Here is a 72,089-nt window from a genome sequence, read left to right on the forward strand (position 1 = left end):
CAACAAACATGCTGGCGCTGTCAAATATTTGCGATTGCGTTTTTATTGCCGCACATTTGCTGCTATAAATTATTTATTATGTTTACCTCAAAATTTCTTTCTGCTCGCTGTCAAATGCAATTAGCTACGCTTTAATTGAAAACCCCACTTGGCAATTGCCCAAAAATAAATCTCCTTTTTACTCCTGCTGCATTCTTCATAAGCTGCACGAAACCACCAGTCGCACAGTGTCGTATTTCAATAATCCAGATGACCAAAAATTGTTTCAAAGTCTTTCTGATTACACATTTAACGAGCTCTTCACTTTTAGTTTGCAAGCAAGAAAATAAGTGTTGGAGCTGAGAAAGTTTCTGCTTCATTTGGAACCAATTAAGCTGTAGGAAAACAGTGGTATGTTTTTTATAAGCCACAGAAAATAAGAATAAATAAAAAAAAAAGAAAAATAAAGAAGACTATACTTATGTCTTCAATCTTCAAAGACTCCCTTTCTTTCATTGTATGTTATTTGTTTATTTTTGAAAATGTAATTAATAAGCTTTTAATTAATTCAAAGTCTTTTGTTTTCAATTTTTGTTTTTAAAAAAGTTCCAATAGAAGTGGCAAGTTTCCTATCTATAACTGGATTTCTGGGTTATTTTTTTGTCCTGGAAGGACACACTGTGCATTGGTCGACCTGACAATTCAATTAATTTTACGGTTTTGCCTCACTTGCTTTTTCTTGCCGGCGTTGCACGCATTGTTCGTGATGCATAAATGTATGTATGCATGATTGTGTGTGCCACTTTCCGGCAAAGACGCGCCGCCATGGCAACGTTTCAATGTCAGCTTGCATTAAAGTGTCGCTGCTCGTTTTGTGGTTCAAGTACGTTTGTCGTAAACACACATACTTGTACATATGTAGATGCATTCACACAAATACTGGCACATACAAACAGTGGGGCACAAGATAAGCGCAAAGCTGACCAAGCAAACGAGCAAATTCCATTTCATGGTCATTTGCATGGAAATCGCCTGGTCGCTTGCCTGCCAACCTACCAGCCTGCCAGCCACGTTGTCTTCCGTTGTCAATAACAATTTTCATCATCAACGTCATCCTGCCAGCCTGCCAGCGTGCCAGCCAGCCGGGTAGTCGGGTAGTCGGATAGTCTGCCAGCCGAACCGGCTACTTGCATGCATGCGAGGCCAGCCATTGATGCCAATCGGCCTTTTCGCTCTCGTCCATAGCTTTTATGGCTTCGCAAGTACAGTAGTAATTGCTTTACAGAAACTTTCTCTGAGTAATGTTTTCTTTCATTACTCAACTTCCTCAATCGACATATTAACAATTAATTTCTCATGTGCATTTCAAACTAAACTGCTAGTTAAGAAGATTTATTTAGTACTTCTCCCCCCTTCTCTTTTGTTGTATTTAAATAAATATCACATAAATCAAATCGAATGACTTCCAACTTTGTTTGGTCTTCGTTTTCTGGATAACTTAAATTTCACTCTGAGGGTCTGCGATCTCAGCACAGAAATGAATTTGTATAGTTTTGGAATTTGTATAGAATTAATATATCTTACTCAAAAACTTAAAATTCCCTTCAATTGGTAAATATTAATGCTTGCTCGTAGTTCATAATTTAAGAAATGCCTCTAGAACTTCTTCTTTTCTTTAGTTATATATTTTTGATACGTATGGTTTATTTTATTTTCCCTATGTTTCCAATATACATGTACGCTGTATTTCACGCAACTTGTTCTGTTAATAAGTGTCTTGAAGTCTAGCAATCGATTATTAAGAGGGTATGAAAATAAACTCCAAATCTCTATTGTTAATGAATGCAAATGAAATGTTCTATTAAATTGGTTTTCCATTTAAAAAATAATTACATTAGAGCTGAGTCTGACAAAGGGTAACGTTTTAAATAAAAAAAAGTTGTTACCGGATAATAACACATGCATATTTATGTTCATACATATAAACACATGCAATATAAATACTTGATCTTAGTGGTAAGTGTGCGGTCAGACATGCAAATAATTTGCATATGAATACATACTTTTAGTACGTGGAGGTCGTAAAGATTATCTAAAAGCACTTTTTTGTGAAACAAGCCATAATTTGGTATACAATTCTTAGTAGTTTTAATTGAAATATCATTACTTCATGTGCTCATAAAGTTCGAAAAAACTATTTTCAAATTATTTGCCTGTCGAATCGTACCTTTATCAATTTTATTTTCATTAATGTATTAGCTGCATGTGTGTCTGTTCTTTAAATATATGTATGTGTGTTGCGAGTTGTTAGAGTTAGGACTTAGAATGTGGTGATGGTAATGGTGGTTTGTATATGTATAATCTGATTCATCTTGGATTTCGCAGATGATTAGCTGATAAGCTGACTTGGCAAGCTCAAATGTGCGCACAGAAGAGTTTTCTTATATAACAATTTTGATATTTCATACTTATACTTTAACGGAAAAATACACCCCATTAGACTCAGAAATAACACGTTTTTCAATATTGGAATTTCCCATCGCGAATTTGAACTGTATTCGGTTTTGCTGGACTTTAAATCAGCTTTTGGTTTTGCAGACGACTTGCTTCGACGAAAGTGGAATTTCTGTGTGTACATGTGTATATATATATATATATATATATATATATATATATATATATGCGTGTGTGTGTGTGTGTGTGGGCCATTTTGCATGAAGAGTTTGAGTCTGAGGTGAACCAGTTCGAACAGCGCCATCTAGCGAGCTCCAATCAGCATATTCGCAACTAATGAAATATATGCAAAAACAAAAGACCAGAAATACTGTTTGGGTCCGTTATCAACGGCAACTCAGTGACGTCCATTGGCTACCTTTTTGTTGTTGTTATTATTGTAATTTGGTGTCCAGATGTGTGTGTGTGTGTGTGGGGGGGTCTCTGCTGCTGTGTGTCCCAACGGGTTCGGTGCTCTTTTTTCTTCGCTTCTGTCGCCCCATGCATAATTTATGAAGAGCGCACAGGCGAACAGATTGCGCCAGATTGCGGGTGTGCGTAGCGCTCCATGGCTTTATTATGCTAATATCACGTAATTCAGTCGGCATGCCAGGCAGTCGGCTAGTTTAAGGCTATAGGCTTAGTGTCATAATTAAGCGACTAATTGATTTGTAGGCAGCGTCCCATGATTTGGTTACAATGCTGTGAAATATTAGTGTCTATTGGCTCTAAACTGATTATAAATATTAAAAAATAAATTACTAATTAAGCGCAGGTGTGAACAAATTTATTTATCAATTTTTTTTTTTAGCTGTGCCGCTAAATATTAAAAGCCTTAGAAAACACTAAAGTAAGACAAATTTACTTTAATGTTTGAACTCTTTATAAATATTTATAGAATTTGAAATAAAAAAATAACATGCTGTGCAACAGAGCTGTAAACTTTTAAGAATCCCAAAACACAGCATTAGCTCTGAATTTGTGATCTAGTTTCGTACATATGCATATGTATATATTTTATATGATCTAGCACTAATGACTTGGCATGCTGTGCATCTGTTAAAATATTTAAATAGGTTTGCTGAACCGTTTATTGCTTTATTGTGAGAATCACAGTGGAAAGCTACCCAAGCTCTCTGGGCTGCTAGAATAGTACGATGTCCCGATTGGTTTCACTATTTTTCTACAATTATCAGGTAGCTATATTTGCCACAAATGTGGCTTATGTGGCTTACTTTTTAACTGATGCCAAAATATCAGGTTTATCCAAACTTGGACACAAACAAAACACGTCAGACAGCTAAAAACATGGAAAAGTTGAAGCAACTGAATTTGTTTAGAAGATCAAACATTAAGACTTGCGATGGATAGAGCTCAAGTAATTGAATAATTGAAGTAGTTTGAGAAAATGAAATAAGAACTACAGTTTGAAACAAAATTACTGTTATTAAAAATACATTCATAATCAACATAACAAGTATATTTATTATTATTTTTCAAGGCTTTTTAGTGATAAGTTGTCTGTAGAAAGCTGGAGATAATCCTTTCTTCGACTGCTGTAAACGTTTGAAATTCATAAAATGAAAATCATTCAGTAATTTAAAATAAATATTTCGAGTTCTGTTAGGAAATCAAAATGCCAAATATTTTGAATCACTTTCCAAGAAAATTGTCGCGTTGAGCACGTGAGCTTTAAGAAAGGAAGTTCCAAGCAATGTTTTTGTGGCTTTGATGTCAACTGTTTTTGCCTCAAAGCTAGTTTATTCAAATTTAACTGAGCACGCACTGCACCCAATACGCCAAAGATTGAAATTTGAAAATAAGAAACTTGCTGGCTGTGACTGATATGTCGTAATATGCTCAGTCGAAAGAAAAACACAACAACTTTAAATGCAACGGAAATGTAGGAAAATGTATAAAAAAAAGAGAGCAACACACACATACACACACAATCACTAATATTTACAACTATGTAAAGACTTGCTCAAGATTATAGCTAACTCGTACTGGGTCTGGGGCTGAGGCTGGGGCGTGTGAGGCCACAGTTGCCTGCCGATTAGGCGACCACGTCAATATGTCTGCGAATGGTCGTCTGAGTCGCCGCCATCGTGCCCCTTGTGTCGCCTTGCGAGAGGTCGTGGACGGTCGCACGTTGCACTAAAGTTAAGACCACGCCACCCGTTCGGCAGATCCGGCTTTGCGGTCGGGCAATGCCAGTTGGTAGCTTTGCTCGCTTGCTCGCTCGATCGATCGGCCCGTCGGTCAGTGGCCAATGTGTCGGCGGGCTGTTTTATTAGCGCTTTTAAGTTATGACTGTTCGACTGTTGTTACAATTGTTGTTACAATCGATGTTGTTGCTGTTGTTAATGCTCTTGTTGCGAATACTTTAAAACGCTTAATAATATGCAGTCTGTTATTGTTATGGCGCATGTTGTTGCCATTGTAGCAATTGGCATTATTCACGCCATAGGCTGTGCTTTTATTTATGCACTTTTTCTCTTTTATTGCAATACTTGTAGTGCCAATTTCATAAAAAGCCACAATTTGTGAGTGGTATGTGTGTGCCAGCATCTAAATTTTTGGTCAGCATAAACAAAAAAATACAAAAATACACAACGAGACGATGATTGATTATGTCCCAAGTTTGCACCGCCTGTTCACACCTGGCCACCACCGTAATGAACATTCAAACTAACTACACTCCAATTAACAAAAAACTGAAATAAAAAGTTTATATAAATAGCCGCATTTAGCAGTGCGCGTAATTTATGCACGCCAACCATTTGCTTTAATTGACTCGGCATGGCAAACCACACTAAGTTTTTTCTCCTTTTTGTTGTTATTATTTTTGTGTTTTTTTGTCAATGAAAAGCCATTAGGTTGCGGCACCTAATTAAAAGCAAAATAATATTAATAAACCATTTATATCATGTGTTTCAATAAAGTGCGTGCTTTTGACTGGCGTAGCAAATAAATTCATGGCAAAAATCGCCAACTACATTAGACTAATGAGCACATCTGGCATTGCAAAGCAATACAAGTATGTTCGTGTAGCATATACGATGGTATATGAAAATAGAGAGAACGCTACAGTTGAGCGAAACCGACAGTGAAATACCCTGCACCCAAATAAACTTCCGGCACCGAGCTATATGCTCCCATAGCAGAAGGAAAAGAAGGAGAGGATCAACTCTACCGAACAATCAGCCATTCTGAAACCCAGACGACATTCCCGAACATTTGGAGATTTCGATTATTAATTCCATCCAAATAAATTGTGTAAAGTTTTAGATCAAATACATAGGGGAATCAACATATTATAAAACTTTTTTTTTTAAATTTAAAACACTCTAATTGCTTTAAATTAGAGTACTGTTTGTGTTTCAAATAATTCTCTTCTTAAAAAATGTTTCAATTAAATTAATTTAATTAACATTAAATTCTTGTTGAAAATTAAAGTCGAAGATAATTTAAGATATGTAAGATAACAGACTTACCGCTAGTTACCGCATCTGCAACGAGAAGAAAGAAATTTCGTACTAGATTTAGTAAACACTGAAGAAATGCAAAAAAAAGCTTGCGTGCGATGGATAAAGAAAGAAATGAGTTCTAGAGGAAAGTTTTTAATCTGTCTGGTGCTGATAACTTTCTTCATTCAGAACTAAGCATCCAATCCAATCATTTTTGTGCATTTACAAATATTTATATAAAAAATAAAAAATTCGATTATAAAAATAAACATGAATTTTAAAGCACAATAGCTTTATTTTCTTAAGTAAATAATAAATGCATATCAAAGACGCATATTTATTTATTAATAACGTACAATGATGCAAGCATACATACAGGAAAAATTTTAAATGCTGACTTTTACAAATTTTAGATTTACAAAGATTAGATTAGTCATTCAATATGAGCTGATTAGATTCGTTGGGGTTTCAATTACGTATTTTAGAAGTCTTGGGCATCCCACAGTACAGCTAAGGATGATATTCAGCTCAAACGATTGAAGTGAAGTCACAAAAATCGTCTGTTCATATTCGAAACAATTACAGTTTCAGTATTAAATTTAGCCCATACCGAGCTCTTGCTAAGACGTTCTGCTGAAATTTCAAATATGTCATATTTGCTTTCAATTTTGTAATCCATATATAGTTATGAAGTATGTGGCTGACTTGGCGGCATATTTTCGCAAAAACAGCAGAAACGACAAAAACTGTTCGCATGACCCCAATAGAGCAATCAAAACGAAATGAGCCTGAAACGAATTTCCATGCAATATCTTAGCCATATGACGCCCAATTTCCGCGTTGCCAGGCCATCAAACGCTCACTTTCAACTATGCCGCTCGCTGCGTACGACGCGGCGTATGCGCATTTTTAATTGCTGCAACATGTTGCACACACACATACACACACACACACACACCCATATGTGAGTCTGTTGCGACTTTTGACTTGACTACTTTTTGTCATCCGAGAGTAGCGTGCGCAGCAAATTAAAATTGACATTTGAACAATTTCTTGTTGGCAACTATGACGACGACGACGACGTTGAAAACAACGCGTTAATTTTCCCGCTGTAACTGCCAGTCGATTTTGGCCAAAAATGGTGGCACTTTAAAGCCAACATTTGGCTTACCGACGCAGCCTTTTTTTTGCTGTTGTTATGAATTATCAATACATACAAGTATTGCCGCCCTCTACACAAAAAAAAAACTAAAGAGCGTAAAAAGTGACATCAATCGCTGAAAATGGTCGAGTCCAGTTTTCGCAGGAAATAGTTTTCATAACTTGGCTTGCGGCGAGCAACAGCGACAGCGACAGCACGAATGGCACGGCCCGTTGTGACCAGTGCTCCATATAAGGCCTAAATATTTGCTAAATCACACGCGCTACTCTGCTCTGCTCTGCTCTGCACTCTCGACCAGGCCCAAAAGACAATGCAGTTGCAGTCCAGTTGAGTGTGCCTTTGGTCTTCTATTGGTTTGGTGCTGGTCACGATTTTAACATTTTTGCGCATGCGCACCCCAACATTTTCGGCGTTGCCCATTAATTTTCATTGAAAACGTTTTCATATTTTGCTCTGCCGCTGCCGCTGCTGCTGCTGTTGTTGTTGCCACATTTTCGTATGGCAAGCACAATATGTATTTTCATTGTAGTGTTTTGGCATATATTTATGTGCCGTAAAAAATGCGATCAAGATTAGGTACGAGCTACAAACTGCCAGAGTCAGCGTCAGTGTTAGCGTCAGCGTCAGCGTCAGCATCAGTGTTAGAGTTACAGAATTGAACAAAATGCAGCTGTAACTTCAAGTACGAGCACAAGCGAGTCATGTCCATATAGACGCTTGTAAAACAACAACATACAGTTTGTTGTTCAACTTTGCACTTCAAGTGCAGTTAGGGGCGCAGGCGCAAATTAATGGATTCATTCAATGTTTTGGCAGCAACAGCCCACCACAGACGAAGTTCAATGTTTGTGTTAACAATTTTGGCAAGTTGGCGCCCCGAGAGACAACTATTTTAATTGAATTCGCCTTTAATTTATCAATTGGGCAGTTTTAATTAAAAAAGAACACAACTTCAGGAACAAAATTAACATAAGATCGGGCAACAATAACAGCAACTAAACAATACTATCTACATATATGTAGAGGTTGGTTCGTACATGCAAACGTACTCGTATCATACAATACCATTTATGAGCAAATTAGAAAACCACCAGTGCCACAAATTGGCTCTGGGTGTGTACCAAGGCGAGTCTTGGACAAATGCTAATTATATGACTACTACGAGGCTCTGGAATCTTATTGATTCTCTCCCTCTCTCTCTCTCTCTCTCTCTCTCTGTATCTCCAGTGGGGTGGCAAGGTTATGATTTGGTCGAAAGCGGGCACAGCACTTGGCTCGAAGTTCCTTGGTTTGTTTGTCTGCTTTGTCTGCCTTGTGTGATGTTTTTTTGTTTCTTACCTTTGTGGCTGTTGCTGCAAGAACAGCCACGCCCATTTAATTGCCACCTCGCATTTAAGTTAACTAACTGTTCATAAATAGTTATGGCATACACAAATGTTGTTGCGACTGCGCCCGTATAGTCAAAGACTACAAGCTGGAGCCCCAGCCCACAAAGTGCTGCTGCTGCAGTCATTGTGAGCAGGCAGGCGGGCAGTCATTCAGTCATTCAGCCATTCAGGCAGTCAGTTGGCCAGTCAACCAAGTAAGCCAGCCAGCTCGATTCAGTTTTGTTGCCATTGTTAGTGCACAAATTTATTTTCCCACTCCACTCTCGGCACGTTGTTTTGCTTTTGCTTTTGCAGCCGCCTAGTCTTATTTCATTTCATGTCGTTTTGTTTTGTTCGTTACGAAAATTAGTTAATTTAGCGCATTTTGTTTAATTTTAGTGCTGCTGGTGCTGCTGCTGCTGCCAATTTGATTTGCAACTTACCGTTGATTACTTTATTAAGCGTTAATTTCGGGTCTGCGTCCTTGTATTTTGGCAATTAGCTGACTGGCCACGTGACAAAGCCTTCTTCCGCATTTTCCAACCAATGTCGGAACTACATACTCATTCAAAATTCAAAATATCTACAATACTTAACAATTTTCAAATAGAAATACTCTTATAAGGAGCTACAAAATTATGCTCTGCAATGAACAAAGATTATAATTTGAAACAAGCATATTTTTGTTAGCCGCTTAGCACAAATTGTTTATTGATGACAATCCCAATATTTTTAAAATATCTATAAAGTTGTATGTCTACCTTCTAACTCATTGATTTTTGACATCAAGAAACTTCTTTGCAACAGCTGCCTTTGGTCGAGATTATCAGCAGCAATAGACTTCATTAAATGCTAACCCGAACAAGCTTATGAAACACGATTTTTCCAACTCAAAATGAAAACATATTGAGATTTCAGATTTTAGTATTGAATAAAATATATACATATATATATATATAGATATGTTTTTTTTATTATTATTTCAATATTCTTTGTTTTTCTTTAGTTTCAACCAGGAAAAATTATGTATTTTTTTGGTTTTTTTCTCACAGCTCATAAGCTCTGATTGTCGATGAATTAAATTAAATGAACAAATAAAATAAATATGAGAATGAAGAAACTCTTTCTAATTCAACTTAACAATCCATCAATAAAGAGGCCTTTTTTCAGGGACCGTAAATAATGATTATTTTGTTTTTTTTTTTTTAAACGAAAAAATCATTCACTTATAGTAACTTTTGGAAAGCGAGGAATTTACTGACATCCTTTTTTAAGGATTATCTATGTATTTTCACCATGATTTATAAATTTAAGGATTAAAGACAAGATTTATATATGTCCTTAATCAGTGAGTCAAGACGAACATTTTTAATAATAAAATTTAATAAAATTTAAAAAAAATAAATTTTTTTTGTGAATTTAAAAAAAGTTTTTTTGGTAGTCTCTAACAACACTAGTTTCGATTTTTGACATATGAAATGAAGGTATATATAACACTATAATAATTATAGTATAATTTATTGCATATTCCATTCAACAAAACTGTTCCAGCTTTTGCCATGATTGTTCGACTTTGCTCAAAACTGTTGCTCTTGTTCGTCACTTCCAAATATCTTAGTTTTGATATCGAAAACTATCATTAAATTAGAGGCCATTTGCATTACAACATCAACCATTTCGGGTGAAGCGCGTCTAACAAATATGCTATATGTTTTATTGATCGAACATTTGCATGACAAAGTCTGGCATAAATATTTAAAGCAAAATGTTATCGGCCACACTACAAATTGTATTAGGCCTAATTTAATTATGTCCGACTCGTTATTGTTGCTATTTACTAGTCGTACAACATTGGAAATGTTGCTCTGCATTTGTCCAAAAAATTTTCCCACTTTAATAAATTTGGAAAACTTTTAGTGAACTGAACAGAGCAGCCGCGCAGGCTCCCAGGCATAAATCACACGAGATACCCACACAGGGAGTCTCATGTGTTGGTGTTGCTTTTGCTTTTGCTATTGTTATTGTTATTGTTAGTGCCCTGAGTAAGTGTGTGGGGCGGCGTTTCCATTCATGCGTCGTCGTCTTGCTCATTCATAGGTGTTGCTGCTCGGAACGTTTATGCAAATATGCGCCGTTCAACATAATAAAGCTAAACATGCCCGCCCAAAATGTCAACCAGCCAGCCAGCCAGCCAGCTAGCCAGTCACTCAGAGTCGGAGTCGTAGTGAGTCAATGTATCTCTTCGAGTGGTCTAATTGCGTTGCCGTGAGATTCTTTGTATGAACAATGCTGGGCGGGCGTTCGGTCGATGGGTCGGTCGGTCATTCAAATGCAAAATGTTTTGCGCGACCCGCTTATTGTCATGCAGAGCATAGTTTGGAAAAACATTCCGTGCCTTACAAGTGAGTCCAAATTAAAGATAGACACCCCATCGAGATGGCTTACTCTCTCCTTCTCTTTCTCTCTTGCCACCAAGCACTCTCTATAAATATACAGCATCGAAATAGTCGGGCATTAGCATAAATTAAGCCACTTGTTGCCGCTGAAATGTGAAATCGCCGCACGCAGCTCGACACTGCTTGTCAATCACAGTGCGCATGCAAATCAATCAATAGACCCAACATCTGACCCAACCATAGCTTTAGACAGACTTGTGTACCGACTCGTGCGAGTATATTGAGGCATTCGTCATAGGCCCGTCAGTTAATATTTATGGGACGGCATTAGCGTATAAAACAACATAAACAAAACGCTGTTGGTTTATGTCATTGTGCGTGCGGTCGCGTTAATTGCATTCGTTTTATGCCTCTGCTCAATGGAAGCTGTAAAGATGCGTTAAAAACATTTGTCTTTATCTATTTATAGTCGCACGTGTGGATTTATGAAATCATCACAATACATCACAACAAAAAGTGAATGGGTTTTATGTTGGAAATATGACGGGGCTTGTTGTGATATCAACAATAATGTTTTTACACTTCGACTCAACCGTTCGCTTGGGTGGCGCACCAAAGTGGCTCGCGGCCTCTTAGTGATCTAAAACACAACAGTTTCGGCTGATTTAAAACTTTTACGATATATAATATACATTTATAATAGGTGGCGCATAAAAACGTTTTGTTTTCAAAAGTGTTGACACTTTTCCATCTTCTCATTATTCAAATCTATGCCAATAAAGAGTAGTAAACAAATCCATTGACTGCAAAGAACTTACGCTTGCGCGTGTCATTTCCACTCTAAAGTGATTTGAAATTATTATTTGTTTGAATTATGGTTAAATGGCAAATCTAGACAACAGACTTTGCAAAACCAAGGCTTGGTTTTATTGTGCGCAGAATTTGCATTTAATAAGCTGGTCAAGGTACAATCAAGCTTCCTTTGAATAACTTGGTCTCTAACCAAGAGACCCTCCTAAACAGTTTCTCTTTTTATTTCTTTTGGGCCGAATTTCTTATACAGATTCCAAAGCGGATAAGTGCGATCTATTTATACCCTGTACCCAAAGGGAAAATGAGGCGTGTAAAGAATATATATATGCGGTGTAAAGTCGTTCTAGCCATGCCCATCCATTTGTAAGGTTCTCCGAAAGTATATTATTTCAAAAACTATACAAAATAATGACATTAAATGCATGCTAATCTAACTGAATCTAACTGAAGTCTGCTTTCCATATGTCTTTCTAAAGTTCTCAAGTACTTTTTGTAACGTACAATTTGCACTTTAATTTATATTTGACCTAAGTACGAGAAAAGTTATAAGCCAAACAGATTTACTCTACTCTACTCTTACTCTTTTTTTTACTTCTACTCGGAAGTGTTTGATTTGCAGGGTGTTTCATCGTCGAGCTTGCCTTATTCAAAATTCTCTATTGATATATTTTAAGAGGAACTTCAATACTCTTTTAAAGAGCACTAATGGCCCAAAGTGTTGGCACAAGTATTAAAATTGTCAGGCTCTCAGGCAGAGCCAATCAATTAACACGCATTAACAGCTGACTGAAATGCCAGAGCTCAGTGTCCCAGTACGCTGGAGATAAAAATGATCAAATATTACAACTACGTACTGCTGATTCTGATGCTCCTCCTGCAACTGCAGTCGTCGGAGTGTCGACACCGGAATGGACATGCCAGGGCTGCTGGTCGAAAGAAAGTTCATGGACGTCACGAACTCGAACGTATTATTGGCGGCACTGCGGCAGATCCGAACGAGTCGCCGTACCAAGTGTCTTTGCAGTACGATAAAAATCATATGTGTGGCGGAGCTATTTTAGCTCCGACTTGGGTGGTTACTGCGGCACATTGTATTATGGAGGGCATCACCGTTCTGACGGGTGTCTATGACCTTATGAAGCCCATTGAAGCGTTCAGGTATGAAGTAGAGGAGATGTTTCAGCACTGCCGCTACCTAGACGACAAAATGAATTACGATATTGGAATGATAAGGACAAAGAAACCTATAAGTTTCAATGAGAAAGTCGCAATTATTCAACTCGAAACACAAGAGCTCGAGCGGGACGCAGAGCTACGACTAACAGGATGGGGAGCCACCAAATATGAGAAAACGGACAATGAAGAGTATCCGGATATGGAATACCCCACCATAAAGCAGGCGATGACATTTAAATATTGGCCTCGCGTAGAATGCAACAAAAAGTGGGTGTCCAAAGAAGGCGATGAACCTGTGGACGAGGATGCCTTATGCGCTTTCAATTCATTCGCTCACGGAGCGTGTGTTGGCGATTCCGGGAGTCCGCTGACACACAATGGAAAATTGGTGGGCATTGCCAGCTATGTGATGGCCTGCGCTCTCGGCTATCCTGATGTTTTCGTAAGCGTCTTTATCTATCACGATTTCATACGCACAGTAATGAACGACTGCCCAAGAACACAAATGACTGACATTTCAAAACTTGGTTCAAAAAAAACAGCTAAATGCGAAAAATCACATTCTGGGCGCTGCAGAACAGCGGGGCGGATTTTAAACTACAACAATTAGCACAAGTATTCAGATTGTTCTTGCTGCAGATTGGTTTTAATTGAACGAACACCTCTTTCAATCAAAACTCATTAAAAGTTCTAAAAATTCTCTACTACAAGTACCTATTATTTTGTTGAGTTTCTAAAGTTTAGTTTAATTTATATCTTAAAGTGAACTTGAAAGTCTAAATACTAATTGGGCCTGTTTCTGACGAAGTAGTTTCGGCAGGGAACCCTAAGAGAAATAATTTAAGTTAAATAATATTTTTATTAAGCACATTTGAATACTGCCTGAATTAAACACTTGCCTATTCAATGCCCACCTCATCACCCTCCAACCAACTCCCACCCATGCTCCTTCAGCAGACCTGGCAGCTCAAATTAATGCGCGCACGGACCAAACCCATGTCCAACCATTTTGGCAATTTAGCGCAAATGTTGAAATACAAATAAATAAACGAGCGTTTTTATAGCTTTTCAATTGATTTTAAGTTTAGTGCACTGGCAATAAATAAAACTGCGTACGCGTATTATACAATAATAAATCTCAAAGTGTTTCTGTGTGTCACATAAAAACAAAAATCTAAAGCGCCCAGCCCGAGAGCCCAAGCCCCCCATTTAATTCAGTTCGCAAGTAACGGCTTCAAGCACTTGCCTAAGTGCGAGCAAAAACAAAAAGTGGGCGTGCTGCGTGCCGTTGTCGTTGACGTTCTCGTTGTTGTTGTTGCTGCACTTTACACATTAAAATGCCGCGCATGCGTGCGCCAAACACCGCCTTGCCTTGCTGCAAAAGTGTTGCAAGGCACGTCGTCGGAGGATGTGAGTGCAGGCATGTGGGCAGACCAGCGACAGCATTGAGAAATATTACCAAACCTTGCTAAAAAGTAGCGACAAATTTCTGCACATAACGCTTATACATACTCGTACATATATATATAAAAATTCGTATACGAGTGTATCTATTCAATCGGAGTGCTGTGCGTGTTTATATTCTGCCACGCCCCAATCTATTATCAGTTTGTCAAAGCGACGCACTTATGGAAATGTCAAGACATTTAACTGTTGGTGTCTTCGTATCACGAACATGTGCGTACACTTGTCCATTTTAATTAATATTGCATTTTTATTAATAATAAATTCACTTTAAATGCATGTTTTCTCGCACATTAAAAGCGCATAAATTAAAAATCAACACCCAAATGCGTCAACAACGTGCGTGCGGCAGTTGCCACCAAGCCAGCCTCAGCCGTAGCCTCAGCTTCAGCTTCAGCCTGCCAGCCTTCCACACACACACACACACATACACCACGCTGCACGCTGCATCATCACTCATACGCAATGAAGACATTTATGTGGCACAAGTCGTGGAGCGGCAGCGCTTCTTGTTCGTCTTCTCTTCCCTCACGGACGGGGCAGCTCAGCAACGTGGCAGCAATTTTTTAAAATTTTATGATAGCGCATAACAGTTTCAGAGTGAGGGATCTTACCATTATAATTAACTTTAACTAATTTTATGGCATGAAGAAATGTTGGTTGAATTACGCACCAATTTCTTCGAGTATGTTTAAAACTTGAATAACATTGACTTAATTCATATTTAAGTATATGTTTAGAGAACTCATTTCAGGAAACATAGATTATTGGTATTTAATGTCCTCTTTGAAGTTATTACTTGAGTTCTTATTGGATATTTACTATATACTTTATGGCTTTGGCAAGTTACTTATAAAGCCCCCCTTTTGTAATCTACACGAAGTTCGACCGCCCAGTTCTTACCATTCCAGGATATTCTTTCAATGTTGCTCTCTTTTCGAGCTAAACTGTCTAACTAACCTTTTCCAGTTGGACATGTTCGTGACTTAAGGTGCGAGTAGGAGCCTAGCAGACCTGTCGGCGTATTAATAATCCCCATCGAGTTGGAGTCGTTGTTAGTATTTGTATTTATTGCACAGCATATATTAGAATGTTTGACATGTAAACAAATTTGAGAAAATAAAAGCATTTTGGACAATTTTGAACTGTTAATACACTTATAGAGTTTGAAAAAAAGAAATCTGGACTGAGCCCAGCTCTTCCATGCGTAGATTTTGTCAATATAGAGTTTTATTAAAAAGTTTGGGGAGAACTTAAAAAAATATATATGCAAGTAAAATCTTCAAAATATTACAAAATAGCTTTAGTTAGTAGAAAAAGTTACTATTCAATACCGTTAATCGTATGTAGAAAATAAAATAGTTTTTTCGTTAAACAATTTTTAAAGACTTCATCAAGAAACTCGCCATGTTTTTATGTTTCTTCCTACTTCGCTACTTTTACGATACTATTATTTCCCTTTTTAATATTTACAATCATCGACTTATCCTCCTTACTGTAGCGTGATTTATTTACCCGAACATTTTATAAGCTTTATCTTAAAAAGTTTCAACAATCTGATAAATCAACAGCCAAATGAACTTTGTTTTATTTTCCTCGCCATTAATATTTTGTCTTCTATAAAGTATTAAACAATTATCAATTATCCCAGATATGAATTTTTAGGAAGATATTCCAAGGACTCAACTATTGTTTTATTTCTTTTTCGATATTTACATTCCTATATTCCTACAATCATCGCTTTATCCTCCTTACTGTAGGGTGATATAAGCTTTTATCTTAAAAAGTTTCAACAATCTGATAAATCAACAGGCAAATAAACTTTGTTTTATTTTCCTCGCCATTAATATTTTATCTTCTATAAAGTATTAAACAATTATTATTAAATATTCCAAGGACTCCCCTATAGTTTTATTTCTTTTTCGATATTTACATTCCTATATTCCTACAACCATCGTTTAAGCTCGTCTCTGTAGCGTGATTTATTTACCCAAACATTTTATTTTCCTCGCCGTTAATATTCTTCCTTTCTAAAAAGTATTAAACAACAGGGAGACAAATATTTTAAGGCAATATTTGCCAGTGTGAACACAGTTTCGAGCCAACCAGTCGGCTTAGCAATGTTTAGCTTGGCTTATTCTCATGCAAAACAAGCTCAACATTTAGAAACCAAACACACGCACCGCATACCCGTACTACCAAGTCAGACATACTGACTAGTTCCTTGCGTTGCCTCTGCCACTGCCTTGGAGGCAGCTTGGCGCACTTTCCACAGCAAACACAGGGAGAGGGAGAGAGCCGAGTGGCAGACCACAGCATAGATCGGCGTGCAACTTATCGTGAACTTTTTTCTAGGCGCCCATGCCACACGCAATGGGCGTTGCCAGGCGATGGCTGTGGCACCTGCTGCCTGTTGCCTGCGTTGTTGTTGTTGCTGCCTTTGTCGTTGGCTGAGAAATCAGAGCAAGGCGAGGTGCAACAAGTGTGTGCGTCTGATGACAGCATCTGGGGCTGACTTGTGCGTTGGCTTTTAGCTGTTGAACATGTTAATTCGTCGAGCGTGTTGCATAAAAGAAAAAATAAATATCGAATCAACTTAACAGCCGCCGGGCGCCGTTACATAGCAGGCCGTCTAAGCCGTTGTTATTGTGGCTGTTGTTGTTGTTGTTGTTGGTATTGGGAGCTGCTGCTCCTTATTTTATGTAATTACAAGCTAAACACTTTCTGCCTCGTCGTTGTTGTTGTTGTTGCTGTTACTGTTGCTGTTGCTGTTGTGCGTATTTATGTCTAATTAAAATTGCTCTGCATGCCGCGCATGCCAAAGACTTTATTTATATATACATAGGTGTGTGTGTGTGTGTTTTTAAATTGCTTTCATATTAATCATAATTTTATAATGCTTCTCTCTAAACTATTTCGCAGCCACATTTCCTGCGTGCACATTCTTCCTGCTTCGACAACACCAGCCCCAACAACACAACAAAGTAAGTCAATTGAATTGCCATAAATCTATGCAAACTAATTAGAAATAAATCACACCACAAAGTCTCTGTGTTCAGCATTTAATTATATGCTGCCTTGCTGAACTATTTTAACCCTTTTGTGACACTACAGTTTTTCGAGAACCGAAAGATGAATGAAGATGCAGGTTTTACATACTTGGAAAGCCATTCGAAATGATATTGCTTCTACCTGCTTGTCTGAAGAATGTTGTGTTTTATGTGTTTACGAGTTCTAGTTTTCAATGCGGAACTTTTACCTTCACTTTATACATAAAATTGTATACCAGCCTTCAAGCTATGATCAGTCATATTAAAGTGACTAAATATATTAAGCAGATTTCTATATAGTACTTGATGGAATGAATGGGCCTTTGCCCCATTTGTAGATTTAGCTGAGCATGAAGTGAGTTCTTAACTAAAGTTGAATGCACAATTCTAACCTGATATCCCATCTTTAAAATTCCTTTGCAGCCCTAATTTCCTCTTTTTAATAAAAGTTATTAAATTACCTGAAAAAAGGAAAAATAAATTTCAAAAGTTATGTATAGTACAGTGAAAACTCCCTTAATGGACACCTCCTTTATGCGGACACTCTCCTCGGCGGACACTTTCTCTAAAATATACGATTGGTGTGTAAAGTATTTAAGTATCCCCTTAAGCGGACACTCCTCTTGGGCGGACAGAGTTTTCACAGTATATGCATAGTTTCAACTCATAATCATATAAGAATATAGCTTTTGGGTTAAAATAAAATCAGTGAAAGCTTTCTATCCGTCTTTCTATCTATCTTTGAGAAGTTATTGAATTGATGAACTCAGTAAAGCATGCATTCTTTTGTTAACGAGAAAACAACTCCCTCGTTAACTAAATCCATCTCACATTTCTTTGTGATTAGCGCACAAGAAGCTTAAAAATTGCTGGAACACATTAGGCCCCGTCGGCGGCAGGGTGTTAAATAATTTATATGAGCAAGCATTTAATTCTGTTTCTTTATTTTTGCTGTCATAATAAGCCGCCTTAATTTAGCTTAATTTGCGAGCTAGGCCACAGGGTCGTATGAGTAACATTTAATTGCACGCCGAAGCAGAAGCAGAAACAGTAACAACAGCAACAACACTTGAAAGAATTTCAGCTGAAATTGCTCATTACGTGGCCATTCCGCAGAAACAATGAAGCACAAAGACAAAACATATTAAAAAAAAAAAAAAAAAAAACACACACACACACATACACACAAGTACACACAAATACGAGTAGTAGCAGCCATAACAATAATAATAATAATAATTAAAAACCAATTTTGCAGCAACGCACCGAGTCAAGTGGCTAAAACAAAACAAAATGGAAACTGTGCTATAAACACACTCATATGCCATGCAAGTAGACATGTGTGTGTCTGTTTGTGTGTGTGTCTGTTTAGTGTTTTGAAAATTTGCTTAGTCAAGCGGCAATAAACGCCAAAGGTGCAGCAATTAAGCCACAAATGTGTTAAGAACGCCGCATAAAAATATAACAATAACAATAACTACCAGCTAAATACTTATTTGGCGATTCATACTTTAGCAATAAAAGTTGCACTGCTCCAGAAATAACAACAACAATGAACCAAACTCGTATACCAAATATTAATAATAATTACGTGCACTTAAGCAGACGCCAGACGCAACAATTAAGAGTTGGAACAAAACAGCAACAAATGTATACATACTATATATACTTATATATGTATTTCGCGAATTTTTGGCTACAAATCATACAGCAACAATTTGCCACAATTCTAGGCGCATTAGCTGTTGCTGTTGTTGTAGTTTTTGTTGTTATTGCTGACGACGCTGTTAAGCAACAATTAAGCAATTTTCATAATTACCAACAATGACCAATTTTTTGACACGCTCACAAAGCGCGCTAAATTTTTTACCAGCGGCAACAGCAACAGCAAGTGTTAGCTGTGGCTACTTGCACCACTGCACCACTCCACCACTGCACCACTGTACCAGACCACTAGCACCACAGGCGCCATCGAACGGCCAGCACTGATTTGTGCTTTGCTACTTGGTGCATGTTTAATCAGTGGGGGCTGCCAAGTAACACCACAATGCAACAATTGCGAATGGCTCCAAAATGTAAAGCCGCACTTCCCATACCCTGCCCTAGGAACGGGCATATAACTTAAGATGTGATTTGAATAGCAAGGATAAAAAACTTGCTACAGGGCTAACATTTTTGCAAATATTCACAGTTTTTATAATTCCAACGAAAATATAAACGTACAGATTAAGTCCATTAGTGAACGCTTCAAACACCTTAGTTTCGGCTAAAGGCTACAAGTACATTTAAATTAACTATCTGTGTAGCAAACATAGCAATAGATATTGTGAGTGCTCCTACTTGTATAACATAAGGATAACAATCCTGTTAAAACTGTTCTATCTTCATTTAATTTTTAAGATTAATCTTCAAATTAATAAAACAATAATATAGTGAAAGTCTGTCTTTACAACATATTCGACAATCTTAAGTTGCTTGACTTCCAAAGCTAATGAACATTATTACGGCTTCATAACAGTATTTTAAAGCTTCATTCTTATTAACAATCTTTAAGGCTTCTTAATAATGGGTTGTAATTAAATAATCACCAATGTTTGGCTTAAAAATGTATAAATTCTCCAAATTTACGTATTTCTATAAAAGCTTATACTATTCATTTTTGTAGAATTAGTTGCTAATAACAAATGAGAAAAGCAAAGTAATTATTTGCCTAAGTTGTACCCTTCATTAATGAATTTGCTTGAAAATGTATAAATTCTTCAATTATTTTCGTATTTCTATAAAAGCTTATATTAATTTTTGTAGAATTAGCTGGCAATATTTGTTAAAAACAAATGAGAAAGAAAAGATGCTTAATTGTATCCTTAATTATTATACAAAATATTGAATTCGAAGACAATCGAATGTCGTAAAGACTAAGAATTGGAATTAGAAGAGACAAGGCAAAAATTTGGACAATTTCTTAGTTGTACATGGCTAAGGAATATTTAAAAAGTGAAATCCACAATATTAATATTTATTTCATATTTTATAATATACATCTATCAGTTTCTGTATAGATCAGCATCCATTTATTTTAATAAGATATCTTAAATAGATAATGTATTTAAATATTTCTATGAGTTTATTTTAATAAGATGTCTTCAATAGGTAATTTATTTAAATATTTCTGTTAATTTAACATATAAAGTAAATCCCAAATAGATTTCAAAGCCCACCCCCATACGCTCCGATATGTGGCAACAAATACAGCAAGAAATCAATTATTACGATAATTGAATTACGATAAAAGCGTAAGAATAAATAAGTAATAGTGATTGTTGAAGAAATGCTGTTTCAAAATACTTCAAAAAATCGTTTAAGGAAAAGAAAGTCCATAGTTTTAACGATAGTTGTTTTCCAGCTGATAGTGAATAGTGAAATACAAATTCGTAAGCTTTTGAATTCAAACTGGACTTCTTTAGATGTAACAACTAGAAGGATATGTTTTCCCAAACCCTGTTCGAATATCGTAAAGCGTACAATAAGACTCAGACGCTAAAACTTGAAATGTTTGTCTGCACCGACAACAATCACGTGCCAATTGGGCACCTCAGCAGTTGTCGTCAATCTGTGGCACAATTGACCAAAGGCTGCTGGTGCTGCTGTTGCAGTTGCTGTTGCATGAACTGACATTTCTTTTGCACCATGGTGCTTGTTTAGGCCGCCGAAATGTGCTGGTAATGCACGGAAAATGCTTGGCACCGATTTATATAATCAACGGCGACACAAAACGACGTGGCAGCATAATTTGCTGCAACTTCGGGTAATCTAAAACAATTTACATTTGTTGTGTTTTTTTTTTCGGCACTAGCAATTGTTTGCTGCAACTTGTTGTTGGAGGAATAATGTGTTGTTGTTGTTACGTTTTGCAAGACTCTTGGGGACGACACTTGATATTGGAGACAGCTAACGGCAGCCCGGCAGTGCCCACCCACAATTAAGATATAATAATTGCAAATGCAAACCACACTAAACCCTACACATTTGCGGCTCGAATTGCAAAAAGGCAGACTGCAAGTGTTGCAAAAAGGCAAGCTGAGCTGCGTGTTTGTTTGTTTTGGTTTATTGTAGTTGTTGTTGTTTCTTTTTTCACTCTGCTGCGACTTATTTGTTAACTGCGCGCAGCTTGTAGTAGATATTAAACAATAATTGTAACTGTAAAGTGAGCTTAACGTGAGTGCATCAAACCATAATTTTGTTGCAACACACGAGACGCAAAGCGGGCGGGCGGGCCGGTTGGTCGGTCTGTGCGGTGCTTGGCCAGACAGAATTCATTGAAGAAACGCAGAAGAAGAAGAGGGAAAAACAGACAAACAGACAAACGGACAAACGGGCAGAGTCAGTCAGTTGGCCAGCTGGCTGTCCAAGTCAAGAAACTCAGATACACCAGTACAACGAGTAAAACATACCGCCTTATAATTAGAGCAGAAATTCTGACGTTTCTATTTCAATTTTCCAACTGTTGCTGCCGCGCGTCGCATGAAACGCCACGCAAAACTGCCACGCCAAGTGACGTTTTGATTGAGTGATTGGCAACAAGCCATCCAACCATCCAACCATCCAGCCAACCAACCAGCCAGCTAGGCAGCAAGTGTTGTCCGTTTTTGTCCATTGTTGTTGTTGTTGTTGTTTCTGCGGCTGTGGTTGTGGTTGTTGTTGCTGTTGTTGCCAACGCTTCTATTGCAAATATCTGCATACCAGGCGGTGTTAGCTTAGCAATAACTGAATGAAAATCGCTTGACTTAGTCTTAGTGTCGACTACAACCAAGAAGGGACAGTTGGACAATTGGACATTTGGACAATTGGACAATTGGACAATTGTAGGGCCGTAGCTGGTTGTGAAAGAAGGTTTTGTGTTACCAACGCGCACCTCGAGTCCGTGTTCATTTATTTGTTGTTGTTTGTGTGCATGTTGTCATCTCGCCATTGTCTCTGAATCCGGCAGGTAACTCAAGCAAGCGCTGGAGAAATTTCAATTGCCACATACGAGTATGTGCACACACACACACACACACATACCTACATACCTCCACAAAATACTAGCAATAATAGTTAGTGGTAGTAATGGCAGGTTGAGGGGAAAATGCGCCCGAGAGTCAAGCCACTTCTGTGAGCCACATTTATAATTATCACAAAACAATTTGCAAAATGTTACAGTTGGGCGGCACACCCACTTTTTGCTGCCCGTACTCGTAGATGGCGAATACGAGTTCCAAGTGGTAATTGCTCCAATTTGAATATGCGACGCTAGCTACGTAATAAAAATTGAATGAGCAGCAAATCGATTAAAATCTAACGCGCCCATTGTGTCTGCCTGTCTGGCTAAACTGCACGATCCACAGCCCGGCCAGACGTGCGGAGACGCAAGTCAACATTGTTAACACGGTTTGCGGATACTACGAGTACCCGCACTCGCACTCGCACTCGTACTCGTATTCGTATTCGTACTCGCACCCGTACGGGCAAGCGCGCACGCGCTCTCAATGTGAAGGTCAGTAGGTGGCGGCAGCAGTAGCAGCCGGCTGTTTGACAGCACCACCACCAACAACATCAACAAGAACAACAACAACAACAACAATAGTAATCAATTAGACGCCTAAAACGGTAAACTAGTACGAGTATGCAATAAAAACTAGTGATGAAAGCATTTGCGAATCTCAGCGATATTAAGTAATCATTTCAAGCCTCAGTTCATTTCATTTTTTATTCCACAGGCTTTGTGGAATTTGTGATCGATAGGTAACGTTTCCAATTTTGATGTGAAAATTCAATTAAGCATTCCTAACAATATAATTAATTTTCGAAATTCAGTAAAGTAGTTACAGATTAATCAATTGGCATGCCCCTTTGCCCGATGAGTACAGAGCATGCAAAATTTTAAAGATTTTTCTACATGTTTGCGTATTTTTGAAATCCACATCTTCAGCACTATCCTAGTCGATTGCAAATTACAAATACTTCTCTTTTTATAGCTAGTGCCTAAAGTCGGCTAATGCTTGTGCTCCAATATTGAATAAGTCAAATTTTACAAATAAAATACAAATTAATATTATAATTTATAACAGAACCAGCCATAGATTATGTTTAGAAGTCAACTTATGCGTCAATTTCCTTATCTGAAATTAAGTTAAGTTTCACAGAATTACATTTTTAAATCTTCAAACCAAAAAGTGCTAAAACTCTCCTTGAAATCAGTTGATTTTTAATAACAAATTACTAACAAATGTCAATAGTTCATTATAAATACACTGTCCTCTAATTCTTAGCTTATTTAAATATAAATGTTTTATAGAAAAGCTTGAAAATCGTACTTAATTGCTTTACTTTGTTAAGGGAAATAAAAAGCTTTTGCTGAAAAGTTAAGCTAATTAGATAAACTAAACAAATGGAAATTTCTCCATTATAATGGTGTTATATTCTATATATTTCTAAAATTGGATCGACAAGAAACATCGTAGTCTGAAATTAGTTTACATTTTGTGTGCAGCTTAATTTACAGGAGTGGCTTCACTACTCCACCTACATCTCTGCAAAGATTTAAAATCTATTCTTTTTATTCAGTTAATACCTGTATCATGCCTTTATTTTGGCATTCATAATCACTATGTAATAAAGACCCTAAAAGCTATTACGATTCATCGATTATAAATTAATATCACTGACTAGTGACAGCAAAATGAGTTGCTGATTAAACGTTCTGCCGAATACATTGATCTCTTAATTCAACCGTTTATCTCGATTATAGTGAACTTGCTAATAGGCTGATTGTAATTGATGTTTTTCCACCCGTTTAGTAAAATTGCAATTAAAATGTTGAATGGCTACATTTTTTCACTGTTTTCACTGTTTGGCTTTACATTTGTTTATGTGTATATACTTGTATTTTGTGTTTTACATTAAACTGTTTAATTGTTGGATTAACGTCGCCTTAGCTAATGGCCCCGATGCTTGAGCAGCACTCACGACCATTAATTGCTTTCTTTTGTGATTTGTGTGTGCGTGTGTATGTGTGAGGCTTTGCTCTCCTACGCATGCCATGCTCTTCAATCACTTAAGTAAACATTTTGCTCCAATTTTGATTTGTTGGCTACAGTTGTGGCTGTGGTCGTCTTGGCCAAGACAAGCAATTATCGTGTGCCTACTGCTCACGAGTTCAGTTTTCAAATCAACTTAAGCCGAACTGTTTCATGATCGAGGCGCATGCGTGACATTTGTAATCTTCAAACGTTGACTCGAAACCAAAATGTTTTGACAGTTTGCAGTTATTGTTTGATTTGCTGTCATGTGATGAGTTCATTAAGAGTATATAATTGAGCGTAAAATGTTCGAAAAATTTGAAGAAAACAAAAAGAGACCTCATACTCATAAATGGGCGTGCATTTGACAGACAAACTGACGTGATGGACGCACTCCACTCACCCAACTGACTAACTGGAATGACTGACACATGATGGCTGGCCATGGCTTTTTGCTGATCGTCTGTCCATCTGTCCATCAGTTCGTGTGTGCGGGTGTGCGGGTGTAGGTCGCGCATTAGGCTAGTGAAATGGATATGGCGAAAGTAGGCAAGCAGCGAAGACAAAAATCGAACCCAACAATCTTGAGAGCACTTCCTGCTTAGGCTCTCTGTGCTGTGCTTGGCTGTGGTGCTGGTGTTGGTGCTGGTGCTGGTGCTCGTATTGTATTTTATGCGCTCTATCTAATTAAAATAAGGGCTTGGTTACTTGTCATGTGGCCTTGATAAGATGCTTAAAAGTGCATAGAGTCAGGCCAAGTCAGTGGTTGGCCAACTCAGTTGTTGGCCAGCCCAAGACAACAGCGACAGCAAAAGCTTTTACAGTGCAGCTGGCCGTTTGGTCGATTGGTCGCTTGGTCGCTTGGCCGCTTGGTCGCTCCTTTTATGCCAAAGGCGGCGGCAGAAATCTTAACTTTTAGTTGGCATTATTGTTGTTGCTGTTAGTCTTTGTGTATTGAATTCCCAAGTGAAATTACTGATATTTGATGCTATTAACACAAATTTAAAACTGCAAACCAAGTCGCTTTGAAGTCGGCGTCCGTCGTTGTTGCTTGTTTCTTGTTGCATGGCAAACAATCAACTGGGTGTCTCTCTTATTGTTTTTTCTTATTGTTATTGTATTTGTACAGCTATATACTTACTTATATATATATGTATTTATATTTATTCGTAACAGTGGCCATTTACATTAGGCCCAGTCTGTCAGCCAGTCAGTCATCTGCCAGATGGTGCGGCAGTTCGTCAGATTGGTAGCCGCGATATAGATTTCCATGTCCGGTCGTTCAGTTAAGAGAGTTAGGAGGAGCGCGCGCGTGCCCCAACGCGGCCAACCCAAAGCAAAGCAAAGCAAACAAAACCAAACCAAACCAAATCAAATCGAATCGAATGGTATCGCTGGCGCATGCGCCCAGACATACAGACATGTAGATCGATGGACAGACAGACAAACTGGCGAGCCAACTGGCGAGATAGCCAGCAATGGCCAGCGAACTGCCAGATGAAATAGATCCGCTTTAATATCGGTAATTAGGAGCACACCTATGCGATATTCAAAGTGATTTTTATTGCAATCTGCTGTTGATTCTGTTTTATTGTTGCGGTTGCTATTTCGCTGGGCCCCGTGGCCCGAAACTCATTTAGTTTCAACTTATGTATTCGTGTGTGTGTGTGTGTGTGTGTTATTGTGTTTTATTAACATGCATATCTATGTATGTATCTACGTATGTATTTTATATTTCTATGATAGTTTATTGAACACCAGCAATTACGTGAAATTTCCGACGCTCGCATATCAAACGACGGCCAACTGCCATCTAAAGCGTTGACTCTGACCTTAAACTTGCCATGCCGCTTTTGTTTAGCCGCCTTCTAGACACTACATGAAGCAAAATTCAAATTATTTCTATCCCAGACAAATTCTAACTTGATTCGTGCACTTGGAGAAATGTTGTCGCATGAAAAACTTAATCTTAAATGTGAATCGGCTTTGCTTTAAAAATGTATATAATTTTAATTTCTTAGGCTCACAATTGTGACAATTTCTTCATCAATATATTTTCTTTAAGTTCTGACCTCAATCTCTGCAAGCTAAATCTTTAAAAAAAGTTGCATCCCTTTAGCAGAAGAGGATAAACTCAAATTTGTCACGAACTCTATTTAGAAAATTATGATCTTTGGGATATTTATCCTTCAAAAGAAGCATAAGTGTCGCGTTGTCTTTAGATATTGTATATTGAAGTTGTCAGACTCGAAGAATTGTCAACATACTCTTTCTGTTCTTAATTTTGGAATCATTTTTTTTAAATGTCTGCTGTAAATTGGTTACTACATTAAATCCTTATCGCCACCGATATTCCACCTTACATAGCTTTAATTAAATTACATAAATATGCATATTAAGAACAAATGATGAAAGATTCAAAAGAATTTTTAAGAAAGAATGAGTTCTTTTATAACTTGATTGACGCATTTTGATTAGATGAGCAGATTTTTAACAAAACTAACTCCGATATATTGTCTTCAACACCAGAAGAATACAACCAAGTATGTGGCTTTAAAGTACTGACGCAGTGGAAAGGGCAACGGGCCAGGCTTTTACATATTCATGAAAATGAAAAATTCATCCATTTTAAGGACCTGCAATCGATCGTTGCCGGCCATTACGATTTATTGTCAATATTTAATACTAAGTATCTAGACTTCTAAACTTTCTTTGTTAATCAAATTAATAATGTTTTCAAACTTTTCGTACCAGTAGTATATCTCTCTGTTTAAATGTTCTAACTTCGATACGAATTTGTTTATACAAACATTCTACTTTATTTCTTCGAGTGTCCATATGTGCAATAAGCTTTTGTTTTTGTTTTTCCTACTTTTCGTGGGTTTCGCTCGTGTGCGTCGCTTCGTGTATTTAAAGTTTTTTGTTTTGTACTGTTTTTTTTTTCCTATTTTCTATTTCGTATTTCGTGGTCAGACAGGCAACAGCAGGTGGTCCATGCTCCGTGTGCCGCCAAAAGCTAATTGTGTTTTTCTCACATTTGCAGCTAGGCAGCAGCTCTGCGGGCTCGGACACGGGTACACGGGCACACAGGCCCAGATCCAAGCCCAGTCCCAGACCAAGTCACTGGGGTGCTCGTTGTGGAGAGCTGCATATGTGAGTGTACTCGTATGTGTGTGTGTGTGTGTGAGCTCATATGTGCAACTAAAACAAACACACAATAAATTGCCTCACAGCATGCGTCGTCAGTCGGAGTTCGTTCTATTTCAGATTTGCCTTCTTTTTTATTATTTCCATTTTTTGCATCTGCTGGAAGCTTTTTGCATGTTGTAAATTAAAGCAAGTTAGCTAAATATTTTTTGTGCTAGGCCCCGCAAACAAATTGTCTTGCACTGCCTTTCGTTTAATAGAGGAAATGCTTAGATAGCAGCCATTAAGTACAGATAATTGCATCTAAGGCTCAGGTGCTAAAAAAAAAGTGCACTCCGCTTCCCAGATCTTTAGACTGCAGAAGAATTATAACGAGAATAGTAATGTAAAAGAAGAATTGGGGTGTGAAAGTACTTATATATGTGATGCATATCTGTAGGCTGAGATAAATGGCTTGACTTAAAGAGTGTTAAATGGGAGTATTAATGAAACACCAGCAAATGATCCAATAAATTTTAAAAGCAAAAAAATGGGGCAATACAAACCAATTATAATTTAACAAACTGGCTTAGAAAAAGAGAACAGAATTTTAGTTTAATGTGCAGTATCATGCCACGTTTTCGAGTTTCTTTGGTCTTGTGAGCACAGATTGTCAGATATTAAATTATAATTTAATTGGGGTTCAAATGACAAATTTTTAAACCTTTTAAAAGATAACATTTCACTTAATAATCTATTTTCATTTATTAATTACTATATACATACAAGTATATTATGAAGAAAACTAGCTAAGCAAATCTAAACCAAGGACCGAACAAAAAAGAACCACAAGACAATAGTATAAATAATGAATAAATTCTTGTCTCATTCAATGTAGTCTCACTATTCGCTAACATTCCACTAAAATACCAAACCTTTAATTTATAGAAAAATGAAACAACTATTTAAGAGAAAAAATATTTGGCAATCCCATAGCATTATTTTATCAACAACCTTTCCAGTCATTTCCATTTTTATTGGTACTTTAGCTTTTATTAAATCCTGAATAGTTCTATAGGTCTATACACCATTTATTGTCTATACAAAAGGTTAACAAATATTAATTAACAAACATAAAACCATTTAGTTGATGATTGAATTAAGCGGTGACATACATGTTCCTCTTCTGTTGTAATCGATAACTAGAAAAACTCGTAGTGCACATTCCAAGAGCTTGCCACCCATTCGCCATCTTCCATTAAGAATTATGACTACCACATTGGCAATGCATACCAAAGAACCATCAAGCCAACGAGTTAAATGTCTGTCTACTTGCCAGCAATTTCCATTCATGCTTCATTAGACGTCACATTTGCATTGCAACTTCGAAATGAAGATGCGAAAACGATGCAAATGACTTGAAATCATATGGGAAACATAATGAAGCCAGCCAACCCATTGAGCTGGCTCCTCCGATTTTTTCTCGTACGACTACATCGTCTTTGCAGCTTTTCACTTGTGCAAATCGTGAGCATGGAAAACCAATGAATGAAAAATTAATTTGCAAGATTTTTAAATAAATAGAAGACGTTTTATGCATGTAACAAAAAAGAAACATCTTAAAATAAACAAGTTGCCAACAGGTGCGCAATGGGAAATCCATGGAAAATGGTAACGCGCTCATGCAGATAAACAGTTAAGAAACCATAGGAGTGCAAGTTGCCAACATTTTGTGTTTATTATGCATATGTATGTGTATGTGTATGTGTGAGTCTGTTTGTTTGTTGCTCGATTTGTTGGCTGTCTGGACCACATGTGGGCTGCACTTAGAGTTGGCACAAGTTTGGTTTCAGATTTTGGGATCTTCCATCAAAGCAATGGTTGAGTAGTTTGTAGTTTTTAAAGATTTGTTTCAAACTAGTCACTTATACGATTGACAATGAACGATTCAGTCGCAGATCTTTTAGTACCTTTTGATTAAAAAGTTACCTTCAAACAAGTCCAAGGATGGTGTGAAGAATTCTGAGTTTCCTATACCTTTAAAAAAGATGACAAGTTTATATCAAATATATGCCCGTACAGTCATATGCAGAAAAGAAATTTGATTTAAAGAAATATTTCAGAATCAAAAATGTGCTTATTTCTAAAAGTTGTAGGAGAAAAAAAAATTAATTTGGTAACAAATTATAAATTGTAAGGCAACATATTCAAAAGCATTCGATATTGGGTTTGGTTATTTTAAAATGCCAATAGACTTAAAGAGATTTTGTATAATTATTATATATTTTAATTACTCCAATATAAGGGTGTACAAAAATATTGCAAAACATTGCATTTAAAGAGGTGTATATTTTAAAATATATTTGATCTGTTGATATAGTCGATATTTACTGATATTTTAGGAATATTTACAGGGGAGCTCCGTTTTTATCGGACAATTAAAATAATAAAATTTAAAAATAATTGCTTTCTTTATGACAGTCCAATTTGATTTAACCCATATCACAAGCTATATAAATATAAACCTAATTGAATACTTTCTCACATAAATATATTTGTTATAAAGAAATTAAAAATAAGCCTAGGAGTACCTTTATGATGAACTCAAAATTATTGCAATAATTTTGTATGTTGTGCTCACAAATACATTTTAAATACAAATCGGTATTACCCAATGTCTCGAGTTCTGGAATTGGGGTTTTAAATCATAGTATAAGAACAGGATTTTTCGAATTCCGAGTATGCAGAACCGCTTTCTTTTAATATATATGCACGTGCATAAAAAGATGCCTCGCCGAGAGTCTTAAAGCAAAGGTGAACACCAAATTATATATACGTTTATTTCAAAATTCGATTTTTGCTGGAGTGTTTGTTGGATTTATTTAAGTTTTATGCAACATTTGGTGGTATGTAGATTTCATTGTTCGCGCTTGTGGGACTAATTACTTAGCTTTCATCAGTTCATGAATTATTTAACTCTTTCTGGGGAAGACGGTGTGTGCGTATAATTAAATTTAGATGCCAATGCTGTTGTTGTTGTTGTTGGTATGGCTTTGACAAAAACTGTTTTTGGTAAACACGAAGACAATTGTTTCACATACTCGCACTCGTTTGCATGAAACGCACAAACATAAGCACGTATGTATATACTTGTATAGTAAATAAGTACCTGCATGTACAATGAGCCGACTGACTGACTGCCGCCAAGCAGTCTGTTGACTGTTTTCAATACCAAATAGCTGGCAACAGCAGCAGCAACAGCAACAACAGCGGCAGCAGCAGCAGCCTACAGAGCAGTGGTAACAACAAAAGTAAACGTTGTCGCGCAGTCGGCACTTGTATTAGTTTTAAATGCCACATTGGCATTGAGCAAACACTTTGACTAAAGCTTAAATCCAAATGACAATATTGTGCGGAGGCCCAACAAAAAACAAAAACAAAAAGCGAAAAACGAAAAATCGTTTAAAAAGGTAGCCAGCCTGGTAGCCAGGCCAGACCAGGCCAGGCCAGGTAGTGAGCCAGTCAACTGACATGTGCCAGCGAGCGACCTGTCCACCGCTTGAGAAAACTCTTGGAACAGCAGCCGTCGCTGCCGTTTGTTGGCCGGCCGTGTTTGCTTGTTTGTTTGTTTGTTGGCTTAAGTGACACACGTTGAGGCGAATTAACAGCACAGCGGCGTTAATGCGTACCGCAAATATGGCCACCGTTCGTACCGTTGGCGGACCACACAATCACAGAAAGACACACACACTTCGTTGGACAGGTAGACAGACAGACACCTATGGATCGGCACTCGGTTGGTTGCGAGCTCAACTGCTCGCTAATTGTGCAGAAAGCAAGCAGCAAATCAGGCTGCCAGTCAAACAGCTAACCAAGTGACACGTGCCCCATAGAAATGATTGTCTAACTTTTTGTTCATATTTTTTACCCTACAATACCATACTCTAGCAGTGGCAAAGGATCGTAAGCGAAATAATGCGATTTGAAACGCATAAAAAGGCAATGATTGCTCCGCGGAAATGTATTTATTTTAAGCAAGTAGAACTTTAAGTACTCTGCATCTAATATTTAAGATAAGGATAAGACAAGTCTACATTACAGGTTTGGTACCCCTAGCTGTTTTAGTTCTTAAGTTCTCGCTGTTCAAACGAACGGAGCCACAGGCTGAAGAAGGATACAAATGGCTTTTCAAAACAAATAGTACAAGTACTTTAAAAAAATAAAAATTAACAATTTAGAATGCTTTGCAATGATTTGACAAAAAAAATTTCCAATGAGTGATTTAGCAGGTTAGGCAAGGCGGCCTTCAGGATGTCTGTACAAGCCTTCTGGATACCTTCTGCTCCGTATATATCCTTTTTTTCATGGTTAAATGCATTTTATCAAAAAGGCAAATGACGCAAAATACAAAAAAAATTTCCATATAAAGTCGACCACACTTTCATTATTATAAAGCACTATTTCGCCTTAAAAAGGAATTGAGTTGGTTTTGTTGAAGTTTTTCCATTGATCATATGCATAAATTATTTTTTAAATGCATCGTGCATTATTTAACCAAAATTTTAATTTTTCGGCCCCCTCCTTGCAATCAGTCAATTTATTTTTATAAAAATCAGTCACAAGTGTCTACCCATAAGCCGAAATTTTGGTTAACAGTCAACTAATGGGGAACAAAGCAGGAATTAGATCATTAACTTGAATTTAAGATTGTTAATTTGCTCGTGAAAATCCAAATCATTGCAATTATTCTTGACTCGCGTATATATACAATTATCACCTCAAACTTTCCCCATCAATTGTTTCAAAACAGCCTTAAACAACCTTCAAAACAACCTTAATTTTTAAATTTTGATTACTAAATGCTTAATGTTGTCTTTATCGATATCACAAACATACTGTCTTGAAATTTTTACTGGAAGGCGGTTAAGCATGTCTTCTTCCAACCAACGAGTCTCAGGCAGATGGCTCCGTCAAAAATTGCCCAATCCCATAATAGTTGCATCAAAAAATTACATACAACCGTTTCTTAATGACGGTTTATAGTTAGCTCGGCATCATAAAATAAGCAATATGTTGAGCATTTTTCGATATCTGAACACTTCTTAGCTGTTTTAGGTGATAAGCATTAACAAACAAGCCCTTCATTTAATTCCGTATCATTTGAAGAACTACAAGTACATCAGAAGGTACAAAGTGTATATACGATTCGATGTCAGTGTATTACTTTTCTTCGCTTTTGTTGCTAGAAATTCTCAGTCAATTATGAAGTTTTCACTTTTGCGTTTACCTATGTTGGGAGCTTAGAGCCAACCAACTAGGAAATTATGCAAAAACAAAAGACAAACAAATCATTTCTGTCTATTTTTGGTGCGACTAAATTGTTAGCCTGCCTGCCTGCCTGCCTGCTTGTCCGACCAATTGCTATTATGGCCATTGCTAAAAAGTTGTAAATTAATAGGCGAAAATACGTGAAATTTTGCAGCTTGCCAATTGGCAAAAACAACAATTTTGCCAAAAAATAAAAAAGGCCTGTAGTCGCTGGAACACGCCCATGCTTCGCATATCTACATATGTACATATGTATATATTTGTGTGTGTATGTGTGCTTGTGAGCCACGTAGCTTTCAATCAATTGGTGAACAAAAATTGCTGCTATAAATTGCAATGCATTAAATGCAGTTTAGTTTTTTTTTTTCGTTTAGTTCTGCTTTTCATACACCGGAGCACTTACAAAACAATAAACATTAATTTAACTATGTACGAAACCAGCTGACAGTGATTTGTTAGAAGTGGCAGCAGCGCCAACAACAAAAACACCAAAAAGCACCAAAAAACACCAAAAACACCAACAAACCCAACAACAACTGTCAATTGGCAATTGAAATTTATGTAGCTCGCGTCTAACCAAGAACATTGCCCAATGTGGGGCCTTAAAAGCCAAGACGACGGTGACAACGACCAGCAGTTGTTGTCCACACTTGACAAAAATTCATGGAAGGCGGGGGGCGTAAAAGGCGGTCTGTATGATGTGCCGGTCTACCAGCACACTATGGGCCACAAAAAACCTATATAATTGTGCATGTTAAACATAAATCTCTCGACTTTCCTCTAAGTCTATGGAAAATTTATCATCCCAAAGGTCAGAATAAATTTCATTTCTTCAGAGTGGTTCTTTATTGCAAATAAATTGAATAATCAAATTTACAAACTTGTTTTCCATTCTCGTTGATGGTCTGGGCTTATTCTAGTCGAAAACTTGATTAATAAGTACAAAAAATTAATGCAGAGCACCATCGATACCAATTCTTTCAGTGTTATAAATAACTACAAGTAGTTTCCATTATTTGAAATAAAAACCGCTGTTAAATTAATAAAAAGAAGAGACCGGTGGTGGTTCCCTGTGAACATTAAATTATTTTTAAGTAAGTAAAATTATTTTAAAGTCCGTTTTTATTTTACTTTCAACATCTCCAGCCCATATTGTCGAATTAGATTTAGCAATTAAAGTGATATCTTCAATGATTGTCGCAAGTTCATTGATAGTGCAGAATATACTTTTATTAAGTATTATTAAGTCGTAATTAATATGGAAATTCTGAAATTATTCAGGCTTTTTTTTAAAAAATCGAAAAGCGTTTGTTTTAAGAAAATATTCGTCGATAATTCGAAAGCAGACTGTTTTATCCGAAAAGCTCAAGCTTTTATTCAACGTATTGTTATTTTGATTATATATTTGTTTTTCTAGACTGTTTTGAACATACTTAGAAGTTAGTCCTGTTTGCAGTATGTGTTAAAAATCAAAGTAAATGTATATATTCAGAAAGCAAATGCTATAGTTAGAATGGAAAATAATTTGCACACAAAGCTATCGAATTTATATGTCATGAAGCCAAAGCAATAAGAATCTACATTTAAATAGAGTTTTCTGTTGCAAATAAACTTCCTGGATATTACTTTAAAAAAAAGCATAAGCAACAAATCGTGCGAATCAGTTCACAGGCTAGAGCACTCCAAGGGGAGTTTTATAATCTGTTCGCAAAAATATCCTTCGTGCAAATCATTTTCGCTTTCTTTTACCAAATCAAGTTTGCCTTCTTTTCCACAGTGGATTGTGGGTCAGCCTTGCAATGGCACCGTTTGTGAACCCCCCATAAAAACAAGGAACCTACCCACATATGTATGTTAAACTGAAAAACGCAATTGAGCTGCCGGTCTGCTGTCTGCTTGTCTTGTGGTTTGTCTGACTGCCTTCCTGCCAACTGGGTGTGACAACCCCCGATCGCCAGGGAATGGCGACACTTAAGTCAATTTTAATTACGTGGCCGCAACGGCTGCCACAAATAATGACGTTGGGGTTGCCCAAAAATGGCAGAGCGAGGCGGCGGGTTACTTTTTTATTTGTTTTACTGTTTTACTGTTTGTTTTCTGTGATTTTTTTTGTACAAGTATATACATATATATTGCATTTTCGGCATCAGAGGCGCGCCATGGAGGCTGCAAGCCATGCCATGTACAATTGTCGTTTGTCAATTTCGTTTGTCTCTCTTGCCATAATAAACTCGGATCGTTTTTGTCTGTGTTTTATACGATATATACATATAAGTGCATATATATTTTTTACTACTGTTGTCGTTGCATTTTGCCGGCACTTGCTTTGCATGCTGCATGTTGCCGGCACCCACGCACCCGTGCACCCGCGCCCCCGCATTCCTAGAGCGGAGCAAATGAAAAATGAAGTGTTGAAATGGGCACGGCTGCCATTTTTGTTGTTGTCTTGTCGCTCAGGCTCAGTTCGGTACAGATCGGTTCGGTTTTTTGGGTGGGTGTTTGATTTAACACTTTCGCCGATCTGGTAAATTGTCAATTGCCGTATCAAGCATGTCCCTGTATAGCTATACTATTTACTGTGTCTGTGTCTCTCTGCGTGTGTGTGTGTGTTTGTCAGAGTGCAGCAAATTGCATTGATTTGTGTGGGAATAGTTTGGTAATTTGATTTGATTAATCAAAAAATGCACGCGCGCCTGCAACCTGCGGTAATTGACGTGTACAAATTTCACCTCAGCTGACAGCAGCAGCCACAACAACAACAACAACAGCAACAACAATAACAACAACCATTGGGTGCAATTGTAATAATTATTTTTATTTAAAATATACTTTTTGTGCATGGCCAATAATTCACTCGGGCTGCAACCTAACGGTGTATTAGCATAAATAAAAATAAAATTGATATGTTTGAACTATTTCCTGCAGCAGTGCGCGCTACAATTTTCGTACATGACAACGAACAAGCGACGTCGCTGCTGCCGCGCCAGCAACAAGAACAACCTGCAGCTAACAACAAGCTGCAAATAATGCCACATATACATACATACATGCGAGTACTAGCCAAATGCAATACAGGCGGGCAGGCAGGCAGGCAGACAGACATTCAGACATGCAGACATGCAACACTTTGAGGCGACTGCAAAAGTTGGTAGCCAGTCTACAAAATGTTGCTCTGTCAGCAACGCTTCGACGACTGGTGGGGATGTGGTGGGGGGAGGCGCACTGCATGCAAATGGCGTTGAAAAACTTAAACAAACCTCGTATCTAATGGTTATATAAATTTGCCACTTTATGCTCCACTATACTGCTATGCTCAGCACCAGCAGCTTGTTGTCTAAATGCTTGTTTTAGCCGCGAACATTGCAACAATTTAAATCAATATTTCGTCCCAACACAACAACAACAGCAACAGGAAGTGTTGGGTTGGGCTTGCTAAGCATTACAACTTCACAGTTTCGCGAAATTTTATCAGAAGGAAGTCTAAATTGCAGTGACGGTATGGGCTGTGCTGTGAATCTTGATTCTACTTTTCGAGTTATTAAGCCAAAGTGCAGTAATATTGAATGGCATTTAAGTGGTTCTGATCTGCTAACATATGTTGTACCTTTGAAATAATTTTATCTGGTCACATTATCTCTTTTGTAAAGTATATTGTTCTGAACTGCCCAACTAATTGGCTTTACAGACGTTTAGATTAGAGCATTGTAAGTATTAGAGCTGGCTAATTGACTGATTAACTGCTCAAATATTAACGTAAATGAGTTAAATAAACAAAAAAGCCTTAAAGAATTAAGTTGGTTGAGTTCACTTGTTTTTGTAAAGTGATGTATAATGAATTTTTTCTAAAAATAATGTATCGTTTTGCTGGTTATAAATGAAAAAGCCTTAAAGAATTAAGTTGGTGGAGTTCCCTTTTTTTGTGGAGTGGGGGTGGAGGTAGTTTTCGTTTTTTTCTCAAATCTGTTGTATACTGAATTTTTTCTAAAAATAATTTGTTATGGCAAATCTTACCTCGAAAGAAAACTTTGAAACACATTTATCTTGTATATTTTTAGTGTCTGATAATAAAAAAAGAAAATATATTACTCGTAAGATGTAAATATTGCTTTAGAAGAACTTGTTAAAGGTTAGTGGAATAGATGCAACTTAATAAAATGGCATCAAGAGTCTTTGCAGTAATTTGGAGTGAATTCAGTTTATTTAGCAAAGTAAAACTTTGTACTTATTTTAATTCTTATTTCTATTTTAACTTTATTTTAAAACACAAAAGTGTACTATTTATTGCAGCATCTTACATAACACGCAAAGTAAGGCTGGATAAAGAAATAATTCTTAAATAGGGAAAAGATTTATATCGACATAAACTTCATGACTCGTTAATGACTTTCCAAAAACATAATAGAAAACCAAAGTTCTAAAGGTCTACAAATTATATAAAAGTCAGTCATGTATCGTTTTGCTAGTTATTAAAAGGGTCCATCGTTAAGAGTCGACTAAAACATCTACAAAATCTAAAACATATTTTTAAATATAACTTTCAAACTTCATTCTAAAGTCTCATTTACAACATTGAAGTGAATTCAATTGAAAACAAACATTTTCTATCCACTACAAGTACATATCGATGCATTGAAGCCAATTTTATAAAACTAAAAATATATTTCTATTTTTATTCAAGACTTACAACTGACTTCTAGTCAGGTAGGTTCGACTTATTAGCATACAATTGTGCATAAGAAAATGTGTAATTGTAATACAAAGTTGCCTAGAAATTTGCTCTGTGAATAGTAATAACTAATATAACAGAAACGTCTTGTTATGACTCGTCTTTGTGTGCTTTAATTTAAATCTACATCGGTATAATCTTGAATTAGTATTTATTCGCTTTCAAGTTTGAATAATAGGTTCATTGGTCAGTCAGTAGTAATTATTAGTTTTAAAATTTCACAACTTTAAGGGCCGTATGATTTGAAATTCATTGAACTTTTCAAATCTGCATAACGCTAAGATCACTTAAAACTCAGTGGTTTTTATCAAACAAAGAAGTGGACGCCACAAAATCGCCTTTTAAATCTTTCTTTATGTTTATGCCTTTTTAATTAGCATCCAATTCACGGGCCTTTTGTCTGTAAGTATATATCAAGTTCTATTTCGTCATTTGATATGTGTCGCTCTCCAACGATTTTGCCACGCCTCTCCCATACCTCCCATATGTATTACGAACGCCTTTCGTGCGTCAATATCAAATGTAAATGCCCAATTTTGCATATCTCATAAAAAATGTTGAGTGACGTGTAAATTTATAAGCATGAGTGAGACGCACGACACGCACGCACTTTAAACAGTTCACCATTCAGGCAGGCAGGCAGTCAGTCAGAGAGTTAAAGGCAGTTAGGCAGACAGGCAGGCCACGCCCCTTTGCGGCTGCGCAACCGAAACCCCAACCATTCGATAAAGTTATCATTTATGCAAATATTTTTTGACAGTTTTCAAACTTAACCTGCTGCCGCAGTCGCTGGCAGCGATAGTCTGAGCATTTTCGCTGTCTAGCTCTGCCTGACTGCTCTGATTAACTAACGCCTTAGCAGTTTGATTGAAACGCTTAATTTTAATAAATACATATTTCATGGCGTATTTTACGGATCACCATATTATGCATACAGTCGAAGCAGCTTTCTGTATAAATGTGCCTTAAGTAGGTTAAAACGCAGGCGTTAACTGAGCTAAGCGCATCTAACAGCAGCAGCTGCTACCAGTGGGTTCTATTCATATGCTAAGCTACGCGGAGCAGCAGAGCGCATAATAAATAGGAGTATAGTCCGAAACATAACAAACTGTTAATGACTCACTAACTGTGGCCACAACGGCCGCTTGGCCGCTTAGCCGTCTAATAACATATCGACATGCAGCGCCAAACTCATTACAACTTTGGCCCCTGTGCTGAGTACGTGATTGTGTATGTTGGCCAAAGCAAACAGCCAGCAACTAATATGCAGTTAACCCACAAAAATGCCAGCGCAAAATATATAAGAGCGCACGGGCACTCGCGCTATTATTAAAAATTACAAACATAACGGCAACTGACAAACCCATGAGTCGACGGTCCGAGGCTCGCCTGGACAATGCGCCAAAGCCCAGGCGGCCGACCCATTCAAAGTGTAATTGATGACGAAAAAAAGAGATCAATCATATCATATGCGAGCGCATATCAATCACAGGCACGACAAAATGTAAACACAGCCCACACACACACACACACACACACACTCGAACGGCACCGACACCGGGCATACATGGCGCATGCGTAACTTGTGGCAATTTACAGCGAAGCCGCCGTGGCCGTAAGCCACAAAAGCAACATAAATATTGGCAGTAGCGTTGGCTGACAATCGAGGCGGGCGGGCGTTTACAATGCTTAACCTCGAGCGCGAGCTCAGCGTTTAAAAAAAAAAAGGCCGCGCTTAAATGTGCGTATGAGTAATATTTAGGTGCCCGTACCTTTAAACAGAAATGTGCCGATAATTACACAATGCAGCAAAACAAATCAAAACAACAGAAGTAATAACGCCAATCGCAGAACTATTAAGTTTATTAATATTATTGAGATTTATTATTCGATGTTGTACACAAATAAGACAAAGAATTTATTCTCTCTACATTTTTTCTCATCAGCATATCCGAGTATTTCCCATTACTGTTCTTAACTTGCAACCAAAGCTGGCATTCTTATAGTCACCTTTATAATGCCTTATTCAACAGCCTGAATGTCAAGTCCCTCTTCGTCTCCTTATTATTTATTATTTACTTTTTCCCCGTTTTTAAAATGTTGTTTATTTTTATAAATCATCTTTTTGGTAACATCTGTATCCAAGTTCTTTTATTTTTGATTCCTGCATATCTATTAGTGCATGCCACTTGTTGCACAGTGTAATGAGTCCGAAATTCCAATGATGCCAGGCAAACATCACTGCGCGGCTTCATAAACGAGTTTCATATTAATTGGCTTTTTCATAGTTACATTTTTGTTTGGCCAATTCGAACATTTTTATTTTTGGCTCAATGGTTTGTTCTACTTTTTTCCACTACGGCAAATTTCTAGACTTGATTTGCCTGTGGCTCCGAATGATAATAATGGACTTCGGGGGGGCAGGAGAGTCTTAGGCGGCGAGGCAAAGAAGCACTCGCATAGCATTAAATTGGCTTTGTATTACGCAGCGAAAAACGTTGACGCCCTTTCACGATGATAGACACTTGGGGCAAGTAGGAGAAAAGAGGAGCGGAGTGCCACAAATTGGCAATGCTCACGACAGGCAGGCAGGCAGCAAACGCCAGATGATATTGCCACTGCCCACGCCCAACTCTTTGTACTCGACAGACCTCATTTCATGCTGTCTGTGGAGCTGGAGCTGAGCTTGATGAACATTTTCATTGTTTGTTTTGATTAATTTTTTTAGAGCAAACAATTTTATTCCCATTCTTGTGGTAACACTAAGCTTCCGTTGTTAAATGCTTTGAATTAAAGCTTGATTTTTTCTTAAGCGATTCATGAATGAAACGAGCTGCACAATAAATTGGAGCAATGACATGCGCTGCCCACAAAAACAAAAACAACATCTTGTTCTTTTGTTGGACTGAGCTGAATGGGCGAAAACTTTCTTTTAGATTCAACACTGGTCTATATTGACTATCAGTGAGTTTAGACCCAACCACCTTTTATATCTTGGAATATTTGATTTAAAAAAAATGAAGAAGCTCTGATTTATTTGATTCAAATTCAAGAACTCTAACTTTAGTTAATTCTCAAAATTGGATGAATTCAATCAGTGTTGTAACTGATCAACTGTAAGTATTTTGTATATCTTTCCCAGATATGTATATAAAGGTCGTGCATTTATCACTGCTTCAGTTTTATAAAATAAAGTTGAAATTTCAGGGTAAAGCACGTTGTGGTCTCCAATTATGTTCTTATATTGTTATTTTTCTAATTTCGGAGAAATCTTAGAATTGCCTTGAATGGGTTGAACAAATTCCTGGTATACTTGTAGTTTTCTTGAAGCAGCCACAAAATTTGCTTCAGCATCTGAGACCAAATCACTGACAACTTCCTAATGCTGATACATATACATCAAATATAGCTGTGAATCCTTTAATCCACGATTCTTGGAACATTCTATTTGATAAGGTCCTGTATAGGCTACTACTAAAAGAATCGAAGCATACGTGCCTTTAGATTACTTATATTATTTAGAATTTAATAGAGATTTTGATGAAGGAGGCTTGGGGAATCAAATGCATTTCTGTACGATATTTTAGCGAAAAGGTTTTGTAATAAGGAACCCTCATAACAGAAATAGCGCAGAAATGTGTATAATTAAGTAATGCCAACTTCATTATTGCAAATATGTAATTATTGTTGGAAAAGCAGTTTCCCATATTACGAGCTAAGGTGGTAGATAACAATTTATGTTCATGGCCCGCTGAGATTTGGAAAATTATTAATACCATTTAAGACGCTGGCAGCTAAGAGATTTTTATTTTGCAGCGGCCAGCAAGGTTATGCGCCTTCCCTAAGGAAATACCAAGATGACATATATAGAGCACAGCTTGAGCGCAGCCATAAGAAACAACTCAATTAAAAACGCCACTGGCACGTAATTAATATTGAATAGATTATATATTCGCTGAAAAGGGAAGGGCTCAGTAGGAGTAAAGTAAAAGACAATAGTCGCGGACCGCCGTGCGTCTGTTCGCTTTAGAGTTTTATTGGAGACTGACACTTTTGCTATACATATTCTTTATGCTTACATTCGTATGCAACAGTGACAGATAACTTGTAGATAACATAAGATTATTATCTGCTTATATTAACATGCGTGCATTGGTACTTATGTTTGTATTGATTTTCAACACCCTTCCTCAATGCAAACATGTTTTACAAAAATTTTCAAATCAAATTTAACAGCTTTGTAAAATGAACATGCTTCGCTTTAGGGAGATTTTTCGTTAAAATATCAGCTATCATTTCATTGGTTGATGTATACTGTAAAACAATTTGTTCTTCGTTTACAACCTGTCTTGCAAAATGATATCTAATATCAATATGCTTTGTTCTTTCATGGTGTACAGGATTCTTAGCTAATTGTTGAGCACTTAAATTATCGCCATGAAGAATAGTTGGAGTACTCGAGTCACCGCAGCCAATCTCCACTATAAGACGCCGTAGGTATATGGCCTCCTTACACGCAGTTGAAAGAGCCATATACTCCGCCTCCGTGCTGCTAAGTGCCACGCTGCGTTGCTTTTCAGATCGCCAGGATATGGGTCCTCCAGCCAAGTAGTATACATAGCCAGTATACGACTTGCGATCGATGCGGTCGCCACCCCAGTCTGCATCCACATAGCCGGTAAGGGGTTGTCCACACTCTTTGTAGTGCAACTTCAGGTCCACAGTTGACGCCAGGTATCGAAGCACATGTTTTACACCCACTAGGTGCTCTGCATGCGGATCTTGATTCCGTTGAGCTAACTTGGCAACGGAATGCAATATGTCTGGCCTTGTTGTAAGCGCCAGCCACATTAACTCGCCAATTGAAGACTGGTAGGATGCAATGTCAACCTTTTGACAATGCTCGCTGGTACATATCACTTGGAAACCAGCATCCAGTGGGGTCGCTGTAGGTCTACAGGTCTCGCATCCATGTTCACGCAATATGTCTTTGATGTATTGCGAATTGCTTAGCGAAATTTCGCCAAGCTCACCGTCGCGCTGCACTTCCATGCCAAGGAACAAATGCAGCTCTCCCTTGTCAACACATTCAAACGATGTTGTAATGGCTGACTTGATGTTGGCCAAGTCCTCTTTTGATCGGCATGCTATAATTATATCATCAACATAAACAAGGATTAATGATAAGTCACCTCTTCCGTTCCTTTTGTAAAGACACGGTTCATTTTCACATGCTACAAAATCTATGCCTTGTAGTACACAATCGAGCTTGGAGTTCCACTCGCGCCCCGACTGCTTCAATCCATATATTGCCTTTTTAAGCAATAAAGCCTTACTTGGATTATTGGGATCTGTGTATCCCTGTGGCTGCTTCATATAAACAGTTTCATGCAGGTCGCTATTCAAATAGGCGGTACACACATCTATCTGGTGAAGGTACAGCTTCAATTCCGCTGCTAACGCCAAAATAAACCGCACGGTTTCCAATCTGCAAACGGGTGAGAACGTCTCTACATAGTTCACGCCATACTTCTGGGAGCACCCTTTAGCAACGAGTCGTGCCTTGAAACGTTCGACTTTTCCATCAGAGTCACGTTTCAGGCTGTATACCCACTTGCAACCAACTGCTCGCTGATCTTTTGGTAAATCAGCCATCTGCCAGGTTTCGTTTGATTGTAGTGCCTGATATTCCTTTTGCATCGCCTCTTGCCAGAATACTGCATGTGTGCTACCAACGGCCTGATCATAGGATGTCGGAACCATTACGTCACTAGCAACCAATGCTCCAAGCACATTGTATTGCTTTCTTGGACGACCAGGTTTACCATTTCGAACAATTTTAGGCCGGCCTGGCCCAATCTTCACAGTATCCTCGTCAGAGTCTTCTTTTTCGACTGCACTCTCATATGCGTTGGAGCTGCTGTCGTCAGAACTGTGCTCACTGTCATCGTCGTCGATGCTTCTGTCACCATCCGTGTGAGTGACATGCTCTTGAACCTCGCATGCAGGAAAATCTACCGTAACGGTATCTTCATTGGTATGACCACCACAACGCTCATCAAATAGAATGTCTCGTTTTTCGACAATCGTCCTCGTCTCTGGGTCGTATAACCGATAGCCTTTGGCTGCTACCGAATACCCAACCATACGGTACTCATGCCCTTTGGGTTTGAATTTGCCTTTACGGGGACCCTTTGCAAGTGCAACTGCAATGGAACCAAAAACTTTTAGATGGCTAACACAGGGTTTCTTACCTGTCCACGCTTCCATTGGAGTCAGGTTGTTCAGTGCACTGGTAGGTGATCTGTTTCTTATGTATACTGCTGTGTTGACTGCTTCGGCCCACAAAGACTCGCCTAGGCCCGACTGCACCAATAAGCATCTGGACATCTCCGTTAATGTCCGGTTTGCTCTTTCCGCCACGCCGTTCTGCTGCGGAGTATAAGCCACGGTCAATTGCCTTGCAATACCATGGTGTTTCAGGAAACCGTTGAATGTTGTGTTGACAAACTCGCCTCCATTGTCGGTTCGAATACATTTGAGCTTTTTATCTGTTTGCCGTTCAACCAAGTTTTTAAATTCGACGAACTTACTGAACACTTCATCTTTCTTCCGCAAAAAATAAACAAATATACGCCTGGACTTGTCATCGATGAAGGTCAGAAAGTATTTGGATCCAGCAAGTGACTTCGTGTCGAATGGGCCGCATACATCAGCATGAACCAGTTCCAACAGCTCTTCGGCACGGTTAGTGCTTACCTTTGGGAATGGCTGTACATGTATTTTGCTTAGCATACACGTTTTGCAATTCAAGTTGTCTGGGAAAACAACCTTTCCAATACCACGCACTAGCTCTTTGCTGATCACTTCCTTCAGACTGGTAAAATTTAAATGGCCATAACGCTTATGCCACAATGTACCATCTGATTCAGTTGCGGAATAACACCTATTTTGTTTGCCTTGAAACATATAAAGGTTCCCAACTTTATTCGCTTTCAGTATACACTCGCCGTTTTGTATAACTTTAGCAAAATGTGGCCCAAAATGTATAACATTGTTCTTTTGCACTGACCGGCTGACGGACATAAAGTTGCCATTCATTTTCGGTACATACAGTACATCTGACAACACCAAGGTACAAAGTTCTGTCTGTAACTTCACCTCTCCTCTGCCTTCGGCCTTCAGGAAACCAGCGTCAGCTAAACCGATCATTTCAGTGTGCGCAATAAATTTTGAAAATAACGTCTTATCGCAACACATATGGCTTGTTGCTCCGCTGTCCAGACACCACATGTTGTTCTCTATCTTTCCAACGTCCAACGCATTTAACAAGCTGCTCTGCTTTTCCATCTCTTTCTTTGTCGATTGCTTTTTCCCTTCACCGCGAATTTTCTCACGCTTGCACTGTGCCTTGTAGTGCCCTTTTTCGCCGCAGTTGTAGCAAACGACGATTTTTGAATTCCTTTTTGAATTCGCTTTGGAATGCGCGACGATCTGCTGCGTAGCTATAAATGCTCTTGCATTCTCGCTCTCTCCATCTGCATTGCCTCTGCGCTCTCCCTCTTCCATCAGCTTGATACATAACACATCAAATGACGGTAAATTGTCACGCGTCTCAATGGCGACGACAAAATTTTCGTATGGTTCGGGCAAGCTTGACAACAACACGATTGTTTTTAACTCATCATTTAATTCGATGCCAACTGTACACAAACCATCCAGAATTTCGTTAAATTCGTGTATGTAACTTGAAATGCTTTGGCCTTGAAACATGCGTTTGCCTAGCAATTTCTTGTACAGCGACACTTTCCGTACAGGTCCACTCGGCTGATGAACGTCCTTTAACTTTTTCCATGCCTCGTACGAAGTGTTGCAATTTTTAATGAAGCCCAATTGTGAAGCTTTTACACTTAGCGTTATAATTGCTAATGCCTTTTCATCTTTTGGCCTTGAACTCTCAGTATTACTAGGTTCAGCACCTGATGCCACACTCCACAATTCCGCGTGCACTAAGACAGATCGCATCTGTATGCTCCATGAGTCATAGTTATGCTCTTCCAATTTGTCTATTTGATATAGCGCACTCATTTTTTAAATGTTATATTTCTTGAGTCACCAAACGATTACTATTTCACAATACTTTGAACTTCTCCTATGAGCCTATATGCCCTGGGCCCATAACCTATTGAATAGATTATATATTCGCTGAAAAGGGAAGGGCTCAGTAGGAGTAAAGTAAAAGACAATAGTCGCGGACCGCCGTGCGTCTGTTCGCTTTAGAGTTTTATTGGAGACTGACACTTTTGCTATACATATTCTTTATGCTTACATTCGTATGCAACAGTGACAGATAACTTGTAGATAACATAAGATTATTATCTGCTTATATTAACATGCGTGCATTGGTACTTATGTTTGTATTGATTTTCAACAATTAATACAACAAACAAAAAGTTGGCAAAACTTGGAAAAACGTACACTCGTACATAAAAAACCAAACTCCAAATAAGTTCAACAAATGTCAAGCTGAAAACTTTAGGCAATAAATCTTTTTTGGACGTCATTTAATTGCACACTCTGCAGAAGAAGAAGCGGCGGCTATACATATACTATATAGCCATATGCCAGATGAAGAAAGAAAAACACTTGTGCATGTTGCCAATGTGGCTATGTTGTTGTTGCAATTGTTGCAATTGTTGGTGTTGTCGCTGTCTTGTTGGCTCAGTTGACCTTTATTTCATAGGAAAACGTCGCCGGCACAGAGCAAAATGCGATGTCTGCATTTCGTAGATAGAGAGTGAGAGAGAGAGACAGAGAGAGAGAGAGAGAGAGGAAAGAACCAGTTGGCTGTCTGGCAGTCTGGCTGCCCGGCTGGCTGTCATTGCCGGCATTTGTTGCTGTTGTTGTCGTGCCAAAGCCGCTGCAACAACTACAGAAGAAGAAAAAAACGCCGTTAAAGTCATTTTGCATCATTAGTATGATATGTATGTGCGCCTGCACTCGTATTGGTGTTGATTTGTGTCCAACGACGACGTCAGCGGCAGCGTCAGCGTCGACGTCGACGCGTTGTGGCCGACTGTGAGAATTACAAATGCGCATGTAAATAGCATTATGCCGACATAGAGCGCACACATATTTTTCAACATTTAATTTCCACCTTGACTTTGATAGGCCATGCCATATAATGCCTCCAATGCAGCCCCCGCCACATGGTCACTGGTATCTCTCTCTTTCTTTATACAGTCGAACATGCCTAAATCGAATCAGCAAACAAGTATCAATAAAATTAATTCCCCATAGGGTAACTTTTCAGTACTGAAACCTTAAAGTTAACATACTAACTATACTCATTGCTCACTCTATTCCCTCACCAGCATAAAATATTGCTATACAAGTAGTTTATATATACTAAAAAAATAATTAATAAAACTCATTAAGCTGAACTCCTCATTTTTCATATTACTCCAATTCTAATATGTTACTTATTTTTGTGAAATGGTTTCGATATTAATTGGACAATTGGCGTGTAATTTATGTCGTTAACAAAATTTTTAAAATAAGCAAATAAGTTACGATATATGTACATAAGTACTAATGGTGTTAAAGATATAGAGATGAGCTCTGCTGAACGGCATCCCTCATCTCCAACAGACAGTTAATTATACTCAGTACATATAGAAGCGTTATAGCTAATAGAATTCTATATATACACCTATTCTTTTTCTTTATCTTGAGTGACTATAAGTTCCCCTGCAATACCTAATACGCTACTTAAGCATCGGAAAATTGCATACCTTTACATTCTTTGGTGGTGATGTATTTCTTAAAATTCGAGAACTCTTCCTATATTAGTCAATAAATTCCCTTGCGCACAAAAACAATATTTTTGAACAAATTTTCTTTATATGCCATACCATATTTTCAGACTTTATGAAATAATTTTCACATTTCACAAATAAGATTAAAAGAAATAGATTTGAAATTGAACTTGTTTTAAAATTGCAAAATTTTAAATGCAATTTAAAATTTTTGTTTGTTTTTAAATTGTAAAATTTCCAAAATAATAAGTAACACATACGTACTTGAATAACAATCGTCAAATTTACATTTGGCAATCAAATAATTAATAAATAATTATATCGAATAATTGGAATGGACCACAAAAGATATATTCTTTCAATGACATCCACATTTCTCTCACACCTGCCCAGCTAGTTAGGAGAAATTCAAACGTTTTCAAATTGCAGCTAACGAGGCTCCACTGTATCTTCCATTTGCCGCCTGTTCTGGCTTCTCTCTGCCCAAGCCCATGCATGTGCTTGCATGCGCTGTAAATTAGCGGCAGTTTGTGACCCGGTGTCGATGTATTGGCATATTTTATCGCTAAATGCATCATTAGACAATTTGATTTACGACGGCAGCAGCGACACGTGCACAGCTCAATGCGTCATAATGCAGGCACTTTAGCACAATTGCCCGTATATGTATACATGTGTGTATTTGTGTGAGTGTTTGGATGTCTGTGTGTGTATTTGTGAGTGAGAGAAATTGGTTGGTTTTGGGGCGCATAATCATCGACAGCGCCAAGTTTATTGACATGCAAATGCTGTAAATATTTGCCAGGCCAGCGTCAATGGCCAGCAGCAAATGGCAATAACAACAACAACAACAGAAACAACAACAACTACACCAAACAAACTAAAAAAAATTAACAACAACTGGCAACAAGACCAGCAACAACAACAACAGCAACAACAGTTGGCAGCAGTTGAGTGCAACTACATGCAATTGCCAAATGAAATTCAATTAAAATTGAAAACATGCGCAGAATGTATGAAATATTTCCAAGTACGCCAAGCGGGCCCAACAATTTAATTAAAAATTTGCGTTATTACCATAAAATTTAGTCAAAAAATGGCCAAAACAATCTGCTTGTGCTTGCAACAACGGCAGGCAGCAATAGCGGCAACATTGTCTGTTGCATTTTGGCCAGCAGCGCTTTTTCGGCCAAGTTATTGCGTTTGAATTCGAATAAAGTCAAAACGAGATCGCAGCAAGTGGCACGCAATGTGACGGCGTCAGGCGGCAGCGGCTACAGAAACAGAAACAGCAAACAGCAGCTACGTGCCTGCCACAGCTAATGCTACAACGGCATCAGTAGACTGCTCGTACTCCAGCAAACAGTAACGGCTACTGTGCGTCGTCGCTGATGCGTATCTAGCAATAGCTGCCGCAACGGCTGCGGCAACGGCGGTAACGGCGGCTACTTGGACAATTGCATTTATGGCGGCGGGCGCGCTCTGCTGGCAAATCAAACATTTTAAATGAAGTGATTAAAATCTGCTGGCCACTCTTGCCATTTACGCATGCGCACTCTGCACAGTTACACTTTGCAATGCAATCATCGCAATCAGCGCCAGGCAAGGTAAGCCAAATGGCCAGTCGGAGGCAGATAGAGGCAGGCCGGCATCGTGTATCTTTTAATTCAATCATTTTTCTCACAGCTACCCGCGCCTGTCCCACATGAATCATCCATACACACACACACACATACGCACGCATACACACACAAATGACATCATTAGCCCAGCCTTACAGTTCCGCATTTACACTACAATTCACACGGCAGCACTAAAGTTACAAAATGTAAATAATAAGTATACGCACAGTTGTAAATTCGTTGCGTATACGACGCGTGTGTCATTAGAATAAGCAAACACAATGGAATCAATGTCTTTATTTACATCACACACTTCCATATTCAAAGGGCTAAGGCAACAAGTTTATCGGTTTTATGGAAAACTTTGTGAGCTTAATGTGAAATAGTTATTATTCCTCAAAAAAATATGTCAAATATTTAATGACTGACCATAACTAAATATAATTATAAATTAAATATAATTTAATTTTGAACGTCGTTCTTATTACATTTTAAAAAGCTGCTAAGCTTTCTATAGCCGTATGAAGACAACTTAACAATGGGGACAATTAAAATAAAAGGTCAGCAGAGAGTTGAAGTTACTTGGAAAAAAAAACTGTTCAGGTGATTAAAAAGCATCTGTTTAAAAGCAATACATTAACAACCAAGATGACAAACCAAGATGAACATGGATGAAAATCTTAAGCACAGTTGCTTTTTATTTTTCATAAATATTGTATAAAATGCATAGAGCTTAGTGATTTTCATTATTATTGATCAGTTTTCTGTGCTACATCGTTTGTGATTTCTCAATTTTCTGTCTTTTTCTCATAGCTTTGACTACGATTTAATTATAATAATAAATAAAGCTAATCGGTATTTTTAATATAATATTGATTTTATACATATAGTGTACTAAAATCTTTTCTGTTCTCGCCAAAGGGTTAATCGAGACATTTTGTAGCAAGAATGAGCTTGCTGAAAAAAGGAAATTGCTCGAATTGCTCGCTTTTAAAAATATTCGTTTCAAATCTTTCTTCAATAATATATTTTTCGTAATCTTATTGCATAATGTCCAGTATTCAAGCCCGATTCATAAAAGGCCATAATTCACATTCTGAACGGATTATTTTCTCAGCACTTTTTAATATGTGTCTTATCATTATGATAAGCTTATCTCAATTCAGCAATCGACTGTTTTATTCCAAGAACATTGAGTAAATACTGAAAATCAAACAAATGAGCAAGAATTTAATGTATAATTATTTCACTAATAAATCCTAAATTGACAAGGCAAGAGCGAGCATGTATTGCTGTTTGTGTGCAATACTCGCAATTGATGTGATCGACAAAGAGAAGAAACAGATTCAAAATATTAGTGACAATTAGGAACCTGTTCACGTCAGTTAAATTAATTAAGCAATTGAGATAAAACAGAACGTCCTTAAGCCAGTCTATGTTTAACTACACAATTTGACAATCTCTGGATGAACATCGAACCTAAGAGAAGTTTAAGCCACACGTATGTATTCATTGAAAATCTTCTTACATTCCAGTGTATTGCCCATTCGTGGTTGCACCTTCTATATACGAGTATTTACAATTTTGGGGGCAAACATTAAAATAGCGGACAAGAAGTGCTTAGGTAAGTGCAGGGGTGTGCGTGCGTTTGTTTTTATGGAACACCCACAGCTGGGCAAATAGAGCGCTCGGACCGCAGCGTTGAGGTTGACGCGCAGCAATTAGAGACGCGTCGTCGCGGTGGCAAGTGACCGTCGGCTGGTCATACATTGTAGCTGGTTATTTATGCGCTTGTTTGCCTTTTGAGACAACACTCTCGTCGATGGCCGATTGTCATTGATTTATGCCACTAATTGCTATTCATCGCTCCGTAGGTGGCCCAGCAAGCGGCCACATATACAAGTAGACGAAGTATCGGCAATGTTTGCGGTATCAATGGCTGTGGCGGCTTTGGCGGCTGTGCCGGCGGCGGCAGCCTGTTCTAAATTGCCAGGGCAGCCAAATGGCGTGCGTTGATCGCATAAATCACATGGGCAACAAAAGCGGCGCTGCCAACAAATGGTCTAACAAAAGCAAAGAGTGTCCACTGCTGGATGCTGGTAGCCGCACGCTGAATACAGAAACCGTTTAAAAGCGCCTAATGATTTGTTTATACCTCAGCGGAGCTTCAGCATCAGCCGATGTGTGTTATGGTTCGTTTAATTTTCTTGTTTATTGTTGATTTTGGGCCCTGTTGTTTGATTCGTTTTATGGCCACGGCTGCTGCTGATACTACTGCTGCTGTTCTACGCCTACGCATAGATATGAGTTCCTACAGATTTGTCTCATGTCAGAATAAATTTGTCTTAATTGATTTTAAATTTGACTATTTTTAATAGTTTTCGGGCCGAAAGCAAAATTTGTTCGAAACATGGTCAAAACATTTAAATCGAAACAAGAAGTTATTGTTTTCCGCCTTTATGGCAACCCATACCTAATGAGACAGAGGCACGTAAAACGAGTCCATTCTTGGCTCAATCTTCAGTGCGCTACACATGGCGCTGGATTGAATGAATATGCATGCCTAAATTGTTAATTCAATTAACTAGCTCAAAAGACCAGATATAATTTATTTGAGAAAATTGTATGTAAAGTAGATCGTAAACATTTCCTATAAGCCACAGGTGGGCAGGTATTCACATTCCTAGCCACTATACTACATGCCATATAAACACGAATGACATTTGCTTAAATTTGAAAAATGTTTTTGCACTTAAAGCCGATTCGAAAAAGAGCTAAAGTAGTTAACGTGGGTGTCGTATCATTAAGATAAGAGTCACCTTGGCGTAGGTACCAATTAGCCAGCTACTCGTAGACACCAATTAACATTCTGCTGCGACCCACTATTTTAATTTAATGGCATCAGTCTCTTGCCTAGTGACATAAATGGGTGATGAGGGGTATGTAACTCGAAGTGATTCAAATATACACATACTCAGTTTGGACAGACTTTGATTACTTTGTATTCCGATTCATTATAAATACATATCTCATCTCAAATGCATTACAAATCTAGTTCTGAAATATTTGTAGTTAAGGTTCTTGTTTCACATTTTTTGAAATCAACTTCGTGATAAATCACAGAGGAAACGTGTTGTTACTATTATTACTATTATTAAATATACATATTAGAACCAATATTTGGATTCGTAGTGTGCAGTTAAAAGTTTTGTTATAATTTCTCCACTCAACGCCTACTTTTTTCAGATATAAATGGCCATCTGAAATATCTTCTTTATTTGATATATTACAGAGGTTTAATGGTTTACAAAAATTAGTCGTTTCAAGAATATACATACTTTTTAGTGTTGTGTAGAAAACATTTTATTAACACAAATGTCAAGCCCTAAACTGAACTTTGAACCGAAAAGGGCTTTGTATTTTCACCTCTATAGCAGATATTATTCGATCAAGTTTCGCAAATTATGAATTGTCAACATCTTTATTCGGAAAAAAAGATGCTCTACCAACCTGAATAATCGCATTTAAAAAGTATTTTCAAAGCCAAATTACTGCTCTTTGAATACCTACGCGATTGCCAGTTGCTTATGAATATCAAACTTGATCCGTTAAAAATACTCGCATAATATTAAAGCCATAGAAAGGTAGGCAAAAAAGTTCTTAGCTCTTCTCTTAAATTACAATACGAATAACAATGTTTCGCACAAGTTCAAAGTATTTACCATTTAGTCGCTTTATTTTTTACTGTTGGTACAACTAATAAGTGAGTTCTTTTCTGAAGCTACCCTAGCCCTACCCATCCCGGGACTATAACGAATGAAGAATTACTTTAATCTTTTTACAATTCCTTACTGCTTTTATTTTCCGACTAGTTCTCATCTACAAACAACTTTTGAAGATACCCTCTGAAGTGAGCTTCTATTTTTATTTATTTATCTTTTTTACCACGCATTTTTTGCGGAAGTTGAAGCTGATCTGAAAGTCGAAGCATTTCATGGTCCGCGGCTGAAACTTTCTTTTCACACCAAAAAATTTGTACCAATTATGCAGAGATTTGTATAAATAGATATTCTCACACTGCTTTACACAATTTTATTAGTTTTAGGGCCAACGTAAATTTCAAACTAACATACATATGCAAATGAACTCTCGGTAGTTTATTTATTTATAATTTTAAATAATTTACGTTTAGGAATCAAAATCTGTAGGCCCTTGTTGACGGTGTGAACATTTTAAGCAGCAAATTATCGGCAAAATTGTGCTATAAATATTTCAGCCAAATTGTGAACAGAAACTCAGGCATCAACAACAATATTATCGGCAGCAAATAAAGCAAACAACTTGAATACGTTTTAGGCAGCTTGTAAGGCTTTGTAAAGCTACACGAGGTACTAAAATTCCACTTAAAATGGATCGTTGGTTCGACAGATCGACGAACGCTTAATGGCGTGAATTATTTACCGATTTTAATGCAAAGGCAATACACAACTTTTTAGCTGCGCCTTTATTATTACGAGCAATAAGGTATGAATGCAATAAGATTATACTCTACACAGAATATGGTAACATGAATTTTAAATAGAACTTTGCAACTTGTAAATGGGCTTTCATTATCTGCTTTAGATTGTGGAAAGTCTAGAGTATTTCTTAAGCCTGATTGTTTTCAGTTTATATTGAAATTAAGAGACGACTTGAGTGCATTTTTATTCATTGTATCCTTTAAGAGTGTTTGAAAGATAAAGTGAAATCTCTGCTAAAAAATAAATTGACCATTTATGAGCCGCATTAAAAAAATACCAAAAATAAATATGGTTTAGAACTAATGAAAAATGTGAGAAATCTTTAGAAGTTAGTCACTCGTTAACAGAGTTGTAAAATATTTTAAAAGCAACTAAAAACACCTTTAAAGTGATTGGAAAAATTGAAAAGGAGCTTCAAAACTATCTGAAAAGTATTGGATATTGTTCCAAGTCGACATCAAGAAGAAAACGCAAACATTCTTAAAACTTCATATTTGATGAAGAACCAAACTCGAGTTAAAAGGCCACAAAAAAGGAATTATAAATGGAATACAAAAAACTATAATTGGTTGACATTATTTTAAAGAGTATTTAGATCTGTGACTTAATAATTCCCTTCAATTTTGTAATATTATTATTATTGTTGGTAATGCGCTTAATACTTTTGTGGCTTGTCATTGCTTTTATTTAAAACAAATCGTAAAAACTGGCAAGTCAAATATTTAAAAGGTGCATAGTTTTGTGGCCAGTTACAATATTTTTAAATTGCGCCTACAAAAACGAAAAAAAAAATTATACAAGTATGTATATATAAGACGGTGGTTAGTTGGCTCGGTGCTTGCGGTTACTCTGTGGCTTTTTAAGGTGTGTCCTAAGCCGAGTCGAGACCTTATGAAAATAAACAGAGTTTGTGTGTGCATGTGTGTGTGTGAATGCGTTAAATATGTGGAGCAGTTTGATTTGAAAAACCGTAATGAAAACAAAAGCAACAAAGGCGGCCCCAATTCAATACAACATTGTACAGCGGCAGCGTCGCTCGTTGTTGGCGTTGGCTACTTAAACAAACAACGCAATAGATAATGAAATATAGCGGCATCAAGTTAACAAAATAAACTACCTACTTCTCTTCTTTTTTTCTCTTTTTCTTTGCCTGAGATATTTTAATCATAATAATAATAATAATAATAATAATAATAATATTGTTAGGCTGAGGCCAATGGCAACCGAAAAGAGCCTTTGTTCAAATGCCAGAGTTAATAAAGGCGCAAAAATGTGCTTTAAACGTTTTTTAATGACGTCGAAATGTTGGATTGGGTCTACGAGTACGAGTGTGTGAGGCCTTTTGATAATGATAATGCCAAACTTGAGCAATTTGAATGAGCCACGCATTTCATGTACTGCATTACTTATCTGTACACAAAGATAGCTACAGTTTGTTGTTCGTTTCTTTTTGTTTTTGTTGTTGTTTCCTTTTGTTTCGACTGTTCTTTTTGTCGGTTTTTTAAATTAGACAAAAAGCAAGCAGCCCCAGAAACAACAACAGCAGCCGAAAACGAAACCGACACCTACAACATGGCATCACGTACAAATTTTGTATGCACGATTTTGCACTATTTTGATATTTATCCAACACCTGCGCAAAAGCAGCAACAAAATATATATCTACTGGCTGGAGATGGAGATGAAGTTGAAGCCTAGAGCTGTATCTATACAGTCCTCCAACTAACTGTCTGTCTGTCCGTCTATCCCTCCGTCTGTCTGATGGTGAGCGAGATGAGTGTGAGCCAAGCCAAGCCGAGCCGTTGATGAAGATCACGCGGAGCTGCTGCCAAAGATGCTGCTGATTCTTTTGCTGTTGTTCTTGTTGTTGTTGTTGTTGTTGATGCGCAACATCAGCATGAACATGAAAAGCATGAAAGCCGTTTGTCTTGCCTATTTTTGCCACATTTCAAATATGTGTGTCTGTATGTGTGTGTAGCTTCTAGCCACTTTTTTATAAGCTCGTATGCGATATTCAAATTTTTGCTAGAATTGACATTGCCAGCTTGCAGCAGCAGAAGCAACAACGACAACAACAACGACAACTGACTTGTGAGCTAGCCTGGGAACTTGCAGATAGGCCACTCGACTCTATACTCCTATGTAGTATAGTTTCCATAGAGTCTCAGGCGCCTCAGCATCAGCGTCAGCATCATCATCTTCAGCATCATCAATAGAGAGCGCTCTTCAATATTTACGATTTGCAGCTGGCTTGGCAGCTAACATAAAACAGTTTAAAGTATTGCCAAAATAAATATGATGTAATAAATACATACATAGTATACATTCGATGCCAAACGCTAAACGCGTCATGCTGCAAACAAAGTGGCCAAGTTTGTTGCCCAATGCGCTACTACAAAAGGCATTTGTTGATTTATTTGCTTATGAATGCAAATAGTTTTGCACTTGAAACGCAACCAAGCAAACAACTTCAAAGTCCAATATAAACAAACACAATTAAAGCTTTAGACACGACATATCCGTTTTAATCAACCACCCGCTACCACTGCTGGCACTATTATTTCTACATTTTTATTTTTTTCAAGCAGAAGCGGCTTAGTTGGACATGTCGTAACTTGAATGCCCTTGTCCAGAGTCATTGCTGTGCATGTAAATGGAGGTTGGAGCCTCCAAGGAAAACAAAACAAAGCACAATAGAAGCTTAAATAAAAAACCATCTCTGTTCTAGCTTTTGATCGATCGAATAATTGATAGATTTGTTAAGCTAACATCTAGCTAGATGTGAAAATGCAAACTAAATCTGCGTCTTATGTCCAAAAATATCCTTGTTTTAAGTTGAAACACAAATAGTCTTATAATATACAAATTCTGCATGGGTCACACAAAAGAGCTATCTATCGTTGGTACGTTCTACTATTTATAGTTAATAATCAGTAAGCAAACTAAATCAGCGTCTTATGTCCAAAAATATCCTTGATTTAAGCTGAAACACAAATAGACTTATAATATACAAATTCTGCATGGGTCACACAAAAGAGCTATCTATCGTTGGTACGTTCTACTATTTATAATTAATAATCAGTTAGTTCTATCGTTCGAAAATTTATAAAGCCAGAAAATATCTATTAATATCAATAGGCCTATAATATACAAGTATGTACATATATTCAGCATTAGTCATACAAAGAGCTATTGATCGCTGATACATTCTACTGATCTTAAAATTATATCGTTCCAAAAATTATAAATATATATATTTTCTTCCAACTTCCATCAAATGAATTTGTTAGCACCTACTAATACGTTCTAATACGTTTTGTACTCAACTCGTCAAGTTCTGAAGTTTTCTCGGAATACACGAAACATGGCAGCATTTGATTAATCAAATAATAACGTTTATTTACCAATCAGCCAATGCTATCGAGCATGCTCGAACATTTTTCCAAAAGGGCATTATAATACCGTACTGAAACGGCATTTCATGGCTTACTAGAAACTCACAGCTGAAGAACTAATAAGCCTCAACACCAGCCGAGGCAGCCGCCGCAACCAATAGCACCAACAACAACAGCAAGAAGAACAACAACAACAATGGCAGCAAATATAGTTCATAAGCATTTTGATTGCCTTCAATAAATTGCAAATAATTTCGACCTGATTTCACGGCGGCGCTGCCAAAACGCCAAACACCAAGCACCAAGCACGGTCATGGACAACGTTCATATGCCACAAGACACAATCCACCCGCCCCGTCACGCCCCCTGCAGCGACGCCTTGGCAAGACAAGAGCAAATAATAATAATAATAATAACGCTGCGTGATATAATTTCAGATATAGACAAGAGAGCACAGTGCAACGACTGCCTTGGCAGCTACAGAGGTGGCGGCCAAGGCAGTGTCGGATCAGATCAGACCAATCTATACTCGCACATATGTATATGTACGAGTGCATGTGCCTAGAAAATGCGCTGCAGCTGGCCACGCATTGCACTCAAAATTTGGGTTTCGGTTTTTGTTTATGTTTTCCTTCGTTTTAATTAAAATACTATCAAATGTCAAGTTTACAAGCCACTGCCGCGTTGACTACAAGCACAAGTACGTTGCAAGCTTGACGCTCAAGCAGCAGCCACAGACATGGCCGGAGTCAGAGTCAGAGTCGAAGCGCCAGTTGAAACCAAAACAAACACTTGTCATTTTGACAGGCCAAACAAAGCGTGACAGACGTATGCGGACGTGGACAACAAAAACAAAAACAACAGCAACGGCAACAGCAGCCGCTGTCAGACGACAGCAGCCACATTCCCATGAAAAACATATCGATACGAAAAATGTGTATTCTCCCAAAACAATACTCTCTAAGCAACCAACGCAATGCAACACACTATCCCCAGTCGAGTCTTTTGCCAGAAAATTATTTATATTATTGTTAATTGTCTAATGCCTGCACAGATATCAGGCAATATCTTTAAACAAGATATTAACGCAGCCAAGAAGCCTATCCATTAATGCTGACTGCGAATCATATCGATTCGAAATGTATGCTCCCAAAGAACAATACTCTCAAAACAACCAAAGCAACAAACTATCCTCACTCGAGTCTTTTGCCAAAAATTATTTATGCAAATAAATATTTTAGACTTAACACCCAATTATCTGTACGATAGTATTTGTTTATTGTCTGTCTGCAATATCTTTAAACAAGATATTACTTTAGAACCACTGCCAAGAAGCCTTTTCATTATTGATGGCTGCAAATCCATGAAAAATATATTGATACGAAATGTATGCTCCCAAAGAACAATACTCTCCAAACAACCTAACCTCAACAACAAACTATCCTCACTCGACTCCTTTTCCCAAAAATTATTTAATATTTTGAACTTAAGCGTACAATATTTGCTTATTGTCTGTTGCCTGCGAACTTATCAGGCAATATCTTTAAACAATTATTTTTTTAATAATGTAAAACTTTAGATATACTGTTATTATTTACAACAACTTAAATACAACTTATAGAAAAATACAAATACAGCTTAAACTAAGAGTTTAGTGTTTTTTAATTATTTATACTTTATATAAATCTCTTGGCATCTTCAAACAAGACATTACCACAGAACCGAATCCAGTAATGTTGACTGCGAATTCTTCATAGAGAACAACAACTGTACGCAGACTCGCATGTGTCTGTGGCTCTAACGAGGGTCATTCCAAACGTTCGAGCCTGCCACATTTGCATGGGGCACACGAAGTTGCAGACAATGCGATGTGGGCACACACTCGGACATGTTTAAGTAATTGCGCGCGTGCGTGGTGGCAACTGCCACAGCTGGCGCTGCAGCGCAAACAATTGAGACACACTGTAGGTAGGTAGAGGTGCAAGGTGGAAGGAGGCAGAGAGGCGGGGAGACAGGGACAGTAGTTAAGCAGCCCGCCTTAGCGTTTTGCTTTTGTTTCTGTTGTTGGCATTTTCGTTGTTTCGTTTGATAGTTTCGGGCCGATAAGCCGGGCAGTCATGTTGGCTTTGTGGAAATTGTTTTAAAGCGCGACATGTCAAGTCGAGCTTTAGATAGGCGAGCACACAATATATATTTTGTCTGCTCAAAATGTGTACATAATAGCCCATAGATAAGATAGTAATGTGTCGCCTGGGCTCATAAATCATTTTCATTTGCATAGCACCTTTGATGGGGATTATTGTATTTGGAACACCACACTACTTATACCCGTACGTATTTATTTATCGTCGGACTTCCGCAATAGGGTGTGAGCGAAGCGAAACTTGCCAACTAAGCAGTTTTAAGCATCACTTTTCGCTTTCTGCTAAACACACTCAACATCCGCCGCTGGTGAAAACTTCATTTTGAAAATAAACAAATAAACAAACTCATTTTCATGCCCAGAGATCAAGCGGCGACTACTCGTATAATGAATGTGCAACTTTTTTCCACTGGTATGCGCTTCCTGCGCTGATTTCTAGAAATAGTAGTATATGCTGAGAGCCCAGCAACAAAAATGTTACACAAAACAATACGAGTATAAAAAATACGGAATTTTTGTTTCTTTTCAAATATTTATTGCTATTTATGTGGTCTTTTTATGTGCGTTTTGTGGCACAAAAATGCGCAGCAACAGCAACAGCAACGGCGGTGGCGGTGGCGGCAGCATTATACAAATTTCTTACAGCGTAATATGATTGATTGCGCCGTTGACCTGAAAACGAAGCGCAGCAGCGCCCCAAACTAATAGTTACACTTAACACAATGAGACCAACAACAGCAACAGCAGCAGCAATCAGGTAGAACATTGTGGGGCAATGGATCAGTCCAGCATCCAAAAATGTGGAGCAGCAGTTGCAGGGCAGCAGCATTAAGAAAATGAAAACCAATGGACATCAACAAACATACTGAATACATGTAAATACGTGTGTATCTACGAGTATGTACCTAGAAGCCAAATGGGTCAAGCGGGGCGTCATTTTGTTTTAAATAGACGCGCGTCTGAGGGCCAGCAAATGCAAAGCCAAAAGCTACTTCAATTCGGGCACACTGAGTAGGTGCTGCATGACTTTAGTGTAGACAGTCACAACTCCCTAAAAAGAAATTTCTCTACTAAATCCTGTGCCTTAAGGAATTGCAAGCAAACTGTTTGAATTGGATATAAATAGATAATTCGTAGATTAGATTAGACTGTTAATCTATACATCTTGATTAATTTTATATTGAATTGCATAATATCTATATAGTACTTTATACTCTCTTTGGTTGTCATAATTTCTGCTTTTCAGAATCAGATCGATAGGGGAGAGGAAGCTTACCAAATGACAAAATAATAGACCAAACATGAGATACTCCTTTCCAAATGTATAATTTATCAATATAATAATCAAATACCTAACTATAAAAATCGAATAAAAAAAATTATATTATACAAAATAGTTAGTGTTAGTTTTAAAAATCTAATAAACTTAAGACCGCTTCTTTCCCTGCTCTGAGAACTTGCTTTATAAGACTTGCCTTTCCTCTAAAATCTCTCCCAATCTATAGTTTTCTCCATTGGATCGCCATAGCGATAGTCGCCTGTACAGAGCACCCAATGTTATGGAACGCACTTCATGCAGTAGCAATTGGTCGCCAACTGCACGGCAAGTGCTTTATTTTTAGCTTTTACGGCTTTGCATGTGGGAGCCGTGACGTGGCGCTATTTTGGACATTTCGGCGGGCGCGCCAGTTGACGAAAGCGGTCATTTAATGAGCCATGAGCTATGCTTTTGTTATTCTTATTATTATTATTACTACCAGCTATTTTTTTCAATTTCACTTTTATATGTGCGTATGTGTGTGTGGCAAAGTCAGGCTTGTCATGCTTGTTGTGTTGCCATTTGAATTCATTTTCCTTTGGCTGCAAAACAAAAGACTCAGGCAACGAACGCGCCAAAGCCAATGGGGCGCTTGTATAATTAAAAAACCGTTAATATTGAAAACGTTTGCTAGCTGAACAAGACGCTGCCGCCGCCCCAAACAGATGCCGAGCGAACAGACGACAAGCTTGGTGTCAAATCAAACATAAAAGAAATTATTAAAAATTCATAAAAAAAAAATGTGCCTTAAATTGAAAACACGCCGAAAGAAATGTGAGAAAAGCACTGCGAGAAGAGCTATTTAAATGCGTTGTAAAATGCAAATGAGCACACAAAGCGTAATAAAACGAAATCATGTGGAAAAGTGAGCGATAGGCCCTGACATTTATATGGCAACTAATAAGCGTTGTAATAGAGGTTGAGGTTGAGGAGCGATGGCTGTCAAAAACTGGGGGGAAACTGTAGCGTTAAGTGTTCAGTTCAGTTCAGTTTAAAAGCAAGCCAGCAAACGGCATTAAGCTATAAAAAATATAAGAAATCAAAAGAAATGGCCAAAAGCCAGCATGACCACAAAAAGTAAATCGAAACATTGGCTCTCACTTGATGGACAGTGGGTCAAAATGCATATTGATTGACGTTGAAATGTTTTAAATGGGCCAGCAGCCGAAAACTTGGCCAAAGCGGCGGCAGGTGCAAGCAACACTGCTGTTGCCATCCGTTTTGCTTCGCTTTGCTTCGGCTGTCGTCTTGTGGCTAATAAGTGGCATGAATTAGTGGCCCGCCAGCACTCAATGAACTGTTTAGTGCAGCTTTGCGCCCGCGATGCTGAGCGATAAGTCGAAGGCTTTTAAGTGGGGTCTGGTTCCAAGAGAAATGCCACTCAATGGGCCGAGTAGCCATTGAGCACCGTTGTTAACAACAACAAAAACAGAAATCATAACAAAAACAACAACAACAACAGGTGAAGTAAAGCAAATCAAATCGTAAATTGGAAACCATTGACTAAAAGCTTTTGATAAATTATACAACAACCAACCAGCTGAGAGGGGAAAATACTATGCGCCAGCAAATTCAATGATTCTGTTAAAAATTGTAAATCTATGAATGGGCAGAGCGCCACAAATCTGCTTGATGGGAAACAGAAACATACGAATATATCGCTAAATGCTATATAGCCGCATTCGAAAGTCTGCTACAATATGCTCCGCTCTGCTATGCTCGGCCCGACTGTGGCCTGCTTTGCTTTTCTATGGTGGGCTTTGGGCGTGTTACCTTTCAAAAATTCTACGCGTTGCGACCCCAAGACGCGCGACAGCCCCAATATGCTCCAACAAAAGGTCAAAAGGTTTTCGCTTAGCCAGAAATTTGCACAGCACTTCATTCAATTTCATTCATAAAGTCGGCCATAAACTAATCATTTTATGGCCTGCCAAACAAAATGTTGACAGTTTTATTGTGTAAACGTTTCGACTTGTTCGAAAGCGCATTGTTGTCGGCGCCTGCCCCTTGCTTCTGCTTGCCACTATGTCTCTCGGCCAACTGTAATGTGGTGCGGTTACGCCTTGAAAAGTCATTGTCCAAAGTTTGCGCCAGTTCGCGCAGTCAGCCAGTTCCATATTATTGTACTCGTACATAATATATAAGCTTATATATTGTATATAGATATGTGTAGTATGTATGCAAATCCCCGTGCCCGAGCACAATGACTATCCACAATAGTTTCTCGCTTTTTCAATGGCTAAAAATAAACTCCTTTTGATACCAATATCACACAACAATAAGCAATAGAGCGGGCCAAATATAAAACAGAAATAAACAAGTGGAAATTTTGAAACCAGTTTCATCTGACTTCAGAATACACTCTAATTATTTGTTGGTCCAGCCTCGATTTCTGGGACTACAATACAAATGATTTAGTCTAACGATTTTAAAATATCTTATCATTGATTTATCATTGCTTAATTTGGTCTAAGTATTTCCACAGAAATTGAATTGCAGACTTGTAAATTTTACTGATATTTGATTGATTTCCTCTTCCCTCCACACGCTACAGAGTTTCGTCAATACTGTCCACATATCGAAAGCTACATAAACCAAACTTGGTAGGTAGACTCTTCTAATATCCGACAATACGAGCTTGTTTTATTTTTTGGTTTCCTACCCAAATTTCGACAATACTGCTCACATTTTGTAAGCTACAACTATCCACATTTGTTTTCATCCAAATCGTTAAATTCTACGAACAGTTACTAGCAAAAAATTTACCTCCAGTTCGACTGTAGAGTTCTCCCTTGTTACTTCTACGACTGTTAGACAAGGATGATCATAATATAAAGCTGATGCAGGTAAACGATTAGGTCACAAATAGACAATATTCATTAAAAACAATTACTGTGTCATCAAAATGTCTAAATTCAATCGCATTTAAAACATATCTATTACACATAAATTCATTAAAATATTTAATTACGATATGCAAAGGAACTCCCAAGCAGTATTGTTGTAGAGAAAACGCTCTTTCTGTTGGAATTGTTTAGATTTTTTACTTAAATAAGTTAGTTTAAATTTTAGCAAATTTCAGTATATATTTATACACGTATAGCAGTGATAGAAATCCTAATATGTATTTATTTGATGCACCATTTCACAAAACCTTAACGTAATTTGCTAATTGTGTTAGTTTTTAGTCCGCCTTGCTTTTCTGCAGCGCCCAGAATGTGATCTGGCGCATCGTAGTTTTAGTTTGGGTATTTTTATAGGTTTTGTTATCTTATCGTTGTGTGCTTTTGAATCGCCATCCATCTGTCTTCTTGGGCAGTCGTTCATTACTGTGCGTATGAAATCATGATAGATGAACGTGCTCACGAAAACATCGGGAAGGCCACGAGCGCAGGCTGACACATAGCTGGCAAGGCCTACAATTTTTCCTTTGTGTGTCAGAGGGCTTCCGGAATCGCCAACACATGCTCCATGCCCTATTGAATTGTAAGCGCATAATCCATCCTCGTCCACACCAAGCTTTGGCTCCCACTTTTCCAGGCATCTTCCGCGTGGCCAAAACTTAAATGTCATTGCCTGCTTTATTGTGGGGTATTCAATATCGATGTCCTGGGAGTTTGTGCCTGATGGTTTACGCTCATATTTAGTGGCCCCCCATCCCGTTAGTCGTAGCTCTGCGTACGGTTCCAATTCCTCTGTTTCGAGTTGAATCATTGCAACCTTTTCATTAAAACTTATACGTTTCTTTGTCCTTATCATTCCAATATCGTGATTCATTTCTGCGTCTAGATAGCTGCAGTGCTGAAACATCTCCTCTACTTCATACCGAAACTCTTCATTGACCACTTTAAGGTCATATACGCCCACCAGAACGGTGATGCCCCCCATAATACAATGTCCCGCAGTAACCACCCAAGTCGGAGCTAAAATAGCTCCGCCACATATATGATCCGAATCGTATTGTATAGACACTTGGTACGGTGACTCGTTCGGATCTGCCGCAGTGCCGCCAATAATCCGTCCAAGCCCGTTATAATTGCGATCCTTCTTTGCCCGAGCTGCCCTGCCTTGGCCATGCCCATGGTGTCGACATTCCGACGACTGCAGCGACAAGAGGAGGATCAGAATCTGCAGTACGTAGTTGTAATACTTGATCATTCTTATCTCCAACGTATTGGAACACTGAGCGTATCGGCACATAGCTAGTCAGCTTTCAATGCGTGCGAATTGATTGGCTCTGCCTGAAAGCTTGACAATTTTAATTTGTTTGCCCTTTAAAAGAGTGTATAATTAAATATATCAAGAGAGAATGTTGCAGTTAGGCAAACCCGACAATGAAATACCGTATACCCAGAAACACGTAATCTATTTCTTCTTCTTAGGGACTAGAAGAGTCTAGTCACAAACTTTGGTCATTGTGCTGAACGCAGTTGTCGAAATCCACGGGATGTTCGAAACGCACTGATAGAAGGATAGACAGATGCAATTAAAAGGAAGTTATATCTCTTTCTTCCTTTTGCTTGATTGGTTGCAGCGAAATCTTTTTAAATAGGGAACTCCATAGAAAGGGATAACATTGGGGTGTATATGGAGGAATACTTATGGTTTTGTACTTTTAGGATTTGCAACTGAAAACGATGTGAGCTCAATCATACAATTAATGGTCTTTGGAGATTCTTCAAAAGCATCAGTAACCAAATAAAGTTGGAATAATATGTGCTGCATGATCAGTTTTTTTTTTAAATGTAAAATTAAATACGAACAACAAAAGGTAAGCTAGAGTGAGGGATTCCGACTCTTAAACACCCTGTATCTACTTCCACTCAAAAATTCTAAAACATTTTTTAAATTCAGTTTTTATTAAAATGAATTAAATTAAATTAATAATATATACTAGTAGCGTAGTTCGATTGGAGGTGACCTAGCACAACGACCCTGAATACTAATTAGACGTAATATTCCAAATTAAGTTTAAAAATTCTAATATTAACGATAGATTAAAAAAATAATAACAAAATAGTGGGAATTGTGGGAGAGCATCGAAAAAACGCACCAACTTATCCTTTCTTGGACTTAGAAGAGTCCGTTATTCTAGCTCCTGCACTTGCCGAGATGCTTGCATTATTAGAGACAGACCGACAGATCCATTCGTCTTGTCATGATCTAGAATATATATAAATGCTTTTGGGGGGGGGGGGGGGTCTGCCACACCTGCTTCCCACAAAACTAGCATACCCTTATAATTTGGTTAGAGAATAAAAATATAATGATTTTACTAAACAAAAGACTTAGGCAACGAACGCGCCACACAGCAACAACAAAAACAGATGTAAAAATAATTGACAAATATATTAAGAGCATAAATCAGAATATCCAATGGAGCGCGAAGAGCGCACAATAAGCTCTTAATATAGCTGCAACAACAACAACTACAGCAATCAGCAGTCACAATCAAATAGATTTCATTGATTTTTTGATGACTGCGGCTGCGACGACGGCGACGGCTACGGCTACGCTTGCTTCCCAAAATCAAATACAACTAATATGAAGCCCAGGCCGAGCCAAGCAACTTTTATTATCATTTACCGCTTCTCCAGGCAGCGCTGAAAAAGTTTACCTGTTGTTGCTGCTGCCAGCGTTGCCGTCACGCTCTCAACAGCACCAGCGGCAGCAGCGAAAGACGACGACGACGCTGACGCTGACGTCGACGCGTCTGCGGCAAACGCCGCTGCCCGGCCAGCAACTTCTTGGATATGCTGGCGAGATTTAGTTCAGTTTCAAGTGTTTGTGCGTTGCGTGCGCCACGCTCGCGTCTACGTCTCCGGCTCAGCGCAGTGTGTTGAAGCGTCAATGTTGTTAGTGTTGTTATCGCCAGTACAGCAGCACTTCCGTAAAGTTCGTTTGCCGTCGGCCGGATTTTGAGCGCCAAAACCGCGTTGTTATTCCTGTCGCCCACTCGCAGCAACGGAAACTGCGAACGGATGTCGTTACTCGCTAGCTGCCTGATAAGCTACTACCCGAGTTTAATTAACGAGGCGCTGACTCGACGATCTCAAGCGTGAACGCGGGCTACTCGTACGAGAGAATATGACAAACAGCAGCCACGAAGAATTAGTTTTACTGAATTTTTAATTAGTTGCCACGCAAAAATGAAAATGAATATCAAAAGTGAAAATTTATGAATGCAGTTTAAGAATTATTATTATATATATTTTATATGTGCATGAGTGTACAAAAGTGTTTTTGTGTTAGTGTGCTTGTGTGCTTGCACAATTGGTATGAAGTCCAATTGGAGGCCATAAATACTGGCCATGACGTGTTGAATTATTGCACAGGCATGAGAGTTTTTCGGCCCATTTGTGTATTCAGGTTTTCTCGAAAACTAAACCTCAAATTAAGAATTAAATTCTGATACCCGTATAAAACATCCTACGCTCATTTTGCATATATTTATTGGATATTCTTCGCTTTCAAACTTAAAAACTTGGTAAGTGTAAGCATAGTTATAGAATTCCCCGTTTGTAAATTGTCACGAGTTGCCAGAAAAGTTCGTTGTCGCAGTCATTTGTTTACCATAAGTATACGACCCCTAGGGCATACACAGGCGCACTCAAAATATTCCTCAAACGCTACTTAGCAGATTTCTATGAAATTTTCCATAGTTTGCAATAAAAAATATTTTAGAGCATATTTTATTTGGCTTTTTTTTTGGTGATATACATAAAAAGCAAAAGCAAACAAAGCCACACTAGTCATTGGCGCTGCTTATCGTTGACCGTAAATTTGATTTTATCTACCGTTTTGTCAAGATATTTGATTTTTTTTTTTTTTTTTTTTGTTTAATACAATGCTGTGACGCAAATGCAAAGAAATCGCCGGGCTTTGTCTGAGCAAGCAAGAGCAGCGTTAGAAAATTTGGCAAACACGGGCCCAAAACGTATCAGTGCGTTGGTCTTAATGACAAATTAGTCACTCCGTGTGTGAGCTTGACTTGCTAGTTTGCAATAATTATACACTAATCTAGCGTATAATTAGCTAATTAGAACTGCGTAGCAGCAGACAAAATGAAAATGGCAAGCAACCAAAAAAAAAAAAAATCTTCCGGCAACACCTTCTGTGCAAAAATTTGGCGAAAAAAGAAAACAGCAGTGGCAGCAGCAACAACAGCAACAAGAAGTCGCTTAAAGCTATTAATCAACTGTTGGCTATATTTAAAGTTTGCTGTAAATAATAATGACTTCATAATTGAAATTTGTGCGTTGCTAAAAATATGTAAAAATTATTTCTAGCCACACAGAAGAAAGTTTTTTCATCTACATTTTGTGTTTATTTTTGGCTTTGGATCTGTTTTTTTATATATTTTATTGTTGTTTCCTTTGCACGTAGTATATGTGTGTGTGTGTGATAGAAATAGGTAGCCGCAAATAAACATGTAAAGAACACAGCCACAGATAAAGGCAATAAAAGCGCAGCTGCCAATTCAAAACTATGTATAATAAATTAGCAATGAATATTAAATGGAATTTAAATGGAAAACGATAAATAAATAATTAAATTTAATAAAAAAAGAAAAACATGCTTGCTTAATCGAAGATTATATACCCTCAAGAACTGTGTGGGGCTATATATTCTACAGATTAAAATAATACTGTACATATTAGGAAGATAAACATTTCGTCTTTTCTTTGAATGTTGATTTAGTATACAGTCGTTTATGGCTTTTATTCAAACACTGCTCGAATTTAGGTTGTATTATTTATTTATTCAATAAATGATTTGTATTAATAAAACAAACGCTTTAAAATAATTTAGAAACCATATATTCTCTTCTATACGACACAAACATTGGCTTAAAATTAGATTAGGAACATATTTAACAACAACAACAAAAACTACAAAATAGACTTGCTTTTCTGCAAAATGAAATTAGAAACAACAGCTAAAAAAGCCAATTTAGATAAAGCACCAACTATTTAAATCCATAACACATTTCTGACAGAAACTGTCTATGCTAAGTTAGGTCTAGGAGAAAAAATCCCACAGCTATAACAATTCATGCTTAAACATAACCAGAATTAAAAATAGCATCTTGATAGCATTTTAATTAAAAGCAGCCATACGAAAAAATACAAAAACTGCAAAAGATCTTCAAGCAAAAAAAGCCTCAAGGAAACAAAACAATGAGACTAAACGCCACTTATTCACAGCTAAACAATGTGACGAATGCAAACAATAGATTTAGGCAACAAACATAAAAAAATATATGTATTCTAAGATCGGAATTCATAACAAACCAGAAGAAGTATAAGTTTTTGAATTAATTGAAAACAGAAGACTTAGGCGACAAACTTGCTATTAGGAACAAATTGTATGCCGCCAACGTTTTTGAAGATAATATCAAACTATATTTTAAAGCACTTAACAATTCAATGTGGCGCTAATTTATTTGATTAATATTGTCCAAAAACATTGATAGGAGCTTATCAGACTGCTTTCTTACTAAAGTAAAGTCTTAATCTAAAATTAATCTAAAACGAAATACGTTGATAAGAGATCTTTTAATAAGTATTTCTATTGAATTCACCATTTGTATGGAAAACGCGTAATTTATAACTTAAGCTTTTTTTCCTTGAAATAATTACCTTATCATAATCATAACTGATAAATTGTTGAAAGTATTTTAAAGATAGTGCATCAAATAGCCTTTTGATTTCAATGTAACATACAAATAATGGCAGTTCAAGATGAGTCATTTAATGTACATTTAAAATTGTCTGCTGGTGATAAGAGATGTCGCTCTAAGAAGATCACCACTGCTTCATTTAAGAGGTGAACCAAAACAGTCTCACTTAAACCATCACAAGCATTATATATTGAAATGTTTTATTTTACCAAATTAAACGTAGGACAAAATATTATTTATAAATAAAGAAACCGATAGAAGTTTATTGCTTCGTTTCCCACTCCATTTAGTTACATAAGTTTCAGACCAGTCCTTGCACTAATACACAAATATCAAAGTCTATATCTAGCGTAGTAGAAGTATTTGCCTTTTATGGCCAAACAAAAGACTTAGGCTGCGAAAAGGCCCATTTGCAGTTGCATTGCAATCAGCTTGACTTGAAACGTTTAGTGTAAGCTTCATAATCGAAAACTTCCGTCTGTGTGTCTTCGCCCAGAGCGTATGCCTTTTAGCCAAATGCAGCTCATTAACAGGAAACAACAGAGTGTTGCTAACTTCGCTCATTACGAAAAAGAAGCGAAGCATTTAACCAAAAACAAAAGCAACAAAAAAATCAGACACTTAAGCAAAGCGACACTAAATGAAATTTATCACAGACACAAAATGGTGTTTGCAATGAAAACACACATTATTACTCAAATCAAAGTAACAACAACAGCAACAACAACGACTCAAGCTGACAATAGCACTTAAAACAACAACAACAACAGCAACAAGAGCAAGGGGCGCGCGATATAAAGAAGAAAATTTATTGTAGTAAAAATGAAGTTTGAAGTACATAAATAAATAAATAAATAAAGCAATGAAAATCAAACAGCAAGCGTGCGATGGCAAAAGTTCTCAGCACGGCAACAGCATTAACAGCGCCAGCACCAGCAACAACAACAACAAACAATTTATGACACATGACGGTGTGGAGTACGGGCAAGTACAACAACAATTACAACAAGATCGTCGTCGTAGTCGTCGACTGAAGTGTAACTTCCCACTGACCCAATTTACAAGCACTTAATGCCAAAAAGGAGAAGTTGTAGAAGAAATAAACAAAGACGAAAGCCAGCAGCGTGATGTTGTTGGCGAGCTGGTAATGCATATCAAATAAAATTAAAGCAGCAACAGCAACGGCCACAATGCGTGCCAACAAGACGACAAAAATTATTACCAAAATAGAGAGCAACACACACACATACTCCTATATACATACATATGTATATATTTATCTGTATGTGTCAGCACACACACACACACACATACATACAGGCACACATCGGTTTAAATTAAAAGCCAAAAACTCCCACACATAAAAAGGTATCTCAGCGCACGCAAAGAAAGAAACTTGAAGAAAAAAAAAGGTCTGTCAAAATTAAATCATTTCGGTGGCAAACAACATAAACCGATGGTTAAAAGTTGATAATGATGATGCTTGGATAACGCTCGTTATTACTGCTACCACCACCGTCACATGTCGTTGGTGGCGTTATTGCTGTGTTGTTGTTGTTGTACTTGTTGTTGTTGTTGTTGCTTCTATTGTTGCTGTGCGTCTGGGCAGTGTGGAGGTGGCTGCCACTGACAGCATAACAAATGCTATTTTGACAAAGTGTCTGACATGAGGAGCGTGGAAAAATTTCAAATCCACAGACAAACTCAGAGCTGCGGACAGATTTTTATGCGAAAGTGAGAAACAAATATATTAAAATATAAATAAATAAACAGTCCCTGTGCAAAAAATCTAGATGTGTGTGCCATTGTCCATTAATACCGTGTCCACATGTGAGTCTGTGTATGTGTGCGTGTGTAAACGCATCAGCCTAGCAAGCTATCCATGGCCGTTCAACACTTTAAGCCACTTGACGGTCGCGCTTCCGGTTTCTTTTCAGTGAAATTTTCTTTACGCCGCTGGCAAATTTATGTGAGAAAAAAGCAACACCAACAACCATCATATTTTTCATAGAAAATTATAAACGAAACCGAACACATACTACAAGTATAAGACGAAAATTTGCATATGCCGCCGTCGGCGCCTTAACACATATTAATGTTTCTGTGAAAAGAAAAGCACGATACGGGCACAAAAACATTAATAATAATAACAAAGGTCTATCCATGTAACTATATTCATAAAACAATCAATTTAATTTCACAAGCAGCTGCTACAGATTAACAGCTTTTAGTTGACTGGTTTTCATTTTTAACAAATATGTGCTAATTATTATATAACATCTTTTGAACTATTTCCCTAATTAAGATGTCACAAATAATTTTAGAGAAGATTGTTGACCTTTTCAACAAAAACAAAAACACAATTCAGAAGCATCCAACCTAGAGCAAGTGCCAAGATAGAGAAAATGTATATAAGAAGTGAAAAATTTAAATCAGTTCGGATGAGGAGTAGCTACACACATTAGTGTAGTTAGTTCATGTTTTCGGTAGCATACATGCTGCTTTTAATTGCACATTGGTGTCCTTGCAAAAACCAAAAGTATTCAGCAAGATTGCCAGAATTTCCTTTTCTCTCCTCATTCGCTTACTTTTGTCATTACAATAATTTATTGTTACTGTAATAGGGTAATTCTTGAAGGTGGAAATTAAAACAACTTTACAGAAAATCACTTTGTTATATATACAAGTAGACAATTTGCAATATTTTTGCAATTTCAATCAGCACTTCAAATACCTCAGAGACATAAGCACATTATTTAATTCGTTACGCCTCATCTCCACAATCCGGCTTTGTCGTTATCAGCATTAACTACACTACATTCCAGATCACTGAAATATCTTCTTTAAATGATGGATCGTCTGTACATCAATATCAACATTAGTAGTCATCGTTCATTTTTCATTTATCATCATCTCGTATTTTGTTTGCATCAGCACTTTCCCCAGAAAAGATATTTTGAGCAATACCGAGCATTTTGTTTT

The 72,089-nt window shown here is 37.6% G+C and overlaps 2 protein-coding genes across 2 annotated transcripts; one reads left to right on the forward strand and one right to left on the reverse strand.

Annotated features, from left to right (window-relative positions):
• The first annotated feature begins 12,509 nt into the window (after positions 1-12,509).
• On the forward strand, positions 12,510-51,033 carry LOC115620476 (chymotrypsin-1-like). Its single transcript, XM_030513708.1, has 2 exons — positions 12,510-13,298; positions 50,923-51,033. Exons 1-2 carry the CDS (start codon positions 12,510-12,512, stop codon positions 51,031-51,033), a joined length of 900 nt encoding a protein of 299 aa, XP_030369568.1.
• Positions 51,034-63,490: 12,457 nt separating this feature from the next.
• LOC115620966 (chymotrypsin-2-like) lies at positions 63,491-64,582 on the reverse strand. The gene has a single exon (XM_030514487.1). It carries the CDS (start codon positions 64,580-64,582, stop codon positions 63,602-63,604), a length of 981 nt encoding a protein of 326 aa, XP_030370347.1. The 3' UTR covers positions 63,491-63,601.
• Positions 64,583-72,089: the final 7,507 nt, after the last annotated feature.

The sequence above is a fragment of the Scaptodrosophila lebanonensis genome, unplaced genomic scaffold (assembly GCF_003285725.1).
Source record: "Scaptodrosophila lebanonensis strain 11010-0011.00,11010-0021.00 unplaced genomic scaffold, SlebRS2 tig00000024-arrow-pilon, whole genome shotgun sequence".
NCBI classification, from domain to species: Eukaryota; Metazoa; Arthropoda; class Insecta; order Diptera; family Drosophilidae; genus Scaptodrosophila; species Scaptodrosophila lebanonensis.

Excerpts from the sequence above, each read along its gene's own strand:
- LOC115620476 (XM_030513708.1), top strand. The coding sequence starts at position 12,510 with ATGATCAAATATTACAACTACGTACTGCTGATTCTGATGCTCCTCCTG. Across the intron at positions 13,299-50,922 it reads TCGGCTATCCTGATGTTTTC|GTGGCCCAGCAAGCGGCCAC; the intron begins GTAAGCGTCTTT and ends ATCGCTCCGTAG.
- LOC115620966 (XM_030514487.1), bottom strand. The coding sequence starts at position 64,582 with ATGATCAAGTATTACAACTACGTACTGCAGATTCTGATCCTCCTCTTG.